The 72,089-nt window shown below is 37.8% G+C and overlaps 2 pseudogenes across 1 annotated transcript; both read left to right on the top strand.

Moving 5' to 3' along the window:
* Positions 1 to 23,729: 23,729 nt before the first annotated feature.
* Positions 23,730 to 24,441, top strand: LOC691927 (immunoglobulin heavy variable 1-84 pseudogene; annotated as a pseudogene). The gene is made up of 2 exons (XR_015622650.1): positions 23,730 to 23,985; positions 24,068 to 24,441. The product of XR_015622650.1 is annotated as an immunoglobulin heavy variable 1-84 pseudogene (transcript).
* A 16,786-nt stretch (positions 24,442 to 41,227) lies between these two features.
* Positions 41,228 to 42,955, top strand: LOC691925 (immunoglobulin heavy variable 1-84 pseudogene; annotated as a pseudogene).
* Positions 42,956 to 72,089: the final 29,134 nt, after the last annotated feature.

The raw sequence follows: 72,089 nt of genomic DNA, 5'->3' as shown, positions 1-72,089 counted from the left end.
TTGATAAGGAGAAGAGGTGAGGGTGGAGTACTGGGAAGAGAACAGGGAGGGAGTCATATGGTCAAGCTATAAAATATGAGAGATTATAAATAAAATTCTCAAAGAATTAGAAAAATATTATTCTAAGTAAAATAAAAAAGGAGATTGCTTCTGGTACCATCATTGAATAAAATGTTATGTGAAGCAAACAGTTGTTTGGGAAGCTATTGTACTCTGGCAGATTAGCATGTGTTATGGCATATATTAAGCCAAGAAGGTCAGCAGAAGGGCTTGCTATTCCTTTGAGAATGAAGCTGAGTGCACATTTATGAACACAAAGCATTGGACTAGATTGAATATTAGCAGCCTTTGTCTAGAAGTGAGGGTCAGTGTGAATCCTGTGTCATAGGAGTGACTCATAGGCTGTATTATACAGCTCTACTGGGTTATGTCTTAGAATTAACCCCCTACCTCAAGGTTATTCCTACCGATTGGTGATGGTTCCAATTTTCTCAGGGAAGTGATAAAAATACTTTTCTAGGAGAAGACACAGAAGAATGTTATTTACCGAAGAATAATGCTACACATAATTTATATTACTTTAGCATATTTTCATTATTGTGTATCATAAATTGTAATGATTCAATAATCTGTAGACTGCTATGTCTTCTAATTTAATTTGTTCAATGTAACATATGCATGTTGGAGAGAGCTTATGATATCAGGGACTACCAGCAGTCGGCTAGGATAGAGACCTCTCAATAGCCCACAGCAGCTCTTTGTAAAAAACAAAGTTTGTTCCCATTTTTCTTGGGAAACAACACTTGTATAGATTTCATTTGTGCATGACTGCTTTTTAGTAGGCCTTAATGTGCATAATTATTATTTTATTATACCCAGCTTCCTCCTTTTTTCTCCTTCTGCTCTGGTGAATTCTGTGAACCTGTGTGTTCCTTGTTGTAATGATTATTACAAAATTCAAAACTAAGTCATAGGGCAACAGCACAGTCCTAATGGCCAGGTGCATGCTGTGTGTTCTTATTTTGGAAACAATGCAATAACTGCACAAAGGTAGTTCCAGATTAATGCTTGACTTGAAAAGAAAGTTTGAAAAAATTATTAGAAAATGAATTAAAGGGAATATTGAGACCCCAAGAAAGGAAAAAGTCATTGAAGTACGGAAGTAAGTTTTGCATAACATTTGAGTGTGCTTCCTGGATAAGGAAATATAGAATAAATAAAATTATATACTAGTAAGCCTATGTCAAAATACTGCGACACTTATGAAAGTCATAGTGTAAAATGTAAAGGAACAGAAAGCTATAGAAAAGGGTTAACTTCATTCTTTCTGGCCACTGTATAGCAGCTTTGCCCATGTTGTTTATCATTAGAGCTTCACAGGAAAATTCAAGCAGCTGACCATGAAGCTCTGTGTTCTGAAGTATAATAAGTCAAAAGTTAAAGTTTAAATAATGATAATTTTGCAATTATTATTTTGGCCACAGGCCTGTGAATAGGGGAAGCTTTAAACTTTGGTGAACAATTTTAATTATTATTCCTTGTGGGATATGGTTTTTCTTTTGAATTAGTTTTGGCAATGACTACACAATGTCTTTTTTCTACCTTCTTTTGGATTAGCAATAAAATACTGGGGCAAAAGTAAGGTGAGTAAAGAGAGAATGTCAGGTGTGTAAGAAGATTGTGTGTGTGAGTGAAAGGAGAGTGCATGTGGTGTGTGTGAGGTATGTATGAAGAGTGCATGTGAGAATGAAAGAGTAATGAACAGAGGTGTGCATGTGTGTGGGACTTTGAGAAAAGAAGAGTGCAAAGGAGAACTGCAGAGTGTGCAAGAGAATGCAGAGTGTGCACAGCCTCAAGATGCAGGCAAACGAGCAAGGACAGAATGAGAAGAGAGAGTAACATTAAGCCTTGAAATTGCCTGTCAGTTTGTATGTAAAGAGAAATCTGTATATGTTTATTATGCAGCTTCCAGATATCCATGCTTCCAGTTGAGAACTCTGATCCTGTGTTGATGCTTAACCCTGGCAATGCATTCAACATTCATAATGATTCTTAATCAGAGGCAGTGGAAGAACAGCCTGACTGCTCATGCTTGAGTATGCATAATTCAGGAATTTTCTTAACATAACCTCACAGCTGAATGCACCAAATCTGAAATAAGTGTCAGTTGTAGAGGTAAATCATTTGTGTTTCAGATATCCCAGACAGCTATAGACACCATATTCTTGTGGCTCTGAGAAAGTAGATGAATGTCAAAAGTCATGATATGACTGTTTTGGACTAACAACAACCATATGCCATTTATTTTTACTTTTTTTATTTTTACTGGATATTTTTCTTTACATTTCAAATGGAATCCACTTTCCAGTTTCCCATCCATAAACCTTCTCTCCTGTACTCCTTCCCCCTTCTCCTATGAGGGTGTTTCCTCCTGATCATTCACCCCTTCCCACCTACATGCTCTGACATTCTGCTACATTTGGGGATCAAACCTTCTTAGGACTTACCGCTTCTCCTCCCATTGATTCCCAACAAGGCCATCCTCTGCTACAGATGGAGCTGGAGCCATGGGACTTTCCATGTGTACTCTTTTGGTAGTGGTTATTCCCTGGGAGCTCTGGTTGATTGTTATTGTTGCCCTTATGGGATTTCAAGCCCCTACAGCTCCTTCAATCCTTTCTCTAACTACTCCAATGAGGACTAAGTTCTCAGTTCATGATTGGGTTTTAATTCCTCACCATTTCAACATTATAAGGAAATTGTTCTGATAGCTGCAGGACAACACTGGTGATGGTAAAGCTATGACTGTAGGGTCCGAGGACACTCAAGCAAAGTTCTCAGCACAAAGGAGTATTGTTTTACCTTGGAGGTACAGGACATAGAATAAGGGACAAAATAGGATAAAATGGATAAGGAAGAGGGGAAGGGAACAAGGTGGAGGAAATATTTGTTCCTAAGTGTAACAAAGGAACTTCATCTTCATAAGAAGGAAAAAGATGTAGCACGTAGGAAAATTGCTGCTTATGAAGGTAAAATGATATAACCTACATTAGGATTAGGGGTTTATTTTTCATTGTACCTGTTAATTATAATATCCAAAGAGGGCATTTGTTGATTGATTTTATATTCCTATTGCTGTCTTCTTTCTGTTCCCCCATAAACAATTCCTTCCTTCTATTCCCTTCCTATCTCCTCTTAGAGGTTTGGAGCCTGAACGGATACCTCCCAACCCTGGCTGATCAAGTCTTTGCAGGGTTACCGACATCATCCCCAATGAGGCCAGACAATGTAGTCCAGTTAGGAAAATAGGTCCCAAGCCAGGAAACACATTTTGTGACAGTACCCACTGCTGTTATTAGCGACTCACATGAAAAAGGAGCTATATATCTGCTATAAATGTGCCAGGGGTCCTGACACAGACAATGTAAACTCTTTTGTTGGTGGCTCAATTCCTGAGAGTCCTGTTATTATGGAGTCATTCTCATTACAGATCTCTATTATTCAGATTTTTTATCTGGTTTGTCCTTTCCATTTTCCCTAAGCAGAGTTTTACTAATTATCCATTCTTGTCAATGCAGTTCTATTTCAGCACTGAGTTCAAAGAAACTTGAGCTGCGAAGGGTCAGACAGGTCCTGACGTGCTTCAACATTTTAATTATTGGTATCAGTAGTCTCACTCCTCTATACACTTAATATGTAAGTCTTTTTACTCTGTCTATTAAACTATATGGGGTGTGGGATTTAGTCTCTGAACTCAGGTGCTATACCCAGTTGTAGCTTTATGAAAACGGGTAAAAGACTATTAACTCCTGTCATTACCTTTTTTTAGAAATGGGAACTGGTAGAGTTGGATCCACCTGTCCACAAAGAGGAATCTGTCTTTGAGAGCAAAATTGTAGATACAGTAGAACAACTCAAAATTTCTGATGAATAAATCATTATTCCCATGTAGATTAGAATGATTTATCAGTTCAGCTATTCTCTGTGAATGCTGAAGTTACGTGGATAAAATCTTTTTCTAAAGCCAGACAGTGTAACTTAAGTGTAAGCCATGACAAACCTCTTTTCAGGGATCCCATTACCAGTAGATGGCACACTGAGGCCAAGTATCCCCAAAGAGAGATGAAGTGGGTATGGAACAGGCTCTCTATCCACTGTGATTTACTTTCTTAAGTGTATTAAGTGATATACCCTTAGTGATTAATATGTGATGTATCTATGTTCAAACACAGTAAAGATTTTCGCTAAAGGATTTAGGTTCACTTGTTTTTATTTGGTTCTTATAAGTTTTTGAATAAAAGAGGTGAAATTTATTCTCATAACTGATTTCCAAACCCCAACTATTTCCAGATCCTTCCTACCTCCAAATTAATGACTACTTACTTTTTTTTCTAAAAAAAAAAACGGTAAAAAAGAGAAAAAAGAAAAAGTTAAAGGATTAATGTCAAACAAAAAAACACAATAAAAAAGCAATACACACACACAGAGGGAAAGAGAGAGAGAGAGAGAAAGAGAGAGAGAGAGAGAGAGAGAGAGAGAGAGAGAGAGAGACCAGTAAAACCACAACATTGTAATAATGATTCATAGGCAAAAAGTGAGAGAAAGGGAACTGAAAACTCAGTATTAGAAAAAAAATCTGCAAAAATAACGTTGAAGTCATTTTTTGTTATCATTAACTGCTCTCTTCATGAATGACAGCATTTAACATCCCCTGTGTGCATACAGAGGAGAAAACTAATTATTCCTTTTTATGTGAGTGCCAATCCCAATTCTTCCTGGTTAGACCTGAGAGGCTGTGTGCCTTTTCTTCTCTAAACTTGGGGATTTAGCTGGGTTGACTTGGTTCAGTCTCTGATCCCCTGGCAGTATTCTCCGTGAATTCATATGTACATCAATCCAATTGGGTCTTGGAGAAGCTCTTGCTGTCATGCAAATGCGTTGGTTCTTATGATTGCTCTATTTTAAAACTTTCTACTTTTTATATTTACCTCATGTTTACTATTTCCCATTAGTAAATTTCTCATACTGTAATGACCCAATTCTAGTCTTTCAACTTCTACAAATAAATACCACAAACACGATATTAAAATGGTGGAACAGATATGGATGATAACAGGAAGCACTTTTCTAATGGACGTGGTTCATCCATTCAGTATATATTTTTCCAATCCTATACACTTATAGATCACATAATTGATGTTTTATCACTGAGTAGTACTGACTTTTCTGTGTGTACAAGATTTTTCCTTTTTATGGAAAGGAATTTTTCCTTTTTTAATAATATGCTTTATTAGAAATCTAGGATGATTTCTTCATCTCTAGGCTATTAACAGGTCATGAGTAACAGCCTGTGAATAAAGATGAATGTCCAACATCTCTGCAATAAGATATAGAGTTATTTGAGTACATGTTTAAGAGGGTTAATGCTGGGAAACAACATAATTCTATATATTATATTTTGTCCTATTTTCATAGAAAATTCTTCATCACAAGTGTGGTTAAAGACCATGTTTAGAGATGATATTGGCCCTAATAGAACCCAGTTTCTAATGGTGATGTTGTCAAGCTTCCTTATAGATATTTATGTTTATACCCAGCATATTGTCTGAGCCTTGATCACAAAGGCTCATATATGCTGTTCGTAAAGTAAGGTTCATACATTCATGAGTGTTCAGAGTGCTGCGAATTATTGACCTATGAGTCAATGATACTAACTTCTCACCAAAAATCAAGGACCATCAAAAACAGGGAAAAGAAAGGATACAATATACAGAGAATGGGGCTGGAGAGATGGCTCAGTGGTTAAGAACTCCGACTGCTCTTCCAGAGTTCCTGAGTTCAATTCCCGGCAACCACATGGTGGCTCACAACCATCTGTTATGGTATCTGACAACTTCTTCTTATGTGTCTGAAGACAGCTACAGTGTACTCACTCTACAGTGTACCCACATACGTAAAGTAAATTTAAAAAAAAGGTACAGAGAATTGTGTTCAATAACATGAAAGTCTATTCCTGGGGATTTAACTGTTCTTACTGCACATGGGAACTCTTAATAGTTATATTCAGCAGCACATGATAGACTCAAATCAAACCAGTGAAAATTTTCACATGGGATACCTCAAAATGACTGAGCAGGTAAAGATGTCTATTGGAGAGCTCAGCAATATCAGTAAATCTCTTAGAGTTAAATTACACAAATAGTCCTCTGTGGGTAACAGATACACCTTAATACAGTTGTACCCTGTTATCAGCCCTAACAATAATGAAACAATTAAAAAATTACAACGTGCATAGGGAGAAACTCCTAGGGCCCACATCAAGCTGAAGACTGATGGCATTTGATGATTGATGAGTGAAATAAAATCACTTTTTTTGTGGAAGACTTCTGCCGGGAACTCTTTACTGGTGATAACTCTACTTATGTGTATATAGCTAATACTAATTTATGTATGTGTATAATCTATAATCTTTGTAATCTTTGGTGATACATCTCTGATTTATTTATATATATTTATTTATATATTTATATATTTTTGTTGTTCATGATGTTGCTGCAATAATCACTGATATGTGAATATTTGAAACACCTTTAATTTTAGTCAGTTTATGTGTTTTGAACTATATTATACTTTTGAAAGGCAAAAAGACAAATATTAATTGCAAATATCTGAAAGAAGGCTCTAATTTCTAAAAAATAGCTGTTTTTTTTTAAATTTTCATTCAATATCTCACTACCACCACCACCAAAAATCACCATCTGTAAGTGAAAGTCATAAAATTTTCCCAAGTGGAGCGACAGACTCAGGACAAAAAAATCTTTGAGAGCTAAGTCCCTGAAGTGACATTTACAGCATCTGCCCAGGTCTCAGGGAAAATATTTGGAATGCATTTTCTCAGAATTATGCATTGTAACTGAGCATCCTGCTGCCTGACCCATGTGCCTTTTTAGTCCTTCTCCTCCAGTTCTTCTACAGCTGGACTAGATTCTTATGTAAGTCCCCTGCTCATGAGTATGTAAATCACCTAAGTCTGTGGCAGTAAAAAAGGGAGGCCCATACCATGAATACAACAAAAGATCAGTGTCCTTTCCACAGTCTTTGAAAAAAGAACTCTAACCATGGAATGGAACTTGGTCTTTCTTTTCTTCCTGTCAATTACTGCAGGTAAGAGGCTCACCATTTCCAAATCTGAAAGGAAAACAGGGCCTGACGTGACAATGACATCTATTATGCCATTCTCTCCACAGATGTCTACTCAGAGGTACAGCTGCAGCAGCTAGAACCTGAGCTGTTGAAGCCTGGGGCTTCTGTGAAGATGTCTTGCAAGGCTTCTGGGTACACCTTCACTGACTATGAAATAGACTAGGTGGAGCAGGCTCTTGAACAGGGACTGGAAGGGATTGGAGTTATTAATCCTGCAAATAGTGATACTGCGTGTACAATCATAAGTTCAAGGGCAAGGCCAAAGTGACCGTAGACATATCCTCCAACACAGCCTACATGGAACTCAACAGCCTGAAGACTGCGGATTCTGCAGTCTATTATTCTGTTAGACACAGCGTGGAAACCACTTTCTGAGTAAGTCAGAAACCCTGGAGGAACAGGAAACTGGCCTGGAACTAAGATGACATAGAGACTAACCTTTAGACTTGCTCAGAAAGAGTAATCTTGAGTGTCTATTTTTTCTTCCTCCTCACTGTTCTATAGTGACTTTGTCATCCTTCTAAAAGGATAAGGGTCTCAAAGCAACAATAATTTCTATAACCATTTTAAATGACATTGCTTCTTTACTGTTAAGGTGTGACCATATAGAAAAATTTCATGTTGTACTTGTGACCATGAGGACAGGCACTATTGCTAAAGGCTAGTTATAGTGTGCTCTCTGACCAACATATTGGTCAGAAGATTATAAAGTACATATGACACCATTCACTGAATTTTTTGTGTTAGTGAGCTGCTCTAAGTTTTCCACAATATTTTCTAGGTCTTAAGACCTCATTGGCTGGGCACCTAATGTATTTAACTAACTTTGTTAGTACACATTTATCGAATACATAAAAGATTCAATTTTTGTACCATAGAGTTTACACTTGCCCTCAGATGTTCAAACTCTGAGCCAGAAGAATTTTATGTACATCTGAAAATCCTTGCATGTAACATTCAGAGAGGAGTTTAAATTAGTGAACATGTTCTACACATTACTGAGTTGGAGTGAGCTTTTTGTGCACTGTGTAAAAACTGTGGTGTAGCAAAACCTGATTTCTGGGCAGCATAGTGATGAGTGAAGAGCAGAGTTTTGGAATTGTTATTCATATCTCTAATCATATTAAGTAATCATTTAATCACCCAACCATTTACTGGATTCAAAAGGCTAATGGCCCCCATGAAAAAAGAGATTAGGCAGGGTAGATAGGAACTCTGGAATCAATTTGGGAGCAGATGTTGCCAGCCAAATGAAGAGGAGGAAGCAGTATAGGTATGAAGCAGAGGTAATCATATCGTCACTTGACAGAACATAGATTAAAATGGATGGATTATTTTAAGTTATAAGAGTTAGTTGGGAACAAAGTAAGATAAGGTTTAAAGATATAATTAATAAATATAAGTCTTGGGGTTTTAATTCAGAGCTAGGATACGCAATGTAATCCTTCCTGCTTATGTACATGTTAGTGTGTTAGGGTGACCATATTTAACTATCACAATTGTGTCAATAACTTTGGAAAAAAAGTGGTAGAACATACACCCAAGCAATTCATAGTTACATACACATAATCACATATTCCTACATATCGCTATTTGTTTCTCTCATGCCTGGGACAATATTCCAAATTTTTCCTTCAATAATTAAAATGTCAATTTCTGTAAAGCTTAACTAGCACATACCTTGCACATTAAAAACAAGATTCTGGATTGGAAACGTACACAGGGAGAGATAAAGCTTTCTGAGCACATATATTCCCACCCATTAGGATCATTGTCAATGAGATTTCTTCTTTCCTTTCATCCCACTAAACATGTGCACATGCAGATTTGGAAACAGATTGAGTGGCAGTATACACTGCTCAATTTGCACTTCCTTCTCAATGTGAATTTTTTAGGAACTGTTAACTTTGCTTTGAGTACCACAGTGGTTATTTCTATTTCTATTGATTCTTGAATGTTATTATGCCAGGTATCTATATATGGTTACATGGGCTCAAGACTCATTGTTTTCTTTCTGTCATCAGCTGCTCTTACCCAGGAACCACCTAATGAAGGCAACAAATACCCTGATAATTTTCTTCACAATTTATTACAAATGATAAATTTAGATTCAGATCCACCTGCCACTAGGAAAGCAGATGAATTTGAGTACATCATTGATGACCATATAGAAACACCTTAAAGTCGGAGTCTGAGACATCTGTCATCATTATCAGATAAACAAGAGTCATTTCTCCCTGCATCTGAGACATACAAGCACACTAATTACAAGGATATGTTACTGCGGAAGTCAGTCTGGGTAACTTCAGTGTAATAGATGGGAAATCTACCTATAGGTAAGTTCATGTCCAGAAGGTAGTACAATGGGGCCAAGAATCCCCAAGAGACAGATGCGTTGGGTGTAGGAGCGATTCTTTATCCTCTGTGGTTTTCTTTCTTAACTTGCATGTACCCATTGTAATTGACATGTAATGTTTCCATGCTCAAACACTGTGAATATTCTGTTAAACATTTCAAAGACTTGTATTTTCTTGAAAAAATTGTATATATATATATATATATATGCATATATATATGATGTAATCTTTGGTTGACAGATAATACACAGTTCATTTCATAACTAATAATTAAGTTATGTGATGGTGTTGCAATAATCTTTCATGTGCATGTGTTTCTGAAATAAATTTAGTTTCGGACATTTGGGTGATTATTTTAAGTATAAAACGTTTTGGAATGGCAAATGCTAATTTTATGTATGGGAAGGAGTCTTTAATTTCTAGTAACTTAGCTATTTTTTAAAATTTGCCCTCACTATTGTCATCCCTGCAACCACCTTAAATCCATCTGATAACCATGTCACAATTGGGGCCACTATATCAGGCCGGAAATCTTTTTATAGCATAGGCCCTAAAATTACATCCACAGCTACTACACAAGGCTCAGTAATAGGGTATGGGATAAATTTCCATGGACATGATTAAAGCTTGGGCTTCAGCCACCCGATTCCTGAGCTAGGTGTTCTTTCTCCTGTAAGAGTAGGTCCTTATCTAAGATGTACCCTGCTTAGGAATATGCACATCATGGTTGTCTATGGTGGTAAATATAGGGCTGTCTGCACCCCACAATAACATAAGGTCACTCTCCTCTCTACAGTCACTGAATACAAAGGACTTCACCATGGAATGGAGCTTCATCATCCTCTTCCTGGTAGCAGCAACTACAGGTAAAGGGCTCACAGTAGCAGACTGAGCACTGGCCATACACTCAGGTGACAATGACACCCTGTCTTTCCCTCTACAAGTGTTTAATCCCAGGTCCAGCTGTATCAGTGTGGAGCTGAATTGGTGAGATCCTCACTTAAGATATCCTGCAAGTCTTCCGGCTACAAATTTACCAAATACTATATGTGCTGAAACAGAGTCAATGAAAGAACTTTTATAGGGTTGGATATACTAGTACTTATGATGGTAGTACTAGAACTAGTGAAAAGCTCAAAGGCAAAGCCACATTGACTATAAACAAATCCTCTAGCACAGCCTATATGGAGCTTAGCACATTGACATCTGAGGACTCAGTTGTCCATTACTGTGCAACACAAATAGCTAGACCACATCTTGAGTGTGTCAGAAACTCTGGAGGGGCAGCAAGCTTCCTGGTGATTGAGATGACTCAGAGAAAACTACCTTGAACTAGATCAGACAAAGACACTTTGACAGTCCCTTTTTGTATTCCTTAGAATTCTGTTGTGCTTTAGTCAACTCTTCAAAAGGACACCTATAAATCACGTGATATCGATGAGGATGATTTAAAGTATCGCATACCTTCTCAATCTTTTCACCAGTGAACATCTCCATTCATATATTTCTTCCTTAATAAAACAATAAAAACTCTGATTAGGCATGAAAAAATATCTCTAGATTCTGAGAACCAATGAAACTTACACTGGAATTAAAGGATATAAAGTATAATATGAATTTGAACTCTAAAATCCCACCAATTTCTGGTTAAACAAAAAAATCCTTTTAGCCTTATGTATTAAGTGACATTTAGGTGTTTTGATAACTCTGCCTTTGTGTTACAGCATAATTTCCAGGCCTTTCCAATGTAAGAGTCATTTATACTAGAATAAATAGCTGCATCATTCATGCCAGTAAAAAATTGAAAAGTCTTCTGAGTTTATGTAAGACAGTAATGTTGAATATAGGAATAGTGGAAGAGGTTCAAAATCAGAGGTTTGTCCAGTGAATAGTGTGGCAACCACAAGTTTAATTCAGGCAGGCTTTATATATTTTATATCATAGTGGGAAACAATGTCACAATCCAACAGAGATCATGGCTGTAGTATTTAGGTATTTATTTCTATCCAGAAGTCTCCAACTTTCCCCAGGATTAACAGAACCTTCAGCCCTCCTGCCTGGATTCTGCCTGAGAAGCAGTCTTCCACAGACCCAGGCAAAATAGCTCCTGAAACAAAACCACATAGGTGTAATAACTATATGACTGACAAATAATATTAAATCAATTTTCCACAGGACTCTTTTATCAACTCAGTGTACATACATCCTAACTGAGGTAGATTCCAAGGTCATATGATAATAACTGTACCCACTGTCAATAGTCAATCCTATAGTCACTAGCGTTTAAAAACATTGACCTATTCTGAAAGAGCATTGACTCTCACAGTGTGTTGAATACCTGGTGTCCATCTTAGTCTTATGCAGCATTTGTCAATGTGTCTGAGTCTTAATCTATATTTGTTTCTTGTGCGTGGGTTTGGATGATTTTTCTTCTGATTATTTTATGTTTTTGGCCTATTCCAATTTGTTTGGTTTCCTTTTATCTTATTTTTTTAATATTTACAGGATCTGTTTTTTTCTAACTTCATAAAGGAAGAAGGTTAGGGGACAGCTACTGAGAAAGGAGTTGAAAACAAACCAGTAATCAGAATAAATTGCATGAAATATTTACTTTTAGTAATAAATAGAAAAATCTATGAAAAATAAGGAATAAATAATTCTGATATATTTTGTTTTATAGTATTACATATATCAAAGAGTCTATACTTTAAGTCTCCTTTCTCTGTTTAAATTGTTTAAAATGTTTTCTGAGGCCAGGACTTAAAGGACTTAAGACGAAAGCATATATAAAAGATGTAGAATTTTTCTTAATTTTATTTTTCTTGGATATTTTTTATATTTACATTTCAAATGTTATCCCACCCCCAGACCCCCTCCTCCTCTCCCTGTTTCTATGATGATGCTCCCACTTCCACACATGCACTCCCACCTCAACCTTCTGGCATTCCCCTACAATGAGCCTTCCCAGTCCTAAGTGCTTTTCCTTCTACTGATGCTGAACAATGCCATGTTCTGCTACATATGTGATTAGATCTATGAGTCCCTCCATGTGTACTCCGTGTTTGTTGTTTTAGTTAATAGGAGCTTTAGGTGTGGATCTGCTTGGTTTTTATTGTTACCATTCTTATAGGGTAGCAAACCTTTTCAGCTCCTACATTCCTTGCGCCTCCACACTGATAAGTGGCTATTAGCCAAAAAGAAGCTCAGAATACCCATGATACAACTCATTGAACATATGAAACCCAAGAAGAAAAAAGATCACACCAAAGTTTGGATGCTAAATCCTACTCTGAAGGGGGAAGAAAATAATCTCTGGGACAGTGGGATTTGTGAGGGAGAGAGGAGGAGAGAAAAGGGGGACAGTTGAGATATGGAAAGGAGATGGGGAAGAGGTAAAGAGGGTCAGGAATTTGAAAGTAGGTGTGTAACAATTGGGGTGGGGAACTGTGAGTAGCAATTTGAAAATCCCAGATGCCAGGAAAGTAAGAGGCTACCAAGACTCAACAGGCTCTTTGTTCTCTTCTCTTCCCTGCTCTTCCCAGCTCTTCCCTGTCTCTTCTCTCTACCCCTCTCCCCAACGTGGTCATGGCTGGCCTTTCCTCTCCTCTCCTCCTCTCTCATTAAACCTCTCCACGTGGAAAAAAAAGGCTCAACAGGAATAACGTTAGCCGAAAAGGTGAAATACAACCTGTAGAGATCATACATGGTGAAGAGGCACAGCCCCCGGTTGAGAGATAGAGCCATCCACTGACATCAAAAATATTAATCTAGAAATCCTCTTGTCAAAAGGAAATGCAAGGATAAAGAGTGGAGCAGAGACTGAAAGAAAGGCCATCCAATGACTGGCCCACCTAGGGGTCCCTGCCATCTGCAGACACCAAACCCAGACACTATTGCTGATGCCAAAAAGTGCTTATTGACAGGAGCCAGGGATAGCTGTCCCATGAGAGGCTATGCCAGAGCCAGACCAATGCACATCTGTCTGTACACAGCCTACCATCAGACTGAGTATGGAGCAATTACCCTTAATGACTAGTGTTCATAGTACCAGAAAGCATTTGCATGCTGCAAAAAAATGAAGATAAACAACAATCCAGTTACAAACCCTATGATATAAAATCATGATCTGCATGCAAGATATGCTGGTTCCACTGTCACAAATCTTATGGGTTGAAACAACTCATACCTGTTTGGATTATTAGCCCACTCCATAAGACAGAACCCACCTCAGAGACTGCTTTGTTGGCCAAGAACCTAATACTGGATAGAGCATGGACTAATAAGATAGCCAAATTTTACAGTTTTGAAAACAAGGAATACACTTAGACAAACAAAACAGACAAACAACAGCAACAACAACAACAACAAAAGAAAAAAACAAAAGAAACAAAAAGCAGCAATACAGTGATTACTAATGACATTCTGTTCTACAAGTTCATTAATGTCTAACTCAGCCATCATCAAAGAAGGTCCATTTGGTAATAGACATGAACAAATTCATCCTTTTTTGACTCATATGTCTGAATGTGCCAGGAACTCGTTCATACTTGTTCAAATATATTGGTACGCATGCCTCATTGCAGTTGTTCCAAACACAGGTGATCTTCTAATGAAGAAAGGAAAGAACCTGTTATCACATTTCATTACATTTTAAAAATGGGAATTGCTAGAGTTAGATTTAACTGCTTCCAGGGAGGAACCTGGTTTTGAGAAGGACTTTATAGGAATATTGGCACAACTTAAAATCAATCTTTAGTGCATCAGTTATTATCCCCAGGTAAACAAGAGCCATTTCACACTGCAGCTGAGACCTGTACTCACTAGGCTATATGATATTCCTTAAGGTAAACTGTGTAACTTCAGCGTAAGCAATGATTCTCCTACCTGCATGGAGCCTCATGATCATCAGGTGACACAATGTAGTGAATTTTCCCCTTTTGAGATTGGGTGGTTGTAGAGGGGACTCTGTCTTTGTGGTTTCCTTTCTTAAATATATTAACTGATCGGCCTTGATGTAATTGGCATGTGATGGTTACCATGGTCAAGCACAGTAAAAATTCTAAACACTTAACAGATTTACATTTTTCTCATTTATATTTGTTTTTATAAGTTTTTGAAAAAAATTTATAAAATTTATTCTAATAACTGAATCCAACTCTCCTAACTTAGATCCTTCCTACCTCTCCTCTCACTCAACTTCACTTCCCTTTTTCTCTTTAAAAAGCATAAAAATAGGAAAAGAAATTTTCAAAGGGTTTTAAAACAAACAACACCAAGAACAAAAAAGACAGCCATTCACAGCCTGCCCCACATGGGTATACAGCCCATATATATACACCCACCAAAACTGGAATATATTGATGAAGCTAAGAAGTGCATGTTGGCAGGAGACTAATATAGCTGTCTCCTGAGAGGCACAGCCAAAGCATGGCAAATACAGTGTCAAATGTTTGCAGCCAACCAATGATCTAAGAATGGGTCGCCATTGGAGTAGTTTCAGAAAGGATTGAAAGAACTGAAGTGGCTTGCAACCCCATAAGAACAACAATACCAACCAAGCTGATCTCCCAGGGACTAAACCACTAGGAATAGAGCCATGACTCCAGCTACATATGTAACATAGGGTGTCCTTGTCAGGCACCAATGGAAGGAGAAGTCCTTGTCCTGCCAAGGATGGACGTCCCCCAAGTGTAAGAAAATATTGGGGGCAGGAAGAGGGGTGGTTGGGGAGCAGGAACATTCTTGTAGAAGAAGGGGAGGGAAGTGTAACGGGTGGATGATGGACAGCAAACTGGGAAAGGGAATAACATTTGGAATGTAAATTAAAAAATTATCCAAAAAAGTGCTTGTTGATAGGAGCATGATATGTTGAATACCCAATTTAATAAAGATGGAAAAAAAACAAAGAAACAAAAGCAACACACTCACCCTTACAGAGAGAGAGGGAGAGAGAGAGAGAGAGAGAGAGAGAGAGAGAGAGAGGAAAGGAGGGAGGAGGAGGGAGGGAGAGAGAGACAGAGAAGGTGAGAGGGAGGGAGAAAGGAGGGAGAGAGAGAGAAGGAGAGAGGGAGGGAGGAGGGACAGAGAGAGAGAGAGAGAGAGAGAGAGAGAGAGAGAGAGAGAGAGAGAGAGAGCTAGAAGTTTATTTTGTGGGTTTCTGTTAAAATTCTCACACTGGTTTCAACTGCAGATAATATATTTCCCCAAATCCCAGTCATTTAAACTGGATTGTGTAGGATTGTTTGGGTGTAGGATAGGCAATAGGAGATCTAGTGAATCTTCCTAAAACTATGTACATAATGACGGTGAAGAATTATATTGGACTCCAAAATTAGAGTGGCTTCTGAACCTAAAGAATTGTTTTCTCTTTGACTCAAGTCACTTCCAATCCTGTAATTGATCCTGACATCTCTCAGTTGTTGTCTATTATTCTCAATCAGCATAAAGACTGCTTTATGATTAAAACAACTTAATTAAACAGAACACCTAATGAATAAGAATCATTATATGCTCCAGGTTACCTTAACCTTTATCTACCTGACCTCAAGTGAGAACATCAAGCCCTCTTCTCCTCATCTTCCTTCATCTGCCAGATGAGACTGGAAAACAGCACATATCCTAATACTGAGTTGCAAAGTTTTAGAACAGTAGGGCAAAAGCATATGGAGTACTAAGAGAAATCAATAGACATTATCACTCATTTAATGAGTTTTCTAGAAATAAACATATTTCTTTTGCTTTATTTAGGGAGATACATCTACAGTCGAATTCATCTGTGACACAGAATCAGGTTTGAAAACAGTAAATTCTGGCATGAATAAAGTGAAACAATTTAACTATGTGAACAAAAGACGTATAGCCCATCTCTGAAAATCTGGCCCAACCTATTCAAGAATGCCTCTAACTATTGATCATTTTTCAAATCTTCCTTATGGGAACTACAGAAACTGCCACATACTACTGTGCTCAGAACCCATTAACAAAGTTTTAGTGGACAGCTTTACACTACTTCAGGCTAGTCCTCAGCACTTTATTTCCTTTTCCATTGCAGAAGAATAGGGGCAGAGATTTTCAATTATCGTTTCCTTTTTATTCTGAGCTTAATATCCCTAACTACCTCTAATATATCCAAGGTTTCTTTTAAGACATTAAGAGATGTGGGTTGTTTTCTGTGTTTAGACATATCTTTATAAAATGTGCCTGGTGTTTGGTTGTACCTTTTAAAGGATGTCTGGTGCCTAAGCCATGTTGTTCCTCACTCTTAATCTATTTTGTCTTAAGTCGTTAAATCCCCACAGCAGTCGCTGCTAACCATTATGATGTTCATATTCAGTAAATTCCAAATAAGTAGGAAAGATGGACATTATTGGATAAGCACTCAATATTTGATTCTATGGACAAAGTTCCCTATAGAACCCTGTAAATATATGATGCTATTTCCATAGCTATTTATTTCCTCCTACAAACTGATCAAAGTCCAAATTACTGAAGAAAACACCCATATCTTAGTGAATATGTGGAAGAAGTTTTGGTCTTTAAATAGAGGTGTTTACCCTTATGACCAGTATTCATACTACTGAAAGGAACCCTGCATGCTATCAGAAGAGACAGGGAATAAGTAACATTGCTACAAACCAAGTGATTAACTTGTCATTAAGATATGCTGATTCAATGGAGTCATAAATTTTGTGGCTACAATCAATCATTATGTGATATGATTACAAGCCTGATTTCTGTGATGAAACCCATGCCTGACATGCTATAGTTACCAAAAACCTGATAGTGATGAGCTCATATTCCTACCGAAACTATAAACACCATTGTTCTCATAATGATACATGCCAATAAAAATGATTCATAATAGTATAATCATATACATACATGAATTAGTGACAATTGTTTCACTGGTCCCTCCACCCTCCAGTGGAAAATTGAATGGTTGTCTGAGTGGGGAGTAAGGACAAATATAGGTAACAAGGAAAGAAGGTTCAGAAATTCTCACAGGAGACACACACACACACACACACACACACACACACACACACACACACACACATGCACAGTACTGAGGGAAAAAAGCAAAAGACAGAAGAGACAATGACATCAATTGCCATCAGAAACCTCCCTGTTACTTCCTCTAAGACTAACATTTTGCCCTTGACCTTGAACATCAACTGTATCCCCACTTATTGTTCCATGATTAGCAAGTGAGGTAATCTACCAGTATACCTGGCCTACCCCGACTCAGCATGACAAGCAGGCATTCACAAAAGCAGGCAAAATGGCCCTTGAAATAATTTCCATCACAATAGAAACTAACTTAAAAAGCATGGATGCTACAGTACTTCTTAGAAAGGGGAACAAAATACTCACAGGAGGAAATATGGAGACAAAGTGTGGAGAAGAGACAGAAGGAAAGAGCTTGACCCAACTTCTACCAAGTGGGAGCCTGACCTTGATGGGGAGTCATTATAATAATATAGAAAAAATGTAACTTCAATCTCTGAAGCATCAGTCATCTTCTCCAGGTAAACAAGAGCCTTTATTTCCTGTAGTTGAGCTTTGTGAGTACTGAAGTTTCATGGATATGCTACTGCTCAAGACAGATGTGGCAAGGACAATGTAAGTCATAAGAAGCCTACACTTAGGCAGCTAAGGTCTATCATCGTCCACAATGGAGTCAATAATCTCTAGTAGAGAGATGAGGTGAGTGTGAAGGACTGTGTATCTTCCATTGTTTCCCTTATTAAATCTATTAACTAACCTGCACTGGGTGTGCTTGACAAGTGACATTTTCATAAGCAAGCACAGTAAAGATACTTTGATGAACATTTTACAGTTTTATATTTTCTCATTTACATCATTCAGTTTTTAAAACTGTTTCATTTATTTGTATTCCAAACGTCGCTCCCCTTCTTGTCCCTCATTTATGAATTATCCCCCATCTCCTCTTCCTATTTCATCTGAGAGGGTGCTTCCCCACCTATCCATCTAACCACAAACCTCACCCCAGCATTTCCTATTCTGCAGCATCCCTTCTTTATATAAGTAGGGTTTTTTCTCCCAGTGAGATCAGACAAGGTAGACTTCTGTTTATATGTGCCTGGGGTCATAGCCCGGCCCATGTATCCTGTTCAGTTTGTGGCTTAGTCTTTGAGATTCTGTGCAATCCTGGTGTGATTCTCATTGCAGTATCTAAATTCAGACCTTTAATCTGGCTAGACCTTTTCATTTTCTCTGAGCAGGGGTTTTACTAATTATGCAATTTTTAAATACAGACCTACCTAAGCACTCCCATCAAAAGTGTTTGAGCTTTCCAGAGTCAGCCAGGTCCTGAGGTGCTACAACATTTTAGATTATTATATAAACATTCCCAGTCCTCTGTACCATTTTTGTGTAACTCCTTTTACTGTGGTTACTAAAATATATGGAGTGAGTGTTTTACCATGAGCAGAAATTGATTAGCTAAATATTTTTCAGGTTAGCATATTCAAGTTAAAACTAGTTGATAAGAACAAGAACTTTCCTTGTCATCATTAAAAGAGAGTTAAGCATAATGGCAGTCACTGAAAAGGGGGATAGAAAGAATTTTTCATGCTGACTCCTATATCTGAGTGTCACAGGAACTAATTCATGGAGACATGGGTGGCTTCATCTGAGTTTAAGACTCATGGTAGTCCTTCTCAACACTAGTGCTCTGCCCCAGGTGTAGCCTCATGAAGACAGGAAGGAGCCTCTTATTTCTTGTCATTAATATTTTTAAAAATAAAAATTGTTAGAGCTGCATGAAACTGTTACCAAGAAGGAACCTGGATTTGGGAGGGATATCACAGTAATATTGATAGAACTTAAAATCAATCTGTGATATGATACCTATTATTATCCTCAGGTAAACAACAAACATTTCTCCCTTTAGTTGAGCTCTGTTAACAATGAAATGACAAGAATATATTATGTTTTTAAATATCCCTAATTGAAACTTAATTTTTTTTATTAATCATTACATTTTTTTTTACATCTCATAGGGTTTCCTACTTCTGGGTGAGCCCTCAATAATGCCTCCCTGCTACATCTGCTTTCTTCCCCCTCACTAATGCCTGAATGAGGATGTTGCCCCACCCACCAACCTCTCTTTTCCCACCTGCAACTTCAGTTGTAAGTCATGAAAAAACTATGTGCATGGGAACTCATGAACAGCAGGGGGCACAATCAGATCATTATTCCCCATAGATATATAAGGTATGTGTGAAGGAGGTTCCACTGTGATTTTTTTTCCTTAAGTGTACTAAGTTATCTGTGCTCGCTTTTTTCAATATGTGATGTCTCCACGCTCAAACACAGAAAATATTCCCTATTAAACGCTTCACAGATGTAAGTTTATTCCCTGTGAGTTTATATGTACATCAGTCCAACTGTGTCTGGAAGACACTTTTTCACATATCCTGGCTCTTATAATCATTTCTGTTAAAATGGCTATTTTATTTATTTCTGATTCAAATGTTATCCCCCTTCCCAATTTCCCTTCTGAAAATCTCCTATTCCATGCCCTTTCCTCTCGTTTCTATGATGGTGCTGTCCCACACAGCTACCCACTCCCAATTCATCACCCTAGCATTCACTTATGTTTGGGCACAAAGTCTTCCCAGGACCAAGGGCCTCCCCTCCCATTTTTCCTAGATAAGGTTATCTTCTGTTTCATATGTAACTCTAAACATAGGTTCATCCATGTGTGCCCTTTGCTTTGTGGTTTAGTCCTTGGGAGTGCTGTGGCATTTGGTTGACTCATATTGATGTTCTTCTTATGGGATTGCAAACACCTTCAGCACCTACAGTCAATCCTCTAACTATTTTGGTACACTTGTGCAGACCAATACTTGGCTGCAAGAATCCACATCAGTGTCTGGCAGAGCCTCTCAGGAGACTGCTATATGCAGTCCCTGTCAGCAAGCACATTTTGGTGTAAGCAATAATGTCTGAATTTGGTGTCTGCTTATGGGATAAATGCTCAGGTGGGGCAGTTTCTGGATGGACTTTTCTGCATTCTCTGCTCCACTCTTTTTCTTTGTATTTCCTTTATACAGGAGCACTTGGTACGTAATATTTTTGATATGGGCACGTGGACCCATCCCTCAACCAAGGTACACTCCTAACTTGTGGATATTTTCTCTACAGGTTTTCTGTCCCCCTTGTTGGGTACTTCATTTCTTGTCATCCCCTGCATCCTCTGAGCGTCTTCCTCTAGAGGCCTCTTGTACTTTCTAATTCCTTAACCCAATTCCCCACCCCACACTGCTACAAACCTCTGTTCAATTTCCTGACCCAATGTACACCTTCCCCACCTGGTCCTGCACCTCTTTTTCATGCCCCTCCTCTTTGTCTCCCAGGTCCCTCCTTTCCTCTGACTATTTTCTTCAGCCTTCTTTTTATGGCTGAAGCATCCACACATTGAACTTTCTCCTTCTCGAGCTTCATATGGTATATTACATGAGAACCCAGCTCTTCCACTTGTGGGCATATGCCCAAAATATACTCCAACATATAACAAGGGCAGGTGGCTCTAATACAATCACAGAAGACATATTTATAATGGCCAGAAGCTAGATACAACCCTGATGCCTCACAAAAGAGGAATGTATGAAAATAATACAGTGTATTTATATAAAGAAGTACTACTGAGATATTAAAAACACAAAATTTGCAAGCAAATGCATGGAACTAGAATATATCATACTGAGTGTCTAAACCCAGTCACAAAAGAACAAAAATGGTATATACTTACTGATAAGTGGATATTAGGCAAAGATCTTGGAATACTCATAATACAAGTCAGCTTAATTTTAAAATAATTTTAAGAAATGAGTTCTAACTATGCAGTTATATGGAGAACAACAGCTATGTAAATGCCTCATGTTTGTTTGGGAACCTGTAGGATCTTTTTGACCATTAACTGATGCATTTTCCTAAGTCTGACACTGATACATAAAATTAATAAATCATGAATTCTTGTAGAAGCAATGTCTACTTAAGCAAGTAACCCAACAGTTAAAACAAAAGGCTTCCACTCCCCTTACCTGGTGCATTCTTCTAGGGCAGATTGCCAGATTGACAAACACTAATGGCCCAATACTAATCTCTAGAATTCTACAATTTAACATATTAAAAATATATGCAAATATCGGAATAACTATTAGTGAAATCATGAGGCCCTTGCCTTATGGACATAGGTGACCTCATTCAGCATATCTTCCCAGTTCCATGAAGATAAGTATATATTACATAGTTGATGTTTACCAGTTAGTTTTTTTTCCTTTTCTATCTGTACTGCTTTGTCATTTTTTTTATACATGTTCTATTGGAAATCTAGGATGACCCCTTCCTCTACATGCTGTGAATAGAGTTTGGTAGATAGACATGAATGGGCAAGCATCACTATGATAAGATATGGAATCACTTGAGTACATGATTGAGAGGAATATTACTGGGACACTTCATAAATTAATTTATTACTTTTGGTGAATTTTCATAGGTTTTAGATGACTGGTACTTCATCCCATGTAAATGCAGTCAAAAGCCCAAGTTTAGAGATAATATAGTCTCTGGTATACCTTAATTATTCTGGAAAAGATCATGTAGTCAAACTGCCTTATAAATATGTATGTTTACATTCAGTAGATTGTTATAGCCTTGACCACAGTGACTTCTGTGTTCATTGTATAATAATTGATGCTGTCATTCAGGATAGTAAAAATAGTGAGAATTGCTGAAAGAGTATTCAGCAACAGAGAAGTCAATGATATCAACTCTTATCAAAAAATCAAAGACAATACTGGCAAAGAATTGAGATACATAGAATTGGGATGAAATACACAAAATTCTAACTCCAGAAGATGACATTTTCTTATTGCATGTTTGAACTCCCTGTAGCTATATTAACCAACACAAGACCTATACAAATCATAACAGCGAAATTACAAAATGAAAGCTATTTAAATGGCTCTGCAAGTAAATGTGTCTGTGTACTGGTAAAGATACCAATATCAGTTATATCCCTTACAATTCAGTTTTGTTAGTAGTTTTCCGAGGTTAACATATCCACTTTGTGCATGTATGTGTACCTTGTTCTCCCAACTAACAATAATATAACAATTAAAGAAATATATTGTTAACGAGGTGAAATTTATGAGGACCCCCATCAAGCTGAAAGTCTTTTGACATCTGATGATTGAAAGGAAGAATTTAATCTCTTTTTGGGGAAAGGTTTCTGTAGGTTCATTATGCACATATAGTGCCTTTTTCTCTTTGTCATCACTGGGCTACTAAGTAACGAAAGAGAAGAGGTAAGGATCTTGGAACCTCCATTTTGATATGTACCAAGAGGAACTCTAAGGACCTGAGTGCAGTAGAGAGTGGTGAGAGAACTGAGTAATGGTTAGATCACAATAAATGTCATAACTGATTGAAAATTTCAAAGAATAGAAACCCTTATGAAGTAAAGAAAAACAACTTCATAAACATATGTTTAGAATCTTCATACAATTGTATATTGTACACTGTGCATATTTCCCCTGTAACATCATTCCATCTTATTCTCCCTTTTTTCCAGTAGAGAATTTTACTGATGAACTGTCATGTATTTGCATATATAAGTATATATAGCTATGGAATATCTAAAAACTACTAATCAGAGTCTCATTTAATGTCGGTGTTTCTGAGACTGTTTTAAGTAACACATTTGTTCCAATTACATCCATTTTCCCTAAAGTAATACAAGTTTCTATTTCATACTGATGAAAATGTTCATATATATGATTTAAGCATGAAATCATTTGTTGACACATATATAGCACAATTTCATAATTTCCTCATTAATGATATTGATACAATAATCATTGATAAGTAAAGATTTTTGATGTAGGTTTACTTCATTTGAGTGAGTTTGTATACATCTGAACAAAGGATCTTAATCCTCAAAAGCTAACCATTCAAGGAATTATTCCATCACCATCACAACAACCATCTACAAATCAATTTCTATAAATTATCCCAAAGAGATGCCACGGTATAATAACTGAAATCTGAGAACTTATTTCCTGATGTTAAATGCACAGTATCTGCTCAATTCTCAGGGAATGTGTAGGGAAATTATTTCCTCACAGAGGATTAGGATCTGGAACAGTGTCTTGATAACCTGAACCATTTGCCTCCATTTGTCCTACTTCCCCAGTAGTTCTGCTCAACTAGGTCCTTATCAAAGATGGTACCCACTCATGAATATGCAAACTACTTGCATCTGTGGCAGCAAATACAGGGATTTCCACAGCCTAAAACACCATATGGTCAGTGTCCTCGCCACAGTTCCTGGACACACTGACTCTAACCATGGAATGGAGATGGGTCTTTCTCTTCCTCCTGTCAGTAGCTGCAGGTAAGGGACTCTCTACTTCCAAATCTGAAGAAGAGACAGGGCTTGAGGTGACATTGACATCCACTTTGCCTTTTCTTCGCAGGTGTCTACTCCCAAGTTAAGCTGCAGCAGTCTGGGGCTGAGTTGGTAAAGCCTGGTGCTTCAGTGAAGTTGTCCTGCAAGACTTCTGGTTACACCTTCAGCACTAGCTATATGAGTTGGTTCAAGCAGATTCCTGGACAGAGTATTGAGTGGATTGGAATGATTTATGCTGGAGATGGTGGTACTGGCTATAATCAGAAGTTCAAGGGCAAGGCCACACTTACTGTAGACACATCTTCCAGCACAGCGTACATGGATCTCAGCAGCCTGACAACTGAGGACTCTGCAGTCTATTTTTGTGCAAGGCACAGTGTTGTAACCACATCCCGAGTGTGTCAGAAACACTGGAGGAGCAGCAAGCTTCCCTGGGACTGAGATAACAGAAAAGAATAACATTTAGACTTCCTCAGAAATAACCATTTTGAGTGTTTACTTTTTGCCTCCTCCTCACAGACCTCCAGTGCCTTTGTTAACTTTGTGGAAGAAACCTAACAATAAGGTGATGTTGCTTTACGTTCTTCTACTGTACACCAAAACATTTTAATGACTCTATCAGTAATTGCCTCCCTTGACATGTTTCTGAATCATTAAAACAATAAAAAGAGAAAACCACGATGATGTATGATAAAATATTATATATTCTGAGACACCAGAACATTTTTTGAAATATTTGGGAAACGCATACTATGAATTTGACCTATAAAATCCAAATTACTAACACCCAGGAACAAACGCTCCTTTCATTATCTTAATTATTAACTGTCCTCTGGTGTATTCCTAAATCTGCCTGTGTTCCAGAAGATGTTCCAGTCTCCTAGATTATTAGAAATATTTGTATCAGAATGCAGAGCTACATAAACATAATTCTCAAACTATGGAAAACAATATTAAATCACTTTGCAATTGGCTTATTTACCAACACAATGTATGTACCCGTTAAGTGATGTAGGTTCTGCAATTATACATAAATATTTGTTCTCATATTTACTACGTGTGCAGTCTCAGTAATTGGTCCTATAATCAGTATACTTTATAGACTATAGACCTGTACTGATACAGCATCAACTCTTTTAGACACCTTGTTTGCATACCTGTTGCTTCATTTTTTTCTATTAGTATTTGTGAATTGAAATGCATCTACATTGATATAGTTTTCTTGTGTGTTGATTTTGCTGACATTACTCTTCTGCTTGTATATTCATTTTGTATTATTCCCATTTCTGGGTGTTTCCTTTATCTTGCTTTGTTTTTCTTTTTTCTATTTAGATAATGTTTAGTTTCTGTTTGCTTTATAATTAGAGAAAGAAACAGAATCAAGCTGAGAGAAGATCAGGAAGGTGTTGGGGAAGGGAAATGAATATATTGAATTAAGAAATGTTTTTCAACAATAAATAAAAAACTAATTCTAAGGAATAAACAAAGAATTTTGACAACATCTTTGTCATATTAATGTTGCATATGTCCAATGCCTAGAATTTAATTTTCATGTATGGGTTTAAATTGTTCGAAGTCTATTTCAAAGACAGGACTTAAAGGATTTTAGATTTTAGTATGAATGTAAAATGTTTAAGGCTAATGTGTAGTGAACTATATAATTAAAATATTTGCATATTAGCCTCTTTAACTCTCTCACTCCCTCTCTCTCTTTCTCTCTCTCTGTCTCTCTCTCCCTTCCTCCTACATCTCTCACTCTGTTCATGTGTGTGTGTGTGTGTGTTTGTGTGTGTGTGTGTGTGTTTGTGTGCATGTATATGTGTGCGTGCACACCTGCCAGTGTTTTCAGCAAAATTATTAATCTCTAAGTACACAGGATTGTTTCTCCTAGAAAATCTTGTACTTCTTGAGGACCTCCCTGCAGATGTCGTAGAGCAAAACAGAGCAAGGGCAGAGATAATAATAAGGACATGTTATAGGTTGACTTTGTTTACATGAATCAGACTTTGTGCAATCTAAGCACAGGCAGTTTCTTGTACGTATATTTCCACACAATAGAATTTGGAAAAGGGTCTCCAGGTAACAATAATTTCCATAGTATTCCAAATCCAGTTGTACAATAAGGTTTAAAGTTAATATTTTATGATGTCCTTGTGACCATTAGGATAGGTTATTTTGCCAAAGCTAAAATCAAGTGTGGTCTATGCCCAACAGCCTACAGGTCAGAGGGCCATAAATTACATGTGACATCTCTCTTAAGGATGTGTAATAATCTAATGCTAGAAGTGTCTGGGATAATCATTCTGGGCAATTAGTGTACATTCTGTCCCTATAGGTAGCAAAAACTCATCAGGCTGTTAAGAACTTCTTCTCAGCTTTCTGTTTGGAGTGTATGTATTTGATTTTACTTCTTTCCTTGAGGAGAAAGTCCTGTGTGACTAAAATTACTGTTTCCCTTGGTGCTCTTTGGTGGGTGCCACTTCCCTGATAACATTTACAGTTTTATTCAATGTTAAAAATGGTATTGATAAGTGTTTCTGACATGAATCATTGAAAGTAAAACATCTAAATAATTGTGGAGAACCCAAGGAATAGGGGCAGAGACAGGTTATTCCTGACTCTATAGTTTATGTATTCTTCTCAATTAACCCCTTTGAAAAGAAAGAAATCATATTGTGGTTAGTCCCTGTCTGGAAGAACACATTATCTGACACAGATTCCTTCTGTCATTTTTTATTATACATATATATATCTGTCCATGAAATGCTACAGAGACATATATTACAAAACTGAAGGCTTTCTCACTCACCATGAAGACATTTAATCTCATAGTCAAATGTATTTCTCAACTGGAAAATGAAAACCTTGGTAAAGCTCTAGATAAGCAAGTAGAAAACCCATATGACAAAAACTTAAAGTCTTCTAAGTCCCCCCACACTTTTATTCATGAAAGCCTTTCACCTTCTATATCTCTTGTATGTTCTTGAGGTCCCCACAAACTCCTAATTCCTGAGATTGCCTGTTTCCATTCTTTATGCTGGATGCCACAGCTTCAGTCCTTTCCCACCACCCAATATGAGATAATGTCACTATATTCCCCTCCCTCCTGTCACTTCCCCTTCTAGGTCCCTCATTCCCTCTCCCCTGTGATATTTTTCTTCTTCCTCCTAAGTGGGACTGAGGTGTCCTTACTAAGGCTCTTCAGCTTGTTGAACTTTTTGAATTCTGTGGACTGTATCTTAGGTATTTTGTTCTTCTTTGGCTAATAGCCACCTATTACTAAGTACATACTATGTATTTCTTTTTGGATCTGAGTTACCACACTTCATGTATTTTCTAGTTCATTTGTCTACAAAACTCAGGATGGCATGATTCTTAATAGTTGAGTAATATTCCCTCATGTGAATGACCCACATTTTCTGTATCATTTCTTCTGTTCTCGGACACCTGAGTTGTTTCTAGCTTCTGGCTAACACAAACAAGGCTACTCTGAACATATTGTAACATGTGCCCCTATGGCATGGTGAGGTATCTTACATGTACTACAGTGGAGGAAGGGAAATTGTAGAGCCCACTTACAGCCAAAAGACAGGGCAGTAAGTCAGGGACAGGGTTGTCACCCCACAGTCAAAACTCTGGCCCATAATTGTTCATCTCTGAAAGCACTGTGGGGTTAGAAGTGGAGAGGACTGTGAGGAAAAGAAAGTCCACAGACCATCGCAATGTGTGATACAACTCATGAGTAGGACCCAAGTCTTGAAGCTATTACTGAGATCAATGGACCACTAACAAAACGGGACCTATCATGAATGTTTTCTGAAAGATGCACCAAGTAGCTGAAAGAGTCAGATGCAGGGATTTGCACACAGCCTATAGACAGAAGCTGCCTATCACTGTAGTTGGATGATGAAAAAGCTGGAAGAAGCTAAGGAGGAGGGTGACATGGTAGAAGGAGCAGCAGTATCAATTAGCCTGGAATTCTGAGATCTCTCAGATACTGCACCATCGAACAGACAGCATAGACCAGCTGACATGTGGACCCTAACACATATACAGCAGAGGACTGCCAGGTCTGGGTTCATCCAGAAAAGAAGCACCTCAAGAGACTATAAGTCTCAGGGGGTTTAGAGGTCTGCTGCAGTGGGGGGTTGAAGTGATGGGGAAATCCAACTGGAGCCACGGGCATGAGGAAGAGGTATGACACATCGAACAGTCAGACAGTGCACAGGATGGGAATAAAATCTGGAGTCTAAGGAAAGTAGAATGAATATAAAAAATAATATAGATATATGTATGTATGTGTAAATAAATGTAACAATTATTTTAAAAAAGCAACTGAAAGTCTTTGAAGAAAACGTATAAGAATTTATGAGCCAGTGGAATGATCTGTCATGCTTTTAGATTGGTAGAATTAACATAGAAATACTGGTCAAACTACCAAAAACAGGCTTTTGATGCAATCCAATATTCATTTAAATTTCAGCACGATTCTTTACAGACATTGAATGTACAACACTCAAATTCAAATAGGAAAACAAACAAACAAACAAAAATCCTGAAAAGCTAAAACAATTCTGTAGAATAAAGTAATGGTTATCAAGACACCAGTTTCCTTGACTTCAATGTATAATACAGAACTAAATTGTGCATTGTATTTAAAGTATTTCAAAAGTAATAAAAACAGGATATTAATGTAATCAAAGATGAAGGTTTGACAAATGGAATTGAATTGAAGCCCCAGTGTATATCTATAAACTTATGAACACATTGTTTTTGAAAATGAAGCCAGAAATACACAGCAAACAAAACAAAGCATTGTCAATCAACAGTACCAGTGCAATTCAAGTCTGTATGCAGATGAAAGCAAATAGATCTGTCTGTGTTTTTATGATTTATACTCAAGACAAACTTGAAGAAACGAATACCTCAATAGGAAACCACCTATTTTAAGACTAAAGAAGAGAATGTGGGGTATAGTTTAAAACAAATTGTCACAGGAGACAGCATCATGAATAAAACATCAATTGCACAGGTGCTTAGAGCCACAATAAAAAAATGGAACTTCATGAAACTGAGAGATCTTGTAAGGCAAAGAACACCATCAATAGACAAAACAGCAGGTGGCATATGGAAAAGGACCTTCACCAACTCCATATTTCAGAGAAGTCTTATGTTCGAATTACCTATCTCATGAAATCAGACATCAGCAAACAAATAATCAGATTTTAAACTGAGTTGTAGGGATAAACAGGATTCGAAACAAAGGAATCACAAATGCAGATAAGCTCATAAATTTTCATTCCCCTTAGTCAACAGTGAATTGCAAACCTTAAGAGTCTGAGATTCCATTTTACACATGTCAGAATGGTAAAGATTAAAAGTATAAGTGACAGTTTATGTTGGTGAGAAAGATCAAACCTCCATTGCTGGTAGAAGTGTAAATTTTTAAAGCCACTTGTATAATACATTTATACTAAATTTACCATTAGAAGCACCTATCTGCTTTTAATTCATATTGCACATATATATTTCATTCATTACATATGATCCTTATTTATGTGACAAACATTAAATGCATATTTAAAAGAAACCCCAATAGGAGGAGGGAAACTATACCCTAGAAAAAGCAAAAAAAGTAATCTCCTTACTACAAACAAAAAAGACAAGAGGCACATGAGCATAATTTCACCTCTAACAACAAAAGTAAAAGGAAACAACAATCACTATTACTTAATATCTCTTAATATCAATGAAGTCAGATCCCCAATACAAAGATATTGACTAACACACTGAATATTTAAAGAGGACTGAACATTCCACTGCATACCAGAAAAACACCTAAGTGACAAAGATATATACTACCTCAGAGTAAAAGGCTGGAAAACAATGTTCCAAGCATGTGATCCTAATAAAGAAGCTTGAGGAGCCATTGTAATATCAGTTAAAATCAAATTTCAACCAAGTTGTCAATAAAGGAAAACATGGACACTTCCCATGCAGTTCACCAGATCTAAGGCTGGTCTTCAACAGCAACAAAAGGATGGAAAATCCATATATACATGGAAGTTGAACAATTCACTTCTAAGTGATAACTTGGACAAGGAAGAAATAAGAAAGATATAACAGACCTTTCAGGATTTAATGAAAGTGAAGGCACAACATACTCAAATTTATGGGACACTATGATAGAAGTGCTAAGAAGAAAACTCATCTCTGAGTGCCTACTAACAGAAACTGGACAGAGTGTACAAGATCAGCTTGAGAGTTCATTTAGTGATCTAGAATAAAAAGAAACAAATACACCCAAGAGTAGTAGATGGCAGGAAATGAGTATTACTCAGCTATTAAAAAGAATGATTTTATTAAATTCTTAGGCAAATGGATGGAACTGGAAAATATCATCCTCAGTGAGAAATGCATTAAAAAAATCCACAAATGGTATGCACTCACTGATAAATGGATATTAGCCCTAAAGGTCAGGTTACCCATGACACAATCCTCAGACCACATGAAGCTCAAGAAGGACAACTAAGGTATGGATGCTTACTTCCTTCTTTTTTTTTTTTTTTTTTATTAACTTGAGTATTTCTTATTTACATTTCGAGTGTTATTCCCTTTCCCGGTTTCCGGGCAAACATCCCCCTAATTCCTCCCCCTCCCCTTCTTTATGGGTGTTCCCCTCCCCACCCTCCCCCCATTGCTGCCCTCCCCCCAATAATCACGTTCAATAGGGGTTCAGTCTTAGTAGGACCAAGGGCTTCCCCTTCCACTGGAGATCTTAATAGAATATTCATTGCTACCTCTGAGGTCAGAGTCCAGGGTCAGTCCATGTATAGTCTTTAGGTAGTGGCTTAGTCCCTGGAAGCTCTGGATGGTTGGCATTGTTGTTCATAAGGGGTCTCGAGCTCCTTCAAGCTCTTCCAGTTCTCTCTCTGATGCCTTCAGCGGTGGTCCTGTTTTCAGTTCAGTGGTTTGCTGCTGGCATTCGCCTTTGTATTTGCTGAATTCTGGCTATGTCTCTCAGGAGCAATCTACATCCGGCTCCTGTCAGTCTGCACTTCTTTGCTTCATTCACCTTGTCTAATTGGATGGCTGCATATGTATGGGCCACATGTGGGGCAGGCTCTGAATGGGTATTCCTTCTGTGTCTATTTTAATCTTTGCCTCTCTATTCCCTGCCAAGGGTATTCTTGTTCCGCTTTTAAAGAAGGAGTGAAGCATTCACATTTTGATCATCTGTCTTGAGTTTCCTTTGTTCTAGGGATCTAGGGTAATTCAAGCATTTGAGCTAATAGCCACTTATCAATGAGTGCATACCATGTGTGTTTTTCTGTGATTGGGTTACCCCACTCAGCATGATATTTTCCAGTTCCAACCATTTGACTACGAATTTCATAAAGTCATTGTTTTTGATATCTAAGTAATATTCCATTGTGTAGATGTACCACATTTTCTGTATCCATTCCTCTGTTGAAGGGCATCTGGGTTCTTTCCAGCGTCTGGCTATTATAAATAAGGCTGCTATAAACATAGGTGGAGCAGGTGGGTTTTTTATATGTTGGGGCATCTTTTGGGTATATGCCCAAGAGAGGTATAGCTGGATCCTCAGGCAGTTCAATGTCCAATTTTCTGAGGAACCTCCAGACTGATTTCCAGAATGGTTGTACCAGTCTGCAATCGCACCAACAATGGAGGAGTATTCCTCTTTCTCCACATCCTCGCCAGCATTTGCTGTCACCTGATTTTTTGATCTTAGCCATTCTCACTGGTGTGAGGTGAAATCTCAGGGTTGTTTTGATTTGCATTTCCCTTATGACTAAAGATGTTGAACATTTCTTTAGGTGTTTCTCAGCCGTTCGGCATTCCTCAGCTGTGAATTCTTTGTTTAGCTCTGAGCCCCATTTTTTAATAGGGTTTTTTGTCTCCCTGCGGTCTAACTTCTTAAGTTCTTCGTATATTTTGGATATAAGGCCTCTATCTGTTGCAGGATTGGTAAAGATCTTTTCCCAATCTGTTGGTTGCCATTTTGTCCTAACCACAGTGTCTTTAACCTTACAGAAACTTTGCAGTTTCATGAGATCCCATTTGTCAATTCTTGATCTTAGAGCATAAGCCATTGGTGTTTTGTTCAGGAAATTTTTTCCAGTGCCCATGTGTTCCAGATGCTTCCCTAGTTTTTCTTCTATTAGTTTGAGTGTATCTGGTTTGATGCTTATTTCCTTCTTTAAAAAGTTGAAAAATAATCATTGGAGGAAATACAGGGACAAATAGACCTGCAGAAACTTCTGGACATTTCACCCAGACACTGCCCATCTGGAGATCCATCCCTTATGCGGACACCAAACCCAGTAACTATTGCTGATGTCAAGAAGTGCTTGCTGACAGGAGACTGGCAGACCGGAAAGGGTGGGAGGATTCATAAGGGAACACCCTCATACAAGAAGGGGGAAAGGGGATGGAACAGGTTGTTTATGGATGGGAAACCAGGAAAGGGAATAACAAAACATAAATAGAAATCCAAATAAAACTGTAAAAAGCAAGGAATATAAATGGAGACATAACAACAGAAACTGGGGATATCCAAAATATCACCAGGACTTACTATAGAAGTCTATATTCAACAAAAGTGGAAAATCTGGATTAAGTGGTCAGTTTTATAGGCAGATACCAGGCACCAAAGTTAAATCAGGATCAGATAAATCAATAAACAGTCTGATAACTCCATGCCCCACCTGGGGAATCCATCCCATACACAGCAGACAGTATTGTGCATGCCAAGAAATGAATGCTGACAGGAGAGAGCTGTCTTGTGAGAGGCTCTGTCTGAGCAATACATAGGCAAATGCTTGAAGCCAATTAATGGACTGACAACAGTGTCCTCAATGAAGGAGTTAGAGAAAGGACTGAAGGAGCTGAAGGGCTTTGCAACACCAACCCCCCAACAGCTCCAAGGGACTAAACTGCCAACCAAAGATAATACATGGAGTGACCCATGAATCCAGCCACATATGCAGCAGAGGATGGTCTTGTTAGACATCAGTGGGAGGTGAGGTCATTGGATGTCTGAAGGCTGGATATTGCAGTGTAGGTGTGCCCTGCAGGTGCCCTGCCAGGGCAGGGAGGCAGGAGGCTGTGTGTGTGTACGTACGTGTGTGTGTGTGTGTGTGTGTGTGTGTGTGTGTGTGTGTGTGAGTGTTTGTGTGTGTGTGTGTGTGTGTGTGTGTGTGCACACTCATGAACCAGGGGGATGGTGTAAGGTATAGGAGGTTTCCAGAGTGGAAAACTGGAAAAGGAATAACAGTTGAAATGCAATAAATATTCAAAATGATATCTGAGTGGCATGAAGATTTAAGTTTATATATGGTTATGTAAATAAAACTCATCTTATTTGTATATTGCTTTATAAGAAAAATAACTTTTAATTTCTCACAAGCTGATTATATTCTTTCCATAGGCTCTTGGCAACCACAACAGTATCATCCAAGACTTCTATCTGATATACCTTAATTTTCTTCAAAGAATAAATGATTTACCCCATAACATTTGTGCCACTTTATACCAAAACAACCTATAAGGAAGTAAGTATTTTAGTTAACCAGGTTTATCGATGAGTTGATTATTATTTTAATCACTGATACCATACAAAATATACAACATTCCATGAATGCTAGTCAAGAGAGTTACGTTTTTATTTGCACAAAGGCTCAAATTTTCTGTGTTCACTGAAATATAAAAGTAATTTCTTCAACAATGTAGTAAAATGATTTTGTTTATTGAAAGCCTCCAAGAGCCTTGTGAATACCCTGAAATATTTGCAAGTACCACGTGGCCTCATTGTAAATGACTCAATTCTGTAATGCTCATTCAGTATTTTCCACTTTCCACATATACAAATGTACACTGAAGGAGAACAGTGTAACTATTTGGAGCTTTCTTGCCATGTAATTTGAAGCCAAAGTCTAGATGAAACCGTAAGTCAGAGCCACATGATGTATACAGTAAACATCCTTTATAGTCACAGAACCAAACACAGACAAATTCATTTTTGAATATCTTACAGGAGACTTAGTGTCAATTACTGAAATTGAGAGCGCTTAAACACTGCAAAGAGGAAACTACAGAGGGGATCAGGAGAGCCGTGGCCATAACTTCTAATATTACCTCCTTGAGAAACAAATAACTCATAAACGTCCTCACCAAAGAGCCAATAGGAATGCTATACAAAGATCAGTAGACAATAGAATGATATTGGAACCTATCTAAGTTTTCAGGTTTGAAAGAAATAGCCAGGGAGCCAGAGATACAAGTACCAGCGGTTCTGAATATGGGAAATACAGAAGATAGTCTCTTCTGGGAGAGAATATCATATATAACCAGAAAAATAAATATTTCATTTCAGATATTTTTCAATGGAGGGCAGATATATATGATGGTGATTTTAGTATATAATATATGCTGCAATATATATATATTTTTTTCCAGAATTTTTCAGATGGGAATGAAGTAATTCTGTGTCTCAGTTTGAAAGTCTGGGGAAAAGTATGGAAACTGTGGAACAAAATTAAAATTCTATGTATTCCATAAATTTATTCTAACTATGTAACATAAATATAGATTTTAAGCACCCTGCAGATGAGGTCTTAAATATTAAAAATATATTGAGGAAAATTTGGAGCAGCTCATCTTTATACTTTTCACTGAATGGCTTTATAGTGGTAAAGTGTTCAATGTTCCATATCTTAGATATATTCAAGGTGAGACTTTACTTAATGTATTTCCAATCAGTCCTGAGGGCATGACTGATTATCTCTGTTTATCACAGTGAAATGTGACAGATACAGCACTGCACTGGAAACAATAGTTAGATAAAATGGAAAAATCATTTATCCCTTAAGAAATTTACAAACACTTGGATTGAAAATGATGTTACCGTTGTTTTAATGTGAGGAGAACCTTTTATATGTTGATGATACGAGGAGTAGGATTCAAGATATAAAGTGTAGAGCACCAACCAGACATATCTTTATTTGATGTTTATGTCTACTAACGTGGGTTAGATCTAATATCATGAGATTTAAATTGTATCCAGCCATTAATGTTTTAGTTTGGGAAGAAGGGCAAGAACATGAATCCCTCACAAGTAATCATAATATTAATCTCAGAAATCTCCACAGTAACAAAAAAAATCCTTAAACTCCATTATTGATGCTGGTTCTTAACATGATAATAAAATGCTCTGCTAGTAAATCTGAAACCTAGGATGGGTTTTGGCTCAAAAACCTAAGACTTCCCATCAAATTGAAAGAATCTCATCCTTGAATCATGAGACAGGGCAGCAATGAAGTTAATCCCAGGCAAAGTCCAGAGCACTACAAACATTTACAGGGGACCTTGTAATCCAGTGTGTTACAGTAAACATTGTCCATATTCACATGTAAATGGTAGTTTAGTATGTTGTTGGTGTGAGGACATCACTTCTCCAACTTCAGGATTTTGTACAGCTAGCTACACAGACAGTCTTTAAGTTTCTTTCTTCTTATCTCTGATCCTGAGTCACAAAAATGAAATAATGGCTTGATATTACAAATTTAAATTAAAACATTAAACATGCACAAAATGAGTGAGGAGAACCAAAACATAATGAGGTTAGTTGATGTGAAATACCCAGATTCTCTCTACCTACTAATTTCTTGAACTAGAACATCACATGGCACTGGATGATACCCTAACACTGGTCTCCTACACTTGCCCAGTAGATCTGCCTGGACTCAACACTGTGGATGGCATATGAAAAACTGAGCTCCCACGTCACAATCTTACTTCCTATCTTGGAGAACCCTCTTGTCAATGGAAAGAAGGTACATGAAGATTTGCAGATGCTCCTGATGGTGTTGATCACTAAATGCTTCATGCCTCGTGTTTGAAAACTTGTAGCTTTCCTTTTAAATTGACTTATTTTTGTTATTGGATTTTTATTTACATTCCAAATATTATTTCTTTTCCCAGTTTTCCTTCCAAAATTCCCATGACATCAAACTCCCCCTTTCTATAAGGGTGTTCCTCCTCTCCAATCAACCCATTTCAAGACTTCCCATCCTGACATTCATCTACACTGGGGGTTGGGGGGTGTCCATCCTTGCCTGACTAAGGGCTTCTTCTCCCATTGATGCCCACTAACAACATCCTCTGCTATACATGAAGCTGGGGCTATGGGTCTGTCCATGTGTACCCTTTGGGTAGTTGTTAACACTGTGGGTGCTCTGGTTGGTGGTATTGTTGTTCTTATGACATTACAAGACATTTCACCTCCTTAATCCTTTCTCTAATTCCTCCAATGAGGATCCTGTTCACAATTCAGTGGTATGTTTCTAACCTTCGCCCCTGTATTTGTCACATTCTGGCTGACCCTCTCAGGAAGCCACTATAACAGGCTCCTATTAGCATGTACTTGCTAGAATCAGGAATACTGTCTATGTTTGTTTGTTGTATGTATATGGGCTGGATCTCCAGGTGGGTCAGGCTCTCAATGGTCATATGTTCAGTCTCTGCTTCAAAATTGTCTTCATATATACTAATATGAATATATTTGTTTCCACTTTCAAGAAGGACTGGAGCATCCACAATTTCCTTGTCCTTATACTAGAGTTTCATGTAGTCTGTGGATTGTATAATGGATAATTTGAACTTTGGGTCTAAAATCCACTTATCAGTGATGGCATACAATTGTGTGTGTGTGTGTGTGTGTGTGTGTGTGTGTGTGTGTGTGTGTGTGTGTGTGAATGGGTTACCTCACTCAGGATGATATTTTCTAGTTCCATATATTTTCCTATGAATTTCATGAAGTCATTGTTTTCAACAGCTGAGTAGTATTCCATTGTGTAGATGTACTACATTTTCTGGACACCACTTTCATTCATGAGAATCCTTTTTGTATCATGATCCATTCTCTCTGCTCATTGCATTAAGAGAATGTAAATGTAATTGCAGTATGTATGATACAGGTTGAGTTATATAATATATTTGCTTGATTTCTGTTTATTTCTCAAGGTGAATATATTTTTCTGGAGTTGTTAATTTATCTCTGGCTACCTACTTTGTTCCTCCTCCTTCTGTTGGAAATTTTGACTGCTGTAGGAATTTATTGATGCATACATTGGAGTGAGTGGAGCTCTATCTGTCCTGTGTTCTTTTCTGATTTCAGGGAGTCTTCACTAGGTTTACACTGATGAATGCAACAAAGCCCCCATTCCCTCCAGTTTTCACCTTAGCACAAGTGTGAACTTATAGAGCTTGAGCCAACCATTACCAAGTAGAAGGCTGGCTTTGAGGGTGTCATTAGTTATAATAAAGAAAAAATAAGCTTCAATCTCTGAAACATCAGTAATCGTCTCCAGGTAAACAAGAGCATTTATTTCCTGTATCTGAGCTCTATGAACACTGAATTTTCAGGGTTATGCTATTACTCAGGGCAGATGTGGCAAGGTCAATGTAAGCCATACCTAGCATAACCTCATGGCAGCTTAGACAATGATACTTACATTTCAAACATTATCCCACTTCCCGGCTTCCTGTCCATAAACGCTCCACTCCTTCCTCCCCACCCCCACCCCCATATGGGTATTCCTCCATACATCCCCCTCTATATCCCTCCATATTTTCCTGCACTTGGATGCTAAATCAACGATTATATGTTTCCAACCACTTATTGCTCCTTGCAATTCATGACATCATCAAGACAATATTAAAATGCCAACTACCTGCTGTAACTCTGGTGTCATTCTCATGGCAGTTCTATAATATTCAGACTCTTACAACAATTATTCTATGTTCAATTCCTCCAAACAAAAACCCTGGTCTCTCCTGTTTACAAATAGGAACCACAAGATCTGGAACCAACTGCCACCACGATAAAGGATGACTTTGAATGTACCATTGATGATAATGTAGGATCAACTTAAACTCATATGTTGAGACATCAGTCATGATCTCCAGGTAAACAAGAGATATTTCTCTCTGCATATGAGCCCTGCAAGCATCCTAGTTGCATGGGTATGTTACTGCTCAGGTCAACCATGGAAACTTCAATGTAAACCTACTGCATGGGAGTTTATGGCCAGCAGGGGGCAGAGTGGGGTCAAGAATCTCCAACAGTGAGATGTTGTGGGTGTGGAGAGGAACTCTCTATTCCCTGTGTTTTCCTTTCTTAGCTTAGATGAAACTGTTGTGATTGAAATGCAACATTTCCATGCTCAAAACAGTGAAGATCCTTTGTTAACTATACAATGTATTCTGATCACAGATATTCTTTCTAAACTTATGCCAGATCTTTTCCCAAACACCCAACTACATATTATTCCATTCTTTCTGTAGAAAAAAAAAAAAACACATAAAATGGGTTAAGAAGAATTAAAAACAGAAAACACACATACACCTGCATATACCACGCGCGTGTGTGTGCGCGCACACAGACACACACACACACACACACACACACACACACACACACACACACAACTCACACAAACACAAACAGATAAAATTGCAGCTCTGGAACCCTGCTTGTATCCAAAAACAAGTGCAACATGATAAATGCACAAGTAAATAAATATCTATAAAATACTGTTAAGTTCAGTTTGTTTTGGCATTCAGTTGCTATTGCTAGCCATGTGTTCATCCTTAAGGGTGGTTAATAACAAAATAATGCTCCATTGGAGAAAGCTAATTTTCCTCTGCATGTGAATGTCAATTTCAAAAATTTCTTGGTTAGGGTGAGAACTACATCCTTGTACTTTCCTCAACTGTGGGAGTCCATTTCTATTAACTGTGTGCATACCACCTACATGCTGTCCCAATCTCTGTATTTTCCTATGTATAGAATTTCTGTTATGTCTGGAAATCAGTTTCTTGGAATCACTCAACTCCTCTGGCTCTTATAATCTATTCAGTCTTTAAAATCTTTCTCACAAACAAGTTATAACTATTGATTGAGTTACTGTGTGCAACTAAGAGCAATGGCTATTCCTCATACTGTTCTCAGCACTAGTTGAGTTTCTCTGAAAATTACCACACAGGGAATTATCCTGTGTCTTGCAATGATATGTACAACCCATTTCTTTGAGAGATGTCTTACCCTCTAATTCAGGTACCTTTTAAAAAAGGCTTCTTCATTAAAATAAATGACAAAGCTCATCCCTGTGCTTTCTACTCAATTTTCTGCAAGTACGTATCTCATATAACATTGGAGCATGACCAGAACATTCCATCAGACCACTGAGGAAATACTAATCTCTAAACTTCAAGTTGTTTGTCATCAGTTTTTCATACAATCTCCTTGATGTCCTTATCTTTGATGAAAATACTCTATCAGTAGATTTATAACCCCACACTACATTCCAAATAAAATTAATCCATAAACATTCAGATATATCCACAGCAGTACTAGGTAACTATGAAGGTCTTATTATTTTTTCTATTTATTTAGAAATCAATTTTTAAGTTTTGTTATTTTTTAATCCCAATAATTTGTTTTGTCATGCTACATGCATTCTAAATTCTGAACATATTTTTTTATTTTTATGTACACTGAAGATCTTAGACTTCATCTTACCCCTATTATTATCTTTCAATTTGGTTTATGCTGCATCAGTGTTTTTATTCTCCATTTCCCATCATTATTTTATGTTTGGAACATTCTGTCTCATCTACCCGACTTTTCTGTTTTCCTTTTATTTTTATTTTATTACATCATACCTTTTAATTTTCCAGATCACAATGGCTCATTGCTATTCTCTCGGCTTTTTACATTTTAAATATCGAAAAAATATTCAAATCGTGGAATCGTACATAAAAATGAAAACATGAGCCATTTGTTTCTATGGATCTGGGTGATCTTATTGAGCATTTTTTAAGTTCTCTCACAAATGTACAGCCTTCATAATTCATATTTTACCAGTGAGACTTGTTTAGTGTTCTATACCACATCCATTGTTTTATCTAATTGTCATTTGTAATAAATCTACATAGATTCCATTTCCCAGCTACTCTGAGCAGAGCAACAATAAATATGAATATTAAGTGTCTCTGTAATAACATAGGGTGGTTTCACTACATGCTTGTGAGGGATAGAACGGGGACATGGCACAGTTTTATTTACTCATTTTGGCGACATTTCCTAACAGAATTCCAAAATAAGTACACTAAATTACTTTACAGTCACATCAACAATGAGTAAAGATTAAAACTTTCCACATAACATAATTTATTTTTCTCATTGGCATTCTTGTTTATTATCATATGACTCAGTTCTAATTGGGACATTACAATTTTCAAATCTGCACTTGGAGAAGGACTATGGTACAGGACATACAGAAACTAACCTTTAAATGAGCAGGATAGTCTATCTGTTTCTTAGGTTTCCTAGTGCAGGACAGTGTCATGAATCATAGAAGAAGCCTTTGGATCTTATACAGTGATCTTATACAGTACCTGACCTAGCAGTTTATAATATCAGCCTACAGATAAGATGTGCCCACTAGTACTAGATTGTTATGTTGTGAACGACTGATTTCTAATTATGACCTGCTTCATTACAAAGACTTCATCTCAAGTAAACATGGTCAAATGTCCAATGGCTTCCGGTGAAGGAGCCATCTCTAGACCCTACTACTAGCAGACACTAGCTACATGGCTAATGGTCAAGTTATCAAACTGCCTTATAATATGTAGGTTTACACCAAGTAGATTATTGCTGCTCTCACTTTTGAGCACAGAGACTTCTGGGTGTAGTGTGTAATGACTGAGACCAGACACCCATGACTGGTTTAGTTCACAGAATATAGGCCTAAGTACTCAACCATAAATTAGGCATCTATACCAGTGTTCTACCCCAAACCTAAAGATAATCACAAAAGAGCAAAAGTGAGAGGGATAGACATTAAATACAGTCTCAGGTCTTGACAGTGTCACATAAACTCTCAGTAGTTATAGTGGCCAGCCTAAGACCTGAACAAATTGAGTCAATCAAAGTAGAAGCCTGACACCTTGTGAAAGAGCTGAACAGACAGAATTTTTTTTGTGTGTGTGTTTTTTTGAGTTTTTTTTCGAATTTGTTCCTTGTACCCAATTGAATTCCCTAAATTTTATTCTGAGGATTACACACAATCCTCAGTGCATGTGTGTTCTTTCCTCACCTCTAAATATAGAATAAGAATTAAAAAATAATCACAACATGGATGAGGAGGAACGTATGAAGGCCCATATAAAACTGAGAGACTACTGGCATTTGATGAATAAAAAGGAAAGTTTAGCTATTTTCAGAGAATATTTTTATAGGTTCCCTTTACTAGCGAATGATTCCACCCATGTGTACATAAATACCATATATTGGACCCACCACACAATTACTTAATAAAGCAATATGGGTCAGTTTTGTTGGAAAGAGACTCAGTGGGAATACCCTAGGGAAACAAGAGGGTCAGAGTGGCTGTAGTTAGTCATTGATTTTTTAATTTATGAAAGACTAAATGAAAATACTAAAGAATAAAAAGAAATCTGGAAAGTAGAAATATATATATATATATATATTATTCATGATTAGCATTCTCAAAGATGTGCATTTTGTACTTTGTGAATGTTTTCCCTGTATCCTCTAACCTTCCTTTTCATGCACTCCTACTTTTTATATGATTATACTAGAAAGTTCCACTATGACTTCATATGTATAACAGACTTTGTCTATATAACAGTGTGGTATCTAACAACTAAAAAGAGAGACTCATGTGTCTGTGTTTCTGATATGGTCTTCATTAGTACAGTAAACTACAGTTGCATCCATTTTCCTGAAATTGGCATACTCTTTTCTAAGGAGAAACTTCTGTTTTGTTATACATATAAAAATTTGTTCTTGAGGCAAAACTTTGTTGATAGAATAAAGTTGATTTATATAATTTAGTGATTTTGATGGTGTTGCTATAATGATTAAAATAAAAGCCTTTGTGAAGTATATTTTCTCTTGAACATTTGGGCGAGTTTTTAGTATGTAACATTTTGGAAAGGAAAACGTTAATTGTATATATTGTAGGGATGCTGAAAATTCTGTAAACTTAGCTTCTTTTTTTTTTTTTGAAATTTCCAATCCTTAACATTGTCCTATAACCATCTGGCAATCCATCTGGTAACCATTTCAGAAGTGGAGCAACTGTCTCAGGAAGAAAATCTATTTAGAGCCTAGGCCTTTCTATTACATCAGTATCATCTGCACACTGCTCAAGGAAGGGGTATTGGATGAATTTCCTAAGAGTGAATTAGGAATTTGACTTTAACTTCCTGCTGCCTAACCCTGCTGTTTCTCCAGCAGGACTAGTTCCTTATCTAAGAAGTACCCTGCTCCTGAATATGTAAATCATGTAAATCTGTGGTGGTAAATACAGGACCATTCACACTCCACAACAACACATGATCACTGTCCTCTCTAAAGTGACTGAGAACACAGATCCTCACCATGGGATGGAGCCAGATCATCCTCTTTCTGGTGGCAGCAGCTACATGTAAGGGATTCTCAAATTCAGACCTGAGGATAGGCACACAGTAGGGTGTCAAGGATAACCACTCTGCCTTTCCCTCCACAGGTGTCCACTCCCAGGTACAGCTACAGCAATCAGGGACTGAACTGGTGAAGCCTGCGTCCTCAGTGAAAATTTCCTGCAAGGCTTCTGGCTACACCTTCACCAGTAACTATATGCACTGGATAAGGCAGCAGCCTGGAAATGGCCTTGAGTGGATTGGGTGGATTTATCCTGGAAATGGTAATACTAAGTACAATCAAAAGTTCGATGGGAAGGCAACACTCACTGCAGACAAATCCTCCAGCACAGCCTATATGCAGCTCAGCAGCCTGACATCTGAGGACTCTGCAGTCTATTTCTGTGCAAGACACAGTGTTGCAACCACATCCTAAGAGTGTCAGAAACTCTGCAAGAACAGGAACCTTCTCTGCGACTGAGATGACAGAGATGATTAACCAGGAAACTTACATAGAAATAATCATTATGAACGTACATTTTTGTCGTTCCTACTTATAAACCTAAATTAAAACTTTGCAGTGGATGTCTACGAATAAAATAATGTTGATTGAGGATGTTCCTAGAATACCCCATACCTTGTCAATCTATTTACCAGGTACCATCTCCATTGACATATTTTTTTTTGCTTAAACAACCAAAAATAAGAGGAACTGTGCTTATGCGTGATAAAAATCTCTGGATTCTGAGATAACCCAGAACTTCTGTTGGAATATGTGGGAATAAAATGTAATAAAAATTTGACCTTTAACATCCAAGCAAATTCTGAGTGAAAAAAAAAAACTAAACTAAACAAAAAACCCAAAAAACAAAAAACAAAAAAATTTACATAGTCTTAAGTCTTAAGTGGCTTCCTGGTATGTTTTCAACACTGGCTGTGTTGTCTCTCAGAAGTCCCAGTCTCTCATAAAGTAACAGATATTTATAAAACAATCCAAAGTCACATACGTGTAATTCTTGTATGTTTGAAAAGTATTGCTAAATCGCCTTTCCAAGACATCGTTTATCAACTCAATATATGTACATGCTAGCTGAGTTAGACTCAGAAGTTATATGTTAAGATTCGTTCTCATAAAAAATTGACCAAGTCCCAGTAAGCAGCCCTACAGTTGCCAGCCTTTTGAGAACGCGGACCTATAGTGATACAGCATAAAGTATCACAGTGGGTTGCACACTTGAAGCTAATCCCTGTGCTACAGAATGTTTGTGAATTTGTGTGTCTCTGCATCTATGTGTGTTCCTTGTGCTTTTACTTTGGTGTCTTTTCTTCTGTTAATTTTCATTGTCCTATTATAATTCATTTGCTTTCATTTAGCTTATTTTGTATTTCTTTTTTTTTAAATTACTTTTAGGTTCTGTTTGTTTTCTAACTTGATTAAGGAGGGGTTTGAGGAATGAAGATCATGAAGGAGTTGGGAAAGGAGAATTAGTAATTAGAATATAGTGTATAAAAATATTTTCCAGTTAAAAATAGAAAAAAAAATGTAAGACCCAAAATGTGTCCTGTCAACAAGAAACACAGGGTCAAAAATTGAGCAGAGAGAGACTTAGGGCTGACTAACCAATAACCAGCCCAAGTTGAGACTCATTGCATGGGAAAGCACCAATCACTGACAGCATTGATGATACTTGCATATGCTTGTAGACAGAAGCCTAGCCTGACTATCTACCTAGCAGTTGACTGGAACAGAGACAAGGTCCAATAGACAAACATTTGATGGGGTTCAAGGACTCTTATGGAAGAGTTGGGGGAAGGATTGAGGGCTCTGAAGTAGGCAGGAACTCCATAGGAAGCCCAACAGAGTTAACTAATGTGGACTGTTGGGGGCTGACAGATATTGAACCACCAGCCAAACAGCATAAACTGGCCTGACATAGGCCTCCTGCACATATATAAAAGATGTGCAGTTCTGTGTTCAGTCTTTATGTGGGTTTCCCAATAACATGAGCAGGGTCTATCCCAAAGCTGGTGCCTGAGTGGAATCTGTGTAACTGGCTAGACTGCCATGTTTGGCATCAGTGAGAGATTATGTTCCTCCTGGTGCAGAGGCTTCATGTGAAAGGGTTGGAAGATATCCATGTGTGGCTCACACACTGAAAGGAGAAGGGCAGAAGAAATTGAGGGAAGATTTGTATGAGGGGAAAGTAGGACATCAGCGGCGACGACATTTTAAATGAATAAGCAAATAAATAGTGGAAAATATAAATCAGCCAAGAATTTTGCTTACATAGGTTCAAGTTCCCAGACTCTATGTCTCCTGTCTGTGTTTAAATTGTTCAAAGTTTAATCAGAGGCCATGAGTTAGTAAGGATTTAAGGCAAAGGCATATGTGAAATGCATAATATTCTGCTGTCATAAAACATAAGCAAAATATTTGGGCTTGAAATTGTGTGTATACATATGTGCCTGTGCATTTGTGCATGTTTATGTCTACATGTTTGTTTATTTTCAGTACTTAATTTTCTGTTATTAATCTCCAAGTGCATATAGTAATTTCTTCTAGGAAAACTTATTATTTCTTGATGGCATGCCTGTAGGTGTTAAAGAGGAAAGCAACCCATTAGAACACATGAGAATGAGAATGTGGTGCAGATGACTGTAGGTATACTTAAACAAATAGAACGTGGAAAGGTTCTCCTGCTAAAACTGATTTCCATAATCATTACAATTCCAGTTACACAATGAAGCTTAAGGCATGACTATATAAATAACATTTTATGAAATCACAGTGGCCACAAGGGTGGGTTCTAAAGCTAAAAGGCAAAGAGTCTAGGGTGTAGAAAAAGCAAGAAACTAATCGTCTTGTCAACAAAACAAAGAGAAGAAAAGCATACAAACATAATCTCACATCCAAATATGAATATAATAGGAATCAACAATCACTATTCCTGAACAACTCTCAACATCAATGGAATCAACTCCCCAATAAAAAGACATAGCTTAGCAAACTGGATATGTAGTGAGGACCCAGCATGCTGCTGCCTACAGGAAACACACATCAGAGACAAAGACAGATACTACCTCAGAGTTAAAGGAAGGAAAACAAGTTTCCAAGCAAATGGTCTGAAGAAACAAGCTGGAGTGGCCATTTTAATATCGAATAAAATTGATTTTCAACAAAAAGTCATAAAAAAGATAAGGAAGGACCCTTCATATTCATGAAAGGAAAAATCCACCAAGATGAACTCTCAATCCTAAATACCTATGTTCCAAATACAAGGGCACCTACATACATAAAAGACACCTTATTAAAGCTCAAAGCACACACTGCACCTCACACAATAATAGTAGGAGATTGTAACATCCCACTCTCATCAATGTACAGATCATGGGAACAGAAATTAAACAGAAACATAGACAGACTAAGAGAAGTCATGAACCAAATGGACTTAACAGATATTTATAGAACAATCTATCCTAAAACAAAAGGATATAAATTCTTCTCACAACCTCATGGTGCTTTCTCCAAAATTAACAATGTAATTTTTAATAATTCAAGCCTCAATAGATACAGAAAGATAGAAATAATCACATGTATCCTATCGGATGAGCACGGGCTAAAGCTGGTTTTCAACAACAATGAGGGAAGAACGCCCACATGTACATGGAAGATGAACAATGTTCTACTCAATGATAACCTGGTCAAGGAAGAAATAAAGAAAGAAATTAAAGATTTCTTAGAATTTAATGAAAATGAAGGCACAACATACCCAAACTTATGGGACACAATGAAAGCTGTGCTAAGAAGAAAACTCAGAGCTCTGAGTGCCTGCAGAAGGAAACAGGAGACCATATATCAGCATCTTGACAGCACATCTAAAAGTACTAGAACAAAAAGAATTAAATACACCCCAGAGGAGTACAAGGCAGGGAATAATCAAACTCAGAACTGAAATGAACCAAGTAGAAACAAAAAGGACCATACAAAGAATAAACAGAACCAAAAGTTGATTCTTTGAGAAAATCAACAAGATAGATAAACCCTTAGACATACTAATGAGATCAAACAGAGAGTATGTCCAAATTGACAAAATGAAAAGGGAGTCATAACTACAGAATCAGAGGAAATTCAAAAAATCATCAGATAGTCCTATCAGATCATCCTATAGTCAACAAAATGTGAAAATCTGTAGCAAATGAACAATTTCCTAGACAGATACCAGGTACCAAAGTTAAATCAGGAACAGATAAACCATTTAAACAACCCCATAACATTAAAGAAATAGAAGCAGTCATTAATGTTCTCCCAACCAAAAAGAGTCCACGTCCAGATGGGTTCAGTGCAGAATTCTATCAGAGCTTCATAGAAGACCTCATACCAATACTATCCAAAATATTCCACAAAATTGAAACAGATGGAGTGCTACCAAATTCCTTCTATGAATACACAATTACTCTTAAAACTAAACCACACAAAGACCCAACAAAGAAAGAGAACTCCAGACCAATTTCCGTTATGAATATCGACGCAAAAATACTCAATAAAATTCTGGCAAACCGAATCCAAGATCACATCAAAACAATCATCCACAATGATCAAGTAGGCTTCGTCCCAGGCATGCAGGGATGGTTTAATATAGGGAAAGCCATCAACGTAATTCATTATATGAACAAACTGAAAGATAAAAACGACATGATCATTTCATTAGACGTTAAGAAAGCATTTGACAAAATCCAATACCCTTCATGAAAAAAGACCCGGAAAGCATAGGAATTCAAGGCCCACAACTAAGCATAGTAAAAGTCATATACAGCAAACCAGTAGCTAACATTGAAGTAAATGGAGAGAAACTTGAAGCAATCCCACTAAAATCAGGAACTAGACAAGGCTGCCCATTCTATCCTTAATTATTCAATATAGTTCTTGAAGTTCTAGCCAGAGCAATCAGACAAAAAAAAGGAGATCAAGAAGATTGGAAAAGAAGAAGTCAAAATATCACTATTTGCAGACGATATGATAGTATGTTTAAGTGATCCCAAAAGCTCCACCTGAGAACAACTATACCTGAAAAAGACCTTCAGCAGGGTGGCTGGTTATAAAATTAACTCAAATAAATCAGTAGCCTTCCACTACACAAAAGGGAAACAAGCCGAGAAAGAAATTAGGGAAACAATACCCTTCATAATAGTCCCAAATAATATAAAATACCTCAGCGTGACTTTGACCAAGCAAGTGAATAATCTGTATGATAAGAACTTAGAGCCACTGAAGAAAGAAGTTGAAGAAGATCTCAGAAGATGGAACCATCTCCCATGCTCATGGATTGGCAGGATTAATATTGTAAAAATGGCCATTTTACCAAAAGCGATCTACAGATTCAATGCAATCTCCATCAAAATAGCAGTCCAATTCTTCAAAGAGTTAGACAGAAAAATTTCCAAATTCATCTGGAATAACAAAAAACCCAGAATAGCCAAAACTATCATCAACAATAAAAGGAATTCTGGTGGAATAACTATCCCTTATGTCAAGCAGTATTACAGAGCAGTAGTGATAAAAACTGCAGGGTATTGGTTCAGAGACAGACAGATAGACCAGTGCAATAGAATTGAAGACCCAGAAATGAATTTACACACTTGTGGTCACTAGATTTTTGACAAAGCAGCCAAAACCATCCAGTGGAAAAAAGATAGCATTTTCCGCAAATGGTGCACGTTCAACTGGAGATCAGAATGTAGAAGAATGCAGATCAATTCATTCTTATCACCCTGTACAAAGATTAAATCCACATGGATCAAGGACCTCCACATCAAACCAGATACACTCAAACTAATAGAAGAAAAAATGGGGAAGAATCTCGAACACATGGGCAGTGGAGAAAATTTCATGAACAAAACACTGATGGTTTATGCTCTAAGATCAAGAATCGACAAATGGAATCTCATAAAATTGCCAAGCTTCTGTAAGGTAAAGGACACTGTTGTTAGAACAAAAGGGCAACCAACAGATTAGGAAAAGACCTTTACCAATCCTACAAATGACAGAGGGCTTATATAGAAAATATACAAAGAAGTCAAGAATTTAGATTGCAGGGAGACAAATAACGCTATTAAAAAATGGGGTTCAGGGCTAAGAAAAGAATTCACAGCTGAGGAATACCGAATGGCTGAGAAACACATAAGAAATGTCCAACATCTTTAGTTATAAGAGAAATGCAAATCAAAACAACCCTGAGATTTCACCTCACACCAGTGAGAATGACTAAGCTAAAAAAATCAGATAATAGGAAAACCTGGTGAGGATGTGGAGAAAGAGGAAAACTTCTCCATTGTTGGTGGGATTCCAGACAGGTAAAACCATTCTGGAAACCAGTTTCCGGGTTCTTAGGAAGTTGGACATTGAAATTCCTGAGGACCCAGCTATACCTCTCTTGGGCATATACCCAAAAGATGCCCCAACATATAACAAAGACACATGCTCCACTACGTTCATAGAACCCTTATTTATAAGAGCCAGAAGGTGGAAAGAACCCAGATGCCCTCAAACAGAGGAATAGGTACAGAACGTGTAGTACATCTACATAATGGAATATTACTCAGTTATCAAAAACTGACTTTATGAAATTCATAGGCAAATGGATGGAACTGGAAAATATCATCCTGAGTGAAGTAACCCAATCACAGAAAACAAAAATTGTATGCACTCATTGATAAGTGGCTATTAGCCCCAATGCTTGAATTACCCTAGATGCACAGAACACATGAAACTCAAGGAGGATGACCAAAATGCGGATGCTGCACTTCTTCTTTAAAAGCAGAACAAGAATACCCTTAGGAGGGAATAGGGAGGGAAAGTTTAGAACAGAGGCAGAAGGATCACCCATTCAGAGCCTGCCCCACATGTGGCCCATACATATACAGCCACCAAACCAGATAAGATGGATGAAGCAAAGTCCGACAGGAACCGGATGAAGATGTCTCTTGAGAAACACAGCCAGAATACAGCAAATACATAGGAGAATGCCATCATTAAACCACTGAACTGAGAATGGGCCCCCGTTGAAGAAATCTTAGAAAGGACTGAAAAAGCTTGAAGGGCTTGAGACCCCATATGAACATCAATTCCAACCAATCAGAGCGTCCACGGACTAAGCCACTACTCAAACACTATACATGGACTGACCCAGGACTCCAAGCATAAGTAGCAATGAATAGCCTAGTAAGAATACCAGTGGAAGGGGAAACCCTTGGTCCTGCCAAGACTGAACCGCCAGTGAAAGTGATGGTTGAGTGGAGGGCGGTAATGGGGGGAGGGTCGGGAGGGGAACACCCATTAAGAAGGGGAGGGAGAGGGATTGGGGGTTTAGCTCAGTGGTAGAGCGCTTGCCTAGCAAGCTCAAGGCCCTGGGTTCGGTCCGAAGGGGAGGGAGAGCGGTTAGGGGAATGTTGGCCTTGAAACCGGGAAGGGGAATAACAATCGAAATGTAAATAAGGAATACTCAAGTTAATAAAGATGAGAAAAATAGATTAAAGTCCAAAACAAACAAACAAACAAACAAACAAAAACAAACAAAAAATTCCTCAGGCGGGGAGGAGCCAGTCCATTCTACAATGAAAAGAGAGAAGGTGAAAGCAGGAAGACATTCTTGGCAGAGCTGACTTAGAGTAATAAATCAAGGGTAAAATTAACTAAGACTCTGCTAATCTGCCAAGTAGGAAGCGTGGCTACGATTACAGAGCAATTGATGAAGTATTCTTTAAACCACTTGGTCCAGATGCTTTTATTTACAGCTCAACAACGAAAATAAGGGAAAGTGACACAGGAGTCCTTTTTATTTCTCCATCAAATGCATTAGCTTGGGACCTATAATATCTTTGTCACTACAGAATGCTTTCATACTCTAAGAACACGGGTAAATGCTGCAAAGGAGAGAATGCATTCCTTTACTGGGGAGAGATTTAGCTTCACAGAAGACTCTTCAATGCCCTTTCTATCCACCAGTGCCAGTCCTGAGCACAGACAGATCCTGGGTGGATTCTCAGTGTCCAGCAGACTCTTGGTGTACTTTCACAGTCAGGGAATCTAGTGAGGTACAAACCACAAGTCTAGAGAAAGTGATGAAAGAAAAATGTCAAAGTCAGATCCATCAAACCTGAATTAAGTATGCCCTGCTAACAACTGGTTGCTATTTTCCCATGAAACAGCAGCTCCTGACTTTTCAACTTGGAAACCAGGCTGCTACAAAGCAGGAAAAGTCAGAATCGGGTAGGGATGCAGAAACCAGGGAATGAGACTTGTGAGAAAGAACACATCTAACTTGCTAGGCATTTAACACAAAACACACACTTTTGGGGATATTAAAATGTAAGTTGGCAAACTATTTGAATTTAATGCTTTTATTGCTTTTGGTGAATTTTGAATGTTATGTTAAACTTCTAGCAATGTTAATAGAATAATCATTATTATAATAGGGTGTCATATTAACTTGTTACCAGAAATCAGACTTGCTAACTGAATACCGCAAATATCCCATAAGACAGTACACCCACGTATTCTTGCTGGGAAGTTTTATTTCTTCAGAGATTGCAGATATTTACAAACAGATTATTTTGCAATCTCCTGTCAGGACAGTTTTAGTTTCAAAGCTGTATACAGAAGGAACCTCAGAAATAACTTACTTCTGTTTTCTTATTACAGAAGTACAACTATACATTCAGAAATTATGTGCCTGGCCAGTGCAATGTCCCTAAGCAGCTGAAGACTAACAATGACCAGGTGAAACACCAAGTGGACTGAAGTCACACTTACTCTAACATTGTTTCTTGGCAAAAGGAATATACTTTCTTGTGGACTAGCCAATTAAGAAGCTGTAACTCACTTTTTTAATGCTCCAATTGTTAAGAGCAGGCATCATGTACATGTATTAAAATGTATTTAAAATGTGTATATTCAATTGAACAAGTATGCATAAATGTCCCACAGCCCAGAAAAAATGTAAATGATGTGTGCTGAGTATGAAAGAATTTTCATAGACTGAGTATCTTGTAGAAGGAAAGAATTTCATGACCTATTCTGTGTTACAGATCATTAAAACTTATGCTGAATTTTAAAAAGTGTTTAAAATACCAGTCTTTTCATAAAATCTCATCTTCTCTCCTCCAACTGAAAAGTCTAGAATGATCACCAGGCAGGCAAGCATTCCTCATCTGGCATCTGAGTAAAATGTGAGCCTCCAATATACCAGAAAGGCATCTTTCCAATGTTTGTAAGGCCTTGGTTTAAGTAGTTGTCTGTTACATGGTGCAAAGGTAAATTTGAAGTGCCCATATAACTTAAAGATCAAAGCTCCAATGTGTGTAGCCACTATACAATCCACTGTAGCCATTCCACCTGAAACTGCTAATATATCTATGTCAATATCCAGATATACCACTCTGTGACATATATCCAAAGGAATTTACATCAGGCTAGAGGCACTTGGTCCATCATTTTCATTGCTGCTGTATTGATATTAGCCAAAATTGGAAACAGACTACTGTCTGTCAATGGAAAAATCGATATGAAAAGTCATAGCTGGGGCTGATGTTTACCTGTCTGATGATTGCTGCTTCAGTCTCTTCTAGTTCACATAACTATTGCTCAATTGATTTAGAGAGCGTTTTCTTCTTGTATACTCTATCTCCTTTAGCCCCTACACTTTTTTCACCCACATCTATTGTTTTCCATGAACTCTGAGGAGTTTGATTTAATGGAGGTCTGTGTTCCAAGGTCTAACTTTCAGCAAAGTGTTGGGATTGAGCCTTGGTATTTGTCAAGTTTTTTTTTTTTTTTTTTTTTATGGGAATCCTGAGTGAATGGACACGTAGATCTCAAACTGTTTTGCCTCCCTTTTGGCATTTTGTGGTTTCTTGATTTGCCTTCCACATCATCAGCATAATTAGTTTTCTTTTATCATATATATTTTTTGTTTCTAACTTTTGCTTTTATCATTTGGAAGCCCTTTTTCCCTAAGGAATGATAGAAAGGGAGTCAATCAAGTTGAAAGTAGAAAAGAGCAACTGGATGTAGAAGAGGGACAAGAAAATGTAATGAAGTTATATTGTATGAGAAAAAATATTTTTATAAATGGGTAAAAGGGAAAAAGAAATCTAGTATATTTACACAACATATCACTACCCAGCTCTTAAAAATAGAAAATTATGATAATCACATGTAAATGGACTGAGCTACAAAGAAAAAAAATCACCAAAAGTTCAGTAACACTTACAACAAAAAACAAACATGTATATATTTTTTCAATGTGGATCTTAGACTTTAAATATTCCATAGGCAGGCTAGACAAACAGAGTAAGGGAATGAAAAGGAAGGAAGGATGTTTCAAGGAGAGGAAATAGAATGTATGGATAGAAGGGAAGATAAGAAAGTGGGGACCAAATTAGGAGGGAAGTGAGATAGGGTAAGGCAAGAAATGTGGAGACACCGAAAACTAAGTACAATTTTATGGGTCATATAGAATCCTAATGCAATAGAAGCTCCTTAAAATTTATACACACATGAAAGAAACATAAATGGAGTCATAAAACAATGAGGGAGAAAAATTCCCAACTATCTACCTCTCTTTACCAAGTAAAACCGTCCTTTTTAGGAATGGGTTACACAAAATGAATATTTTTGATAATGTACACACATGGAAATTACCTGTCTTAGGGTTCCTATTGCTCGGAAGAAACAGCATAACCACAAAGCAAGTTCAGAAGGAATGGGTTTATTTGACTTAAAATAACAGATTATAATTCTTCATTGGGTAAAGTCAGGACAGTGATTCATACAAGGAACCTGGAGGCAGGAGATGTTATAGAGATCATGGAGGCTGGTACATAAAAGTCTGCTTCAATAGCTTGTTTAGCCAGATTTCTTATAGAACCCAGTACCACCAGGTCATGTTTGGCATCACACACAATGGGCTGAGTCCTCTTCCATTTATCACTAGTCGAGAAATTGTCTTAATTGAAAATTATGTAGGTGTTTTCTCAACTGAGGCTCCTTCAACTCTGATGACTCTAACTTATGCCAAGTTGACTAACAAACCCCATAGTTTACTCCCAAAGAACCCAGACTATTTCCAAGATTATTGGTTATTCTTGACTTGTTGACAGCAAGGCCAAATTTCTGATTACAGTATCTGTACAAGTCAGTGAATGTGAAATTGAGCGTGAGTCTCCTTTTAGCTTTTACTCTTTTGATTTTACATTTTTAATGGTTATTTTATTTATTTATATTTCAAATTGTAGTCTCCCTCCCAGTTTCTCTTCCATAAGCCTCCTCTCCCCTCCTCCCCCTGCATGCATAAGGGTGCTCTCCTACCCAGCTACCCATTCTTGCCTCAGAACCCTAGTATTCCTCTACCCCTGGTCAAGTTTCCACATGACCAAGGACAGCACTTGTGTTCATAAAGCTTTTCGGGAGCTGAATCTTTCCTTAATGAAGGATGGATTTGCCAGTTGATCCTAATGATGAAAGAAATCTTTAAAATGATGTAGGACTTTTCTTAATTTTATTTTTCTTGGATATTATATATATATATATATATATATATATATATATATTTCAAATGTTATCCAACCCCCTCTCCCAGACCCCTTCCTCCTCTCCCTGCATCTATGATGATGCTCCCACTCCCACGCATGCACTCCCTCCTTATCGTTCTGGCATTCCCCTACACTGAGGAAATGAGTCTTCACAGTCCTAAGTGCTTTTCCTCCTACTGATGCTGAACAATGCCTTCTTCTGCTACATATGTGATTAGATCTATGAGACCCTCTATGTGTACTCCTTATTTGTTGTTTTAGTCCATGGAAGCTTTGGGGGGGTCTGGTTGGTTTTTATTGTTATTCTTCCTATAGGGTAGCAAACCTTTTCAGTTCCTACATTCCATTCCCATTCACACCGATAAGTGGCTATTAGTCAAAAGGAAGCTCAGAATGCAACTCACTGAACATATGAAACCCAAGAAGAAAAAAGATCACACCAAAGTGTTGATGCTAAGTACTACTCTGAAGGGGGAAGAAAATAATCTCTGGGAGAGAGGGATTTGTGAGGGAAAGAGGAGAAGGACAGAAAAGGAGGACAGTTCAGATATGGAGAGGAGATGGGAGAGAGGTAAAGAGGGTCAGAAATTTGAAAGTAGATGTGTACCAATTGGGGAGGGGGGCTGTGAGTAGCAATTTGAAAGTCCCAGATGCCAGGAAAGCAAGAGGCTACCAATACTCAACTGGAAGAATATTAGCCGACATCCCGTAAAAGGGGGAAATACAACCTGTAGAGACCATACATGGTGAAGAGGCACAGTCCCCAGTTGAGAGATAGAGCCACCCACCAACCTCAAAAATAGTAATCTAGAAATCCTCCTGTCAAAAGAAAATGCAAGGACAAAGAGTGGAGAAGAGACTGAAAGAAAGGTCATCTGCATACAAAATATGCTGGTTCCACTGTCACAAATCTTATGGGTTAAAACAACTCATATCTGATTGGATTTTTACCCCACTCCATAAGACAGAACCCACCCCAGACACTGCATTGTTGGTCAAGAACATAATACTGGATAGAACATGGATTAATAGGATAGCCAAATTTTACAGCTTTGAAAACAAGGAAAACACTTAAACAAACAAAGCAGACAAACAAACAACAAACAAAAACAAAAGAAACAAAAAACAGCAATACAGTGATTCCTAATGACATTCTGTTCTACAAGTTCATTAGTGTCTAACAGAGCTAGCATCAAAGAAGGTCCATTTCGTAGTAGATATGAACAAATTCATCAGTTTTTTGACTCTTATGTCTGAATGTGCCAGGAACTCGTTCATATCCGTTCCAATATATTTGTGCTCAAGAATCACTGTGGTTGTTTCAAACACAGGTGATCTTCTAATGAAGAAAGGAAAGAACCTGTTTTCTTCTTTCATTGCATTTTAAAAATGGGAATTGCTAGAGTTAGATTTAACTGCTACCAGGGAGGGACCTGGTTTTGAGAGGGACTTTATAGTAATATTGGCACAACTTAAAATCAATCTTTAGTACATCAGTCATTATCCCCAGATAAACAAGAGCCATTTCTCACTGCCGCTGAGACCTGTACTCACTGGGCTATATGATATTCCTTAAGGTAAACTGTGTAACTTCAGTGCAAGTCATGATCCTCCTACTTGCCTGGAGCCTCATGACCATCAGGTGACACAAGGTAGTGAATTGTTCCCTTTTGAGATTAGGTGGTTATGGAGGGGACTCTGTCTTTGTGGTTTCCTTTCTTAAATATATTTACTTATCTGCCTTGGTGTAATCAACATGTGATGGGCTCCACTGTCAAGCACAGTAAAAATTCTAAACATTTAACAGATTTACATTTTTCTCCTTTAGATTTGTTTTTACGTTTTTGAAAAAAAAATATAAAATTTATTCTAATAATTGAATCCAACTCTTCCAAATTACCCTAGATCCTTCCTACATCTCCTCTCACTCAACTTCACTTCCCTCTCTCTCTTTAAAAAGCATAAAAATAGGAAAAGAAATTTTAAAAGCGTTTCAAAACAAACAAGACCAAGAACAAAAAAGAGAGCCACTCAGAGCCTGCACCACATGGGTATACATCCCACATATATACACCAACCAAAACTAGAAAATGATGAAGCTAAGAAGTGCATGTTGGCAGGAGACTAATATAACTGTCTCCTGAGAGGCACAGCCAAAACATGGCAAATACAGAGTCAAATGTTTGCGAGCAACCAATGAACCAAGAATGAGTCACCATTGGAGTAGTTTCAGAAAGGATTGAAGGAACTGAAGGGGCTTGCAACCCCATAAGAACAACAATATCAACCAATCAGATCTCCCAGGGACTAAACCACTAAAAAAGAGCAATGACTCCAGCTACATAATAGCATAGGGTGGCCTTGTCAGGCACCAATGGGTGGAGAAGTCCTTGTCCTGCCAAGGATGGACCCCCCCACAAGTGTAATGAAATAATGCGGGCAGGAAGGGGGGTTCAGGAGGGGGAACACCCTTATAGAAGAAGGGGAGGGAAGTGTAACTGATGGCTTATGGATGGCAAACTGGGAAAGGGAATAATATTTGAAATGTAAATAAAAAATATCCAAAAAATGTGTTTGCTGATAGGAGCATTATATGAATACCCAATTTAATAAAGATGGATAAAAAGAACAAAGAAATAAAAGCAACACACACACACATACACACACACATATATATACATATATATACATGTATATATGAGAGCGAGAGTGAGCAAGCAAGAGAGAGAGAGAGAGAGAGAGAGAGAGAGAGAGAGAGAAAGAGAGAGTGCATCCAGACGTTTAATTTGTGGGTTTCTGTTAAAATTCTCACACTGGTTTCAACTACAGACAACATATTTCACCAAGTCCCAGTTATTTAAATGGGATTGTTCATGATTGTTTGGGTGTATATGATAGTCAATAGGAAATCTAGTGAATCTTCCTAAAACTATGTAAAAATGACGGTGAAGAATTATATTAGGCTCTAAAACTAGAGGGGATTCTGCATCTAAAGAATAGTTTTCTCTTTGACTAAGGCACTTCCAGGCATCCTGTAATAAATCCTGACACCTCTCAGTTTTGTCTATTAATCTCAATCAGCGTAAATGCTGCTTGATGATTAAAACAACTTAATCAAACAGAACACCTAATGATTAAGAATCATTATATGTTCCAAAGGTTTTGACCTTTAACTACCTGACCTCAAGTGACAACATCAACCCCTCTTCTCCTCATCTTCCTTCATCTGCCATATGGGACTGGAAAACAGCACATATCCTAAAACTGAGTCGCAAAGTTTTAGTACAGTAAGGCAAAAGCATATGGAGTACTAAGAGAAATCAATAGACATTATTTATTTAATGAGTTTTCTAGAAATAAAAATATTTCTTTTGTTTTATTTAGGGAGACACATCTACAGTTGAATTCATCTCTGACACAGAATCAGACTTGAAAACAGTAAAATCTGGCATGAATAAAGTGAAATAATTTAACTATGTTAACAAAAGTCGTATAGCCCATCTCTGAAAATCTGGCCCAACCTATTCAAGAATGCCTCTAACAATTGATTATTTCTCAAAACTCCCTTATGGGAATTACCGAAACTTCCACATACTACTGTGCTCAGAACCCATTAACAAAGTTTTAGTTGACAGCTTTACACTAGTTCAGGCTAGTCTTCAGGAATTGTTTTTCCTTCTCCATTGCAGGAGAGTAGGTGCACAGATTTTCCACTACCCTCCATTGTTTCTGCTTTACTCTGAGCTTAATATGCCTAGCTACCTCTAATATATCCAAGGTTCCTTTTAAGACATTTAAGATGTAGGTTTTTTTCTGTGTCTAGTCATATCTTTATAAAATGTGCCTGGTGTTTGGTTGTATATTTTTAAAGGGTGTCTGGTGCCTAAGCCATGTTGTTCCTCACTCTTAATCTCTTTGTCTTAAGTCGATAAATCCCCACAGCAGTCATTGCTAAACATTATGATGTTCATATTCAGCAAATGCAGAATAAGTAGGAAAGATGGACATTATAGGATAAGCACGCAAAATTTGATTCTATGGACAAAGTTCCCTATAGAACCCTGTAAATATATGATGCTATTTCCATAGCTATTTATTTCCCCCCCACAAACTAATCAAAGTCCAAATTTCTGAAGAAAATACCCATATCTTAGTGAATATGTGGAAGAAGGTTTGGTCTTTAAATAGTAATGTTTACCCATATGACCACTATTCATACTACTGAAATGAACCCTGCATGCTTTCATAAGAGACAGGCAATAAGTAACTTTGCTACAAACCCTGTGATTAACTTGTCATTGAGATATGCTGATTCAATGGAGTCATAAATTTTGTGGTTACAATCAATCATTATCTGATACGATTACAAGCCCAATTGCTGTGGTGAAACCCATGCCTGACATGCTATAGTTACCAAAAACCTGACAGTGTTGAGCTCGTATTCCTACCGAAAATGCAAACAGTATTATTTACATAATGATACATACCAATAAAATGATTCATAATGGTATAATCATATACATACATGAATTAGTGACTATTGTTTCACTGATCCTTCCGCCGTCCTGGTTGTCTGAGTGGGAAGTAAGGATAATTATAGGTAACATGGAAAGAAGATTCGGAAATTCTCACAGGATATATGTACATATATCCTGTGATATATATATGTACACACACACACACACACACACACACACACACACACACATACACACACACTCACAGTACCGAGGGTAAAAAGCAAAAGCCAGAAGAGACAATGACATCAATACCCATCAGAACACTCCCTGTTACTTCCTCTAAGACTAACATTTTGCCCTTGACCTTGAAAATCAATTGTATCCCCTCTTGCCTTTCCATGCATTAGCAAGCCAGGAAATCTACCAGTATTCCAGGCCTACCCTGACTCTGCCTAAGAAGCAGGCATTCATAAAAGCAGGCAAAATGGCCCTTGACATAATTTCCATCACAATAGAAACTAACTTAAAAAGCATGGATGCTACAGTACTTCTTAGATAGGGGAACAAAATACTCACAGGGGGAAATATGGAGACAAACTGTGGAGAAGAGATAGAAGGAAAGAGCTTGACCCAACCTCTACCAAGTGGGAGACTGGCTTTGAGGGGGAGTCATTATAATAATATAGAAAAAAATGTAACTTCAATCTCTGAAGCATCAGTCTTCTTCTCCAGGTAAACAAGAGCCTTTATTTCCTGTAGCTGAGCTCTGTGAGTACTGAAGTTTCATGGATATGCTACTGCTCAAGGCAGATGTGGCAAGGTCAATGTAAGTCATATGAAGCCTATACTTAGGCAGCTAAGGTCTATCATGGTCCACAATGGAGTCGATAATCTCTACTAGAGAGATGAGGTGAGTGTGAAGGACTGTGTATCTTCCATTGTTTCCTTTATTAAATCTATTAACTAACCTGCACTGGGTGTGCTTGACAAGTGACATTTTCATAAGGAAGCACAGTACAGATTCTTTGTTGAACATTTTACAGTTTTATATTTTCTCATTTACTTCATTCAGTTTTTAAAATTGTTTTATTTATTTGTATTACAAATGTTACTCCCCTTCCTGTCCCCCATTTATGAATCATTCACCCCATCTCCTCTTTCTATTGCATCTGAGAGGGTGCTTCCCTACCTATCCACCTAACCACAAACCTCACGCCCAGCATTTGCTATTCTGGAGCACCCCTTCTTTATATAAGTAGGAATAACAGTTGAAATGCAATAAATATTCCAAATAATGTCTGAGTGGCATGAAGATTTAAGTGTATATATGGTTATGTAAATAAAATTCATCTTATTAGTATATTGCTTTATGAGTAAAATAACCTTTAATTTCTCACATGCCCACTATATTCTTTCCATAGGCTCTTGGCAATCACAACAGTATCATCCAAGTCTTCTATCTGAAATACCTTAAATTTCTTCAAAGAATAAATGATTTACTGCAACACCTACCTCGTCCAGCAAGGAAGACACAACACCGTTGGATTCTTCTCAACAGCCTTTATTGCAGGAAGACCTCATTTTTGATACGGGGACCCCGAGCAACAAAGGCACCAGCCTTATATACAAAACAGACTATGGCCATATACTTGTCCTCTAGGGATTGGTGGAGCATGAAATACCTCATTAGCATGAATATCTCTCCAGCCTGAAGCTGCCAGAGAAATGCCAGGACATGTGCTTTGTGGGAGTTAACCACAAATGACCACCAGATGTCAGCCCCATCTTTTATCCATATGTGCCACTCCCTACAACTCCTCCTTTTTTGTATTATAAAAAAAGCCATTAGATGGAGATAGTGGTCTGAGAGAGATCAGACATGTCTCACAGAGTGCCCAGCTAGGCTATGGCGAGCCACTCTTGCAGTTAGGACTGCACCCCAATGGCAATAAATGAACTTATGCTGTAACACACCGTTCTGGGCTATACATGTGTTTTTATTGAAGGAGAAACTGGGCAGAGGAGCATTTGACCAGCCCATATGTTCAAACAGGGTGTAGCCACCTCTGTCTATGACTGGTCTAGATCAGGGTGTCAAGTCAATATTGTCACTGTTCCTGTCTTAGGTCGTTCCTATTGACATTCAGTCTTTCCCATCATAGGGTTACCCTATCGCAACCGGGCCCCATGACTTAGGTTGGTCTGAGCCCAAGAAAAGTTGTCAGTCTCTGGATACAATGACTTCACATGACAGTGACAAAATACAATCTAGGGCAAACTCTTAATTTTTCAAAGAGGCCAGTCATATGTAGGAGAAGTACGATTTTCAATGGCAACCATAGCCTGATAAACAATCTCTTTGTGTCTGGCATGTTCTCATTGTAAACAGCAGAAGAGCCATAGTCATACTTCGCATCCCAAAAGGACTATGGCCCCCCATGCAAACATGCCAGCCCATTCTTTAAAAATGGAGAAAGCATTGGTAATCCATGAGGTGAAATCTCCAAACGTGATAGGTTCCAATCTAGTGTTGTTAAGGACAGCAATCTGCATCAGCAACTGTCTTAATAGTTGCTCTGCTTTCATGTACCAGTTTCCTTTCAGATAATTCGAGATTTCTTTGTTCTGTTGAGAATACTGAGAAAAATTAGCTTGCAAAGGAGTAATGTATAAACCTCTAAGGGAGGAAATGCAGGACAGCTGTGTCACATGATATAATGCTTCAATTTGTTCTTGAATTAAATCCATTCGTTGATTAGCTAATAGAAAGCCAGAAGTCAAGTGAGCATTAAATTCTTCTTGTATCTCTAATGTCACTGAGACTATCTGATGGATAGTCTCAGCCGTCTGTATTTGATTAGTCATACTAATCGCGGCTGTTGTTGTTGCAGAGGTTGATAGTACAATGGCTGAAATTATAGATGCTGTAATACCAAAATCCCTTTTGGTTCTTAGTAAATGAGGTATGGGAAAATTATCTGGATTGGCCTCTACTGGGATTGGCACAAAGGAGGGAATCTTGACCATCACTGTGGTAACAGTGGTGCTATCCCAGCATTCAGCTAAATAGCAGACTATATCAGAGTTGTTACAATTTAAAGCATCATCGCTTACATTAGTGCTTATCAGAAAGAAGAAAGGTTGTCAAACACATACTGAAGCTCCAACGGCAATATCATTTGCTAAAAGGCCATTAATCCTTACATTTACTAAACTGGTTTTATTATTTGTTCTAGTGGCAGAAATATTATACAATGTAAAGTCTTCACCTAATAATCGGACAAAAGGAATTAGAGATGTGTATGCTCCCTGCTCATTTGATAATACCCATTGATACCAAGGCCAAAAATTACGCTTGTCAGTCTTATTTTTCCCCCAATCATACTGTACATTGCCAAGAGGAGGGGAAAATTCAAATCCCAGTAGGAGTTGTTTTGCTCTATGGAATGGACTCTGACATGGGGTAAAATTAGGTGGACACGCTTGATATGGGGGCCAGTAGGTAGGACTCTACGATAGGTAGAGTTATCCAGTGTGTGATTGCCTTTCCCCCGGCGTGATGGAAAACTACAATTATGCATCATAATCAAAGTTGTAATATTCAACTCAGCAGTATTATTGAAAGATGTGACTCCACTGCCTGAAGAGGCTCCTTGGGTAACTTGACTCAAAGCAGCGAGGATGGTTCCAGTGTCCATAGCACTATTGCTCTAAGGATCCAACCAATTAGCCAATGTTGTCCTTCGCAGCCATATACAAGGCTGGGAGGAATTTTTAAGAGTTAAACATAATGTATGTAATAAAGAAAGATTAGTGGCAGTATAGCATTGGGGTAATTCTCCATTAGGCACTATACAGGGAACATCACACAAAAAGGAGGTGGAGAAAAAAGTTGGCAAAACAGTAGAATTGCTATAAACTGGCATAAGTACTGGCCAGGATCTGGCAATAGCCCAGAGAGTGAGTGAATCAACCTGGATTACCATTCCCAGCAATAAAAGAGTGTGTTGTTCCATTTTCAGGAGTAGCAGGAGGCAGTTTGTAAGTCAAACGCTCAGGCACCCAAATTGGATTGTCTTGATTGTGTGGAAAAACACAAACAGCTCCCCTAGATCTTGAAATCATGGGATCAGGGCCACGCCATTCATCAGTTAAGACATTCTTCCACTTTATTTCTACATTAGCCATAAGGGTTCAAAGTAAAAAGCGCTAATGACAACTGTTCTCTTGGTGTTCTGCCATAGGAAATTCCCCCTTTTTGTTTTTATAGCAGTTTGTTTAAGGTGTGGTGTGTTCTTTTCACAATACCTTGACCTTGGGGATTGTATGGTAATCTAGCAGTATGTTTGACCTGTATTGTCTGGCAAAATGTCTGAAAGGACTTTGCTGTGTAGGCAGGCCCATTGTCTGTTTTGAGACTATTAGGCTTTTCCCTGGCTGCCCACTCCTCTAAGCCATGACTAATGGCATTACGAGCTTTTTCACCAGTCATCAGAGTGGCATGTATAATACTGGAACAGGTATCAACAGAAACATGAGCATATTTTAAATTTCCAAATTGAGATATGTGTGTGACATCCATCTGTCAAATTTTTAGTGGAATCAGACCACGAGGGTTAATTCCCACTTGAGGAGGGTGGTAAAATTGAACACAATTCTGACAACATAATACCATATCACGAGCTGTAGCTCTAGAGATTTTAAATTTTTGTTGAAGAGTAAAGGCAGGAACATGAAACTTTTGATGAAATTCTCTAGCAAAATCAACCGGAGCTGCATGAAAAATAAACTCTCTATAAGTAATAGCATCCACCAGGGCGTTATAACTGGTCATGGGACCAGAAAAATTAGTATGGGCTCGAATATGTTGCATGAAAATTTTTTTTGGCCCAAATCAATTTTTTGTAATACTAAAAGAATTAGACATACAGTACTAGTCGACCTAATTGGACATGTAATTTCAAGTGTGCACACAGCATTAACTATATAAGCAGAATCAGAAATTAAATTAAAAGAATCATGAAATCTTTTAAAATCATCCAATACAATTTTACATTCTGTAATTTGGGGGGTGCCTGGACTGTATTGAATTAATACTGGTTCTTGAGAATCAACCATATAGGCACATACACCTGTTTTGGAGCCATCTGTATAAATATCTAACGCTCCAGACAAAGGCTCTCAGGCAGTATGCTTAGGAAAAATCATTGGATGTTCAGTAAAAAAATTTAGCAAAGGATCCTTAGGATAATGATTGTCAAACTCTCCATCAAAACTACAGCATAATATGGCCCAATCATCTTTCGGGGCACACAATGTTTCCATCTGAGCTGTAATATAAGGTATAATAATTGTCTTCGGTACAATACCAAAATGTTGAATGCAAGATTGTACACCTAACATAGCAAGCTGTGCAATGGCAGAAGGGTAATATTCAAGGGTCTTATATGGAGAAATATGGGGATAAATCCAACGATGCAGTCCTTGTTGTCATAGCACTCCTGTAGGCTGATGAAAGGTTCTCAGTATACACAAAAGGAGATCTTCCTTTTCCTTGTACCTTCTTAGCATTGTCTTTTCCAGTCTTTCTTCTACTTTCCTTAAGGATAATCATGCTTCCTCAGTTAAAGCACGAGGTGAAGTAAGCTGAGAATCCCCTTACAGTATCTCATAGAGTGGTTGTAACTCTACATTGGGCATTTTAATATAGGGTCGAATCCAATTTATGCTTCCTAGTAACTTCTGAAAGTCATTTAATGATTTTAAATGATTTTTTCATCAAGTGGCTGACAAAAGAATTGTAACCAGTTCACCTGGGATTTTCAGGACCTCAGTAGCAGCCCTTTATCAAACTGTCTCAGTGGGCTAAGGGTCCATGGAAAAGAAAACATTAATCTTGACCTTGGCCACAGTCTCCAGTTGGAGTAAGGTGAAGAGCCATTGCCAAGACTTTCTCCTTTTATCATCTTAGAGTAAAGCCTGTTCTGTCTGGCAAAACAAAGTTACTCACAGTCTCCTGAAACTTTTTCTGAAATTACTTCAGGGGTTCCCCTGTCCCCAAACCTGGGACATTTTGACCATAGGGGCAGGAACTGGCTGCTGAGGGTATAGGATCAAAGGCACTCTCCATGTAACTTAATGTTGGAGATCAACTCCTCTCTTGGAATAAGGCCAGCAGATAAGGCAGGCTCCCTTAAAGAACTTCTCTTAATGAACACTCTCCTTCTGTGAGCAAATGTTGAAGGTCAGGCCACTAAAGGCAGCAACTGGAATTTTTTTCTCTGACCATGTTCTTTGAGGGGTGGATAAATTCCTTTCTTGTTCTTGTTTTTCTTAAAGTCCTCCTCTGCCTCACTCTCAACCTTTTCAGATAGTTCCTACTGTAGCATTTCTAACGCAGCCTGTCCATTTTTTATAGCCTGCTGACAGCATTTCTAACCTTCTAGGCAGCTATGCACTAAGTGCCATACCGGCCGAACCTCAGTCTTTAAGATTCCTTGCTCCCAAGCAAAATCTAAATCGTTCCCCAGCTTATCTCAGCTGTCCACCGTGAGATTCCCAGAGACAGCGAACCAAGGTGCTATGGCATCACACTCAAAAAGAAATCTCTCTATAGTGCTTCTTTTCATCCTAAGCCTTTTTCTTCTCAAACAGCTCTTGAAGAGCCAGAAAAATTGGGTGAGACTGAGAAGTCCCCATGCTCGCTACAGCAGCTCCGCAGCTAGTTTCGCCCCCCTCCCCCACTGTGTGGGCTCTGAGCACAAGCATTGATAAAACACTATGTTTCAAAAAATAACATTGGCTATCAACCAACACACCACTACTAGAGTGGGGTCCATAAAATTAAATTTCCTTTCACTACACTTTCTTCATACCCGGACGCCTTATCTGGGGAACTTTTATTTACAAGCTGTTTCTTCCTCAAGGTCTGCCAATTTATTCTCACTAAGCTCTGAGTCACTAGACATTCCCAAGGTCGGTGCCTTTAAAGAGGGATATATTTTCTCTGTCTCTACATCTGGACTATCACTCCTGTCTTTATCCTCTCCTTGGTTTTTTCTGTCCTTTCTTTTACTCCCTTTCCTCCCTTTCTTTTCTTTCCTTTCTTCAAAACTTTCTCTCCCTCTGACATACTTTCTTGTTGCTCTGTAAGGATTTTTTGACGTGTCCTAACAGCTTCTTCACATCGTTTATCTTCTAAGCAGGCATGGACCATTTGCCAAAGCGGCTTTGTTCTTGGTTGAAGCTTGCCCTCTGTTGTTTCCCTATCTAGATCTTTTCCTAACAAGTCCCATGCTCTCAAAGTAAGAGATCTTGACACTATAAACCACGGAGCACAACGATCACATTCATCAAGAAAACTCAACAGTATTTTCTTTTCGATTTTAAGCTTACGCTGACCAAGAAGCTCCTGAAGAGCTAACAGGAGCAGGGTGGAGTGTGAGTTTCCCATGCTTAACAAGCTTATGATCGATTTGTGAACAGGGCATGCTGACATGTTTATTTACACACAATCTTGTAGCTCATCATTAGTGGGCTCTTCCCAGCAAATGCACTCATGACCTGGATGGTGGCAATTCAAACAGTAACAACACCATCACACAAAAAGAGTAAAAGGCAAAAGTGCTAGTCCAACCCACAGAGGATCAATTGGGGAAAACAACATTCCTGTGTTCCACAAACCTTTTTGCCTCTAAACCAAGGCTTTCATCATCTCTGCTTACTCCAGAGAACCTTATTGTATCTACTTGGGAACTTTATAGTCCCTTTACCCGGGAGCTTTATTGTCCCTTATCAAGGAGTTTTATTTTCCCTTATCCAGGAGCTTTATTGTCCCTTATCCAGGAGCTTTATTGTCCCTTATCCAGGAACTTTAATGTCCCTTACCAGGAGCTTTATCGTCCCTTATCCAGGAGCTTATCAATCTGGGAACTTATCAATGTCGCCGTCCTGAGATTGAAGAGTTCTGAATCCACGAGGATGTCTGTGGGTCCCCATACATGGCCACCAGTTACAACACCCACCTCGTCCAGCAAGGAAGACGCAACACCGTTGGATTCTTCTCAACAGCCTTTATTGCAGGAACACCTCATTGTTGATACGGGGACCCCGAGCAAAAAGGCACCAGCCTTATATACAAAACAGGCTATGGCTATATACTTTTCCTCTAGGGATTGGTGGAGCATGAAATACCTCATTAGCATGAATATCACTCCAGCCTGAAGCTGTCAGAGAAATGTCAGGACTGTGCTTTGTGGGTGTTAACCACAAATGACCAACAGATGTCAGCGCCATCTTTTATCTATATGTGCAGCTCCCTACAATTTACCCCATAACATTTGTGCCATTATTGCAACAAAATAAACTATAAGGAGGTAAGTATTTTAGGTGACCAGGTTTATAGCTGAGGTGATTATTACTTTTCATCACTGATACCATACAAAATATGCAAAGTTCCATTATTGCTAGTTCAGAGAGTTAAGTTTTTATTTGTACAAAGGCTCAAATTTTCTTTGTTCACTGAAATATAAAAGTAATTTCTTCAACAATGTAGTAATATGATTTCATTTATTGAAAGCCCCCCAAGAGCCTTGTGAATACCCTGAAATATTTGCAAGTATCCATGAGGCATCATGGAAAATGACAATTTGGTAATGTGCATTCAGTACTTTCAACCTTCCACATATACAAATGTAAACTGAAGGAGAACATTGTAACGATTTGGAGTGTTCTTGCCATGGGATTTGAGGCCGAAGTCCAGGTGAAACTGTAAGTCAGAGCCATGTCATGTATACAGTAAACATCCTTCATATTCACAGAACCAAACACAGAAAAATTCATTTTTGAATATCTTACAGGAGACCTAGTGTCAATTACTGAAATTGAGAGCTCTTAAAACCTGCAAAGAGGAAACTACAGAGGAGATCAGGAGAGCTGTGGACATAACTTCTAATATTACTTCCTTGAGAAACAAATAACTCATAAATGTCCTCACAAAAGAGCCAGTAGGGATGCTATACAAGGAGCAGAAGACAATAGAATGATATTAGAACCTAAGTTTTCATGTTTGAAAGAAGTAGTCAGGGAACCAGAGATACAAGTACCAGTGGTTCTGAACATGTGAAACAAAGAAGACAGACTCTTCTGGGAGAGAATATCATATATAACCAGAAAAATAAATATTTCATTTCAGATGTTTTGTCAATTCAGGTCAGAAATATGTGATGGTGATTTAAGTATATGATATGCTGCAATGTATATTTTTCCAGAATATTTCCGTGGGAAATGGAGTACTTTTGTGTCTCATTTTGAAAGTCTGGGGAAAAGTATGGAACCTGTGGAGCAAAATTAAAATTTTATGTGTTCCATAAATGTATTCTAACTATGAAACATATATATATATATATATATATATATATATATATATATATATATATATATATATATATTTTAAGCAACCTGACAATGAGGTCTTAAATATTAAAAATAAATACTGAGGAAAATTTGGAGCAGCTCATCTTTTAAAATTTTCATTGAATGGCTTTATAGTGGTATAGTGTTCAATATTCCATATCTTAGATATATTCAAGGTGAGAGTTTACTTAATGTATTTCCAATCAGTGCTGAAGGCATGACTGATCATCTCTGTTTATCACAGTGAAATGTGACAGATGCAGCTCTGCATTGGAAACAATTGTTAAATAAAATGGAAAAATCACTTATCCTTTAAGAAATTTACAAAACTTGGATTGAAAATGATGTTACTATTTTTTTAATGTGAGGAGAACATTTTATATTTTGATTATATGAGGAGTGGGATTCAAGATATGCACAGTGTAGAGCACCAAACGGACATAAATTTATATGATGTTTAAGTCTATTAACCTGGGTTAGATCTAATTTCAGGAGATGTAATTGTATCCAGCCATTAATGTTTGAGTTTGGGAAGAAGGGCAAGCATGTGAATCCCCAACAAGTAATCATAATATTAATCTCTGAAATCTCCACAGTAACAAAAAATTCCTAAAACTACATTCATTATTGATGCTGGTTCTTAACATGATAATAAAATGCTCTGCTAGTAAATCTGAACCTAGGATGGGTTTTGGTTGAAAAACCTAAGACTTCTCATCAGATTGAAAGAATCTCATCCTTGAGTCATGAGACAGGGCAGTAATGAAGCTAATCCTAGGCAAAGTCCAGAGCACTACAAACATTTAGAGGGGGCCTTGAAATCCAGCTTCTTGTAGGAAACATTGTTCATATCCATATGTAAATGGTAGTTTAGTATGTCATTGCTGTGAGGACATCACTTTAACTATAGGATTCTGTACAGCTAGCTACATATACAGTCTTTAATTAAGTTTCTTTTTTCTTATCTCTGATCCTGAATCACAAAAATGAAATAATGGCTTCATATTATAAATTTAAATAAAAATAAATATGCACAAAAATAAGTGAGGAGAACCACAACATAATCAAAGCCAGTTGATGTAAAATACCCAGATTCTCTCTTCCTACTAATTCCTTGAACTAGAATATCACATGGCATTGGATGATACCCTAACACCAGTCTCCTACACTTGCCCAGTAGATCTGCCTGGGCCCAATACTGTGGATGGCATATGAAGAACTGAGCTCCCACATCACAATCTTACTTTCTATCTTGGAAAACCCTCTTGACAATGGAAAGAAGGTACATGAAGATGTGCAGATGCTACTGATGGTGTTGATCTCTAGATGTTTCATGCCTCATGTTTGAAAATTTATAGCTTTTCTTTTAAATTGACTTACTTTTTTATTGGATTTTTTTCTTTACATTTCAAATATTATTCCCTTTCCCAGTTTTCCTTCAAACCTTTCCATGGCATCTACCTCCCCCGTCTATAAGGGTGTTCCCCCTCTCCATTCAACCCAATTCAGGCCTTCCCATCCTGACATTCCTCTACACTGGGGGGTGGGGAGTGTCCAGTCTCGCCTGACTAAGGGCTTCTGTTCCTGCTGGAGCCCACTAATGGCATACTCTGCTATACATGAACCTGGAGCGATGGATCTGTCCATGTGTACACTTTGGGTAGTGGTAAAGACCATGGGGGCTCTGGTTGGTGGTATTGTTGTTCTTACGATGTTGCAAGACATTTCACCTCCTTAATCCTTTCTCTAACTTCTCCAATGAGGACCATATTCCTAGTTCAATGGCTTGCTTCTGACATTCGCCCCAGTATTTGTTACATTCTGGGTGACCCTCTTAGGAATCAGCTATACCAGGCTCCTATGAGCATGTATTTGTTAGAATCAGGAATATTGTCTGTGTTTGTTGTATGTATATGGTCTGGATCCCCAGGTGGGGCAGGCTCTGAATGGCCATATATTCAGTCTCTGCTTCAAAATAGTCTTCATATATACTAATATGAATATATTTGTATCCACTTTTAAGAAGGAGTTGAGTAACCACAATTTGGTTGTCCTTATACTTGAGCTTCATGTAGTCTGTGGATTTTATCTTTGATAATTTGAGCTTTGGATCTAAAATCCACTTATCAGTGACTGCATACAATCGTGTGTGTGTGTGTGTGTGTGTGTGTGTGTGTGTGTGTGTGTGTGTGAATGGGTTACCTCACTCAGGATAATATATTCTAGTTCTATATATTTTCCAAGGAATTTCATGAAGTCATAGTTTTTAACAGCTGATTAGTATGCTATTGCATACATGTACCACATTTTCTGGATACTACTTCCATTCATGAAAATTCCTTTTGTATCATGACCCCTTCTCTTTGCTCATTGCATTAAGACAATGTAAATGTAAATGCAGTATTTAGGAAACAGGTTGAGTCACATAATGTATTTGCTTGATTTTTCTTTACTTCTCAAGGTGAATATATTTTTCTGGAGATGTTGTTATCTGTGGCTACCTACTTTGTTCCTCCTCTTTCTGTTGGAAATTCTGACTGCTGTAGGAATTTATTGATGCATACCTTGGTGTGAGGGGAGCTCTATCTGTGCTGTGTTCCTTTCTGATTTCAGGGAGTCTTCACTAGTATTACACTGATGAATGCAACAAAACCTCCATTCCCTCCTGTTGTCAGCTTAGCGCAAGTGTGGACTTATAGAGCTTGAGCCAACCATTACCAAGTAGAAGGCTGGCTTTGAGGGGTCCCTCCTAATAATATAGAAAAAATAAAGCTTCATTCTCTGAAACATCAGTCATCTTCTCCAGGTAAACAAGAACCTTTATTTCCTGTATCTGAGCTCTATGAGCACTGAAGTTTCAGGAATATGCTACTGCTCAAGGTAGATGTGGCAAGGTGAATGTAAGCATTCCTAGGTATGTAGGGTATACCTAGCATACCCACATGGCAGCTCAGAACCATCATGGTCCACAGCAGAGCCAATAATCTCTAGTAGAGAGATGAGGTGAGTGTGAAAGACTGTGTATCTTCCATCGTTTCCTTTATTAAATCTATTAACTAACTTGTACTGGGTGTGATTGACAAATGACATTTACATGTGTAAGCACAGTAAAGATTCTTTGGTAAACAGTTACATATTTTCACTTTTATTTTGTGCAATATCTTAAAATTGTTTTATTTATATTCCAAATGTTGCTCCCCATCTTGTCCCTCTCTTCATGAATTCTTCACTCCATCTCCTCTACATTTTGCCTCTGAGAGGGTGCTTCTTCACCTATCCACCTAACCAAAAACCACCCCCAGCATTTCCTAATCTGGAGCATCCCCTGTTTATGTGAGTAGGGGCATTTTCTCATACTGAGATCAGACAAGGCAGTGTTCTCTTTTGTATGTGCCTTGGGTCATAAACCATCCCATGTATGCTATTTGGTAAATGGCTTAATCTCTGAGAATCCCTGCAATCCTAGTGTTAATTCTCATTGCAGATATCTAAACTCATACCTTTAATCTGGCTAGAAATTTGCATTTTCTCTGAGCAGGGACTTTACTAACTATCCATTTTTTTAAGATGCAGACCTACCTCAGCACTCCCTTCAAAAGTGTTTGAGCTTTTCAGACTCACCCAGATTGAAGTGCTAGAATATTTTAGATTACATTATCAGTATTCTCACTCCTCTGTACCATTATTGTGTAAGTCCTTTTACTGTGGCTACTAAAAAATATGGAGTGAGCGTTTTATCATGAGCAGAAGTGAATTAGATCAATATTTTTCAGGTGAGCATATCCAAGTTAAAACTAGTTGACAAGAACAAGTACTTTCCTTGCCATCATTAATAGAGAGTTAAGCATAATGACAACCACTGAAAAGGGGGTCAGAAACAGGTTTTCATGCTAAATCCTATATCTGAATATCCCAGGAACTAATTCATGGAGACATGGGTAGCTTCATCTGAGTTCAAGTCTCACGGTAGTCCTTCTGGTCACTGGTGTCTGTCCCAGGTGTAAGTTGATGAAGACAGGAAGGAGCCTCTTATCTATTGTCATTAACATTTTTAAATTTAAGAACTATTAGAGTTACATGAAACCACTACCAAGAAGGAACCTAGAT

This window comes from Rattus norvegicus, chromosome 6 (assembly GCF_021556685.1).
Source record: "Rattus norvegicus strain SHRSP/BbbUtx chromosome 6, alternate assembly SHRSP_T2T, whole genome shotgun sequence".
Lineage (NCBI taxonomy): Eukaryota > Metazoa > Chordata > Mammalia > Rodentia > Muridae > Rattus > Rattus norvegicus.
This window is presented reverse-complemented; position numbering and strand designations above follow the sequence as displayed.